The sequence below is a fragment of the Lissotriton helveticus genome (assembly GCF_964261635.1).
Source record: "Lissotriton helveticus chromosome 1_1 unlocalized genomic scaffold, aLisHel1.1 SUPER_1_unloc_6, whole genome shotgun sequence".
NCBI lineage: Eukaryota > Metazoa > Chordata > Amphibia > Caudata > Salamandridae > Lissotriton > Lissotriton helveticus.
In genome coordinates this window covers 319,141-391,229 of record NW_027611703.1, presented here as the reverse complement: position 1 = coordinate 391,229, position 72,089 = coordinate 319,141, and the positions used below count along the sequence as shown (strand labels likewise).

At 48.1% G+C, this 72,089-nt stretch overlaps 1 protein-coding gene across 1 annotated transcript; it reads left to right on the top strand.

Moving 5' to 3' along the window:
- Positions 1-62,261: 62,261 nt before the first annotated feature.
- Positions 62,262-63,918, top strand: LOC144806273 (uncharacterized). The gene is made up of 2 exons (XM_078672666.1): positions 62,262-62,273; positions 62,590-63,918. The coding sequence occupies exons 1-2, from the start codon at positions 62,262-62,264 to the stop codon at positions 63,520-63,522; spliced, it is 945 nt and encodes a 314-aa protein (XP_078528792.1). The 3' UTR covers positions 63,523-63,918.
- Positions 63,919-72,089: the final 8,171 nt, after the last annotated feature.

Here is a 72,089-nt window from a genome sequence, read left to right as displayed (position 1 = left end):
GTTTGGAGCAAACAAGCCTTGGTAAGAGCAATCCACGCGGGATTGGAAGATGGCGTCTCACTCGGACCAGGAAGGTCAGAGTCGGGGCTCCCTTTCAGGGGAGCTGGTGTGGATCTGGAGCAACCAGAATCACGAGTCTTCTTTTGTAGTTCGTCGGCACAGGGACCACAAGCCAGCTGGCAAGTGACCGGGCCAACGCGTTGAGCCAAATCGTGCCAAAGGGCCCCACGCAGCACTCGTCGAGTGTGGAGGGCTGAACTTCGGCTCAGGTGTAGCTCAGGGTGGGGGCTTCTCAAACCCCGGTGTACAGCTTCGAGGGTCACTCGTGGGCTGCACGGTCAGCGTCTCGTGGTCACTTCAAGATGGCGTGCCCCACGCTTCCGGTCGCCTCCACGGGTCTCAGCTTTGCAGGGACTGTGGATCCGGCTGTTAGAAGCTGGGCAGGCTTGATCTCGTCGATCTCAGTCGCTCGAGTTCCGGCGGGAACTGCAACTAAGTAGACGTCGAGGGCTGGATGGTGCCTGCTGCTGCAGGGTGGTCACTCCTTGACCACAAGGGAGATTCTTCGGGCTTCCACGTTGAGATGGAGGGCGAAGGGTCCAGAATATCGTTTCAAATGTTTCTTCCAGGAAATCTGATGTGCATTGGCACTGCTCCCACTCTTATTCGAATCTGGTGGGCGTGATTACCTGCTAGGTCCCCTCCTATGGGTGGGACCCAGGAAGTGGGTGGATACACCCCCTTCCTTTGATCCAGGCCGCCCTGGCACGAGGGCTGGAGTGCCCCAGAACCGGTTTGGCCGGATTATGCAAGGGGCAGCCTTGTGCGCCCCAGGCAGTGTCTGGTTTCTTTCAAACCTCCCTGCTACAATACACTATCTCCTGTCTGGAGGGCGGTGACACCCTCCTGTGACAGGAAACCCTTTGTCCAGGACCCCCTTGACTGGGTTTCGGTCAGCTCCAGGGGTCCAGACATTTGTCTGTGGCAGAGGCATCCATTTTGTGGATCTTAAGGCCTTTGGAGAAATCAACCGCATTAAAGTGAAGTAACATGTCTTACCCCTCTAGAGGGGTGGAATGCCATCCCCGTCGCCAGAACTGGCGAGGGGATGGTATTCCAAAGCGTATGACACCTTACACGACATGTTTTGATAAAGCCAAACCAACGTTGCTAAATAACCGCGAGGATTATAAGGCACTTAATAGTATATGGTATGGCCTTATCCTGAAACAGCTTAGGGATTTGTTCCCGACGGCTGCAGACAGGCTCAGCTCATGCTAGAGCTCCATCTCACATAAAACCATGCACCCAGCCTCCAGGATTGGTGAGGCCTGACTATAGGAGTGGCTCACAGGTTTACATGTGTCCAGATATAGGTTTAGACATAGGTATACTATATCTAAGCAAGGGGTGTGTACACCACCTTACCCCAGCTGAGTGATCAGCCAGTTGTGTCAATTTAAGAACCAGCCAGGGGTGGCAAAAAGATATGCTGCAGCCCCTGGTAGGCCTTAGTGGCTCCTGTGCCCTGTGCACCTATAGTGCATTCTACAGGGGCTGACAAGGAGTCCATTTCCAATTGGTATGTGCCTATAGCACATGTGTCATTAATTTAGTGAGAGAACAGCAGGCTGGGGGTCTGATCAGCAGGCCCACAGCCTCAGTAGTCGAAAACCAGTGAAGCAAAAAGCAAAAATTTGGGGTGACCATAGGATAGCAGACCCTACTCTCCTACACAGTTGAAATACAAAATATTGAATTTGAGTTCAAAACAACAGCCATTTGTGCCTACATTTTGACCTGTAACTTCTTCTAACTATGCTAGATTTTTTAAAGCAATATACCGTTATATTGGCAGGACCCTTCTGGTAGCGGGGATATATCGGGCTTGTAGGTCCCCCAAGAACCCGAGATACCCAGAGCCAATAACTGAACTGCACCTTGCAATGGGTATTCATTGTGTACTGGGTATACAATTCATTTGGTAAAATATAAAGAGTGAAAATAGGTATTAAGGAATCCTACATAATTCTCATATTGGGTACAAGATTTGGAGTTTAGATGCAGCGGTTATTTTAATTCTCTGAAAAGGTGGGTAGCAATACCAGCCTGTGAATTAGTGGGCATTTTTCAAAATGTCTTAATTTTTACACACTGTCTTACATTTGGAAGGCAGAAATGCATAGAAAAACACTTGTTCTACTATTCTGGGTTCTCCTAAATCTACCAATAAAAACAGTACTTCACTTGTGTGAGTAGGCCTAGTGCCCGTGACAGGAAATGGGTCAAAACGCTACATGGAAATTTTTTGAAAACTAGACACCCAGGGAAATCCAGGATAGAGGCACTTGTGTGGCTCTCGCCAAGTTCTGTTACCCAGAATCCCTTGCAAACCTCAAACTTTGTAAAACAAAAAACATTTCCCTCACATTTCTGTCATGGAAAGTTCTGGAATCTGTGGGGTGCCACAAAATTCCAACCTCCCACCATTCCACTAAGTGTCTCGATAAAATTGGTACTCCACTTATGTGGGTCGATTTTGTGACCGCAACCGCAAACGGCTCAAAAAGCAACGTGGTCACATCATTTTTTGCAAGGAAAATTGACCCTTCTTTCGCAACGTGCCTACCTGTAGATTTTGGACCCTAGTTCAGCCAGCACGTAGGGAAACTTAGGAACAGAAATTGCCCAAAACGTACTGTGGAGACTTCAAAATTATCGATCACAAAAAGACATGGTTTTGCGAGGGAGTCACCTGTGCTTTTGGTCACCGCCTTGGCAGCCATCTAGAGAAACCTACCAAAGCCAGACATTTCTAAAAAGTAGACACCCGGGAGAGTCCAGGGAGGTGTGGCTTGCATGGATCTCCCAATGTTTTCTTACCCAGAATCCCCTACAAACCTCAAATTTTGCTAATCAAAATGATCTTTTCCTCACATTTCTGTTTGGGATGACCATGCCGGCACAAATTTCCTACCACCCAAAGTTCCCTTTAAAAATTTAAAATAATGCCTAACTTGTTTGTGTGTCCAGTGCAGAATCGCCTAAAAATGTAAAAAGCAAATATGGGGCTTAGAGCTCACTGTGCTATTTCCTCAGTCTCTATGTTTTTGGCCTGTCCCAGTCGCAGACCCTTGGCCACCCACACAAGTGAGGTATCATTTTTATAGGGAGACCGAGGGGAACACTGGGTGGTAGGAAATTTGTGCGGGCATAGTGAATCCACACAGAACTGTCCGGAAAATGTAATTTGTTTGCAAAATTTAATATTTGCAGGGGATTCTGGGTAAGAAAACATTGGAGAATCCATGCAAGCCACACATCCTCGGACTCCCCGTGTGTCTAGTTTTCAGAAATGTCCACGTTTGGTAGGTTTCCCTAGATGGCCGCCGAGCCAGGGAGAATAAACGCAGGTGCCCACCGTGCATAATCAGGTCATTTTGTGACAGATAATTTTGTTGTCTCCACAATACGTTTTGGGACCCTCCCCGACGCAGGCCCTTGGCCCTCCCACACAAGTGAGGTAGCATTTTTATCAGGAGAGCTGGGAGAACTCTGGGTGGTAAGAAATGTGTGTGGGCATGGTGATCCCACAACTTTCCCACACAGAAATGTGAGGAAAATGTGATAGATTAGGAGCACCTGCGTTTTTGGTCCTGGCCCGCTGGCCATCAAGGGAAATCTACTAAACATAGACATTTCTGAAAACAAGAACCCCAGCGGAGTCCAGGGGTGAGAGGCTTGCATGGATCTCCCAAAGTTTTCTTATCCAGAATCCCCTGCAAAGCTCAAATTTAGATAAAAGGTCACATTTTCCTCACATTTCTGTGTGCCAAGGTTGTGAGATCACTGCGCAGGCACAAATTTCCCACCACCCAGCGTTCCCCTCAGTCTCCTGATAAAAATGTTGGGAAACAGCCATAACAACGCATGCCTTACATTGCATGCCTTTAGAACGCGGTTGTTACAATGACCGCGTTGTTACAAGGCGAACCATTACATCGCAAGTCGTTTCAACGACTTGCTGCAGGGGGCGCACTGGTGTTGGATTTAGAATCCAACACCTTCTCTGCTGCTGCACAAACTGGAGTAGGAATAGTATTTTATACTATTTACTATTCCTAAGTCAAACGCGCCCCCTACAGCAAGTCGTTGAAAAGACTTGCAATGTAATAGTTTGTGTTGTAACAACGCGGTTGTTGTAACAACCTCGTTGTAAAGGCATGCGATGTAACCCATGCGAAGTTAAAGTATGTATTCAAAAATGATACCTCACTTGTGTGGGTGCCCAAAGCAGAGTCAGCCTACTAACTTATATTAAAAAAACAGCCCTTTTGGACCCTCTTTGGTTACCCCTCAGTTTTTCATTTTATACGTTTTGATGTTGTCCGTTTTGGGCACCCACACAAGTTAGGTATCATTTTTATCAGGACGCCGAGGGGAACACTGGGTGGTGGGAAATTTGTGCCGGCACGGTGATCCTACAACTTTTCCACACAGAAATGTGAGGAAAGTGTGACTTTTTAGCTAGATTGATGGGTTGCAGGATATTTTGGGTAGGAAAATGTTGGAGGATTCATGCAAGCCACACCGCCAGCCAAGCACTATCCATGTACACTGCCAGCAACACAACATCCACGCACATCGCCAGCCAAGCGACAGCCCACACACACCGCCAGCAAAGCAAAAATCTCACACACACCGCAAGACATGGTCCATCCATGCAGACCGATAGCCAAGCGACAGTCCAAGCACACTGCCAGCCAAGCACCAGTCCACACACCCTGCCAGCTAAGCGCAAGACAACACACACTACCAGCAAAATGCAGGTACATATACAGTCAGCCAATCACTAGTAAACACAGACCATTAGCCCCACTCCAGTTCACACACAGAAGCTAGTGTCTAGAGGTTTTCTGCAGATTGGCCTAAGAAGCAGCAAAAAGTTGTTCACAAAAAAAGGAGAGCAACCCTGCCTGACCCCATAAACATATCTCTGGTTCCTAGTGGGATTTCTAATCCCCCCACCGGATCAGATCAGGGGTCAGGGGCTAGTGCCCTTTTGGGGGAGGGGACATTGGCATCGTACCCATATTTTATTTTACAAATCCTGGTGTCTAATAGGTTTTCTGCCCCCGGGGACAAATCGAGAGTAACTACCCCAATCTGCCCTCTCAAGGCGGGCAGAAAGACTGTTCCATTGTTTATTTGGAGGAGGGTATATTGGCATATATATTTAAAACAAGAAATCCCCGGGGCCTAGTGGGTATTCTGCCCCCCGGGGGCAGATCGGAGGCTAGTACCCACAATTGCACCTGAAGGGGGGGCAGAAAGACTTTTATTTTTATAATTGTTGGTAGGGGCATGGCTTTGCCCATTGTGGGTAGCTCCCATCCCTCTTTTATAATAAAAGTGTCTGTTGGGCTCACCCCCAGGGGGGAGCAGATCGGGGTAATAACCCCTATCTGCCCCTGGGAGGGACAGAAAGACTGTCACTTTTATTTTGGGGTGTGGAGATATTAGCATGCCCATTCGGGGAAGCCCGCACTCCTCTTTCAGGGAGGAAAAATAATCCCTGGCATTTAGTAGGTTTTCTGCTCCAGGGGTGGGCTGATCGGGGGTAATAACTCCCATCTACCTCCCAGAGGGACAGACAGACTGTCCCTGTTGTGTTTGGGGTGTGGGCATCGACGGGCCCATTGTGGGCAGCCTCCACCTCTCTATTATTTTTTAAAAAAAACATTAATCCCTGGTGCCTATTGGGGGGCATTATAATGTCCATTTACGGCAGTCCCCACCCCTAAGTAAAAAAAAAAAGAATCCTTGGTGTATAGAGTGCCTTCCGCCCCACCTCCTCGGCGGGGGGAGGGGTGGGGGAGGGGCTGCAGAAATACTGAATATGGCCAAATTATTATGGGGGAGAAAAGGCCCTTGCCCAAGGGGCCACTCCCCCCTCCCTGGTGTCTAGTGGAGGATCCCTGCTGGGGGATCGCCCTCTTGCGGCAATCTCCAAGCTGAGATCCAGTAGATTCTCCCCTTTCCAATGATACCTCTCCTGTCTGCCTGTGTGCTTGGGGGTGAGATAGCCACAGGAGCATGTAGGCAGTGAAAGTGAAATAAGCCGATCGGCTAATTTCACTTTCAGTATAGTGGAGTCAGCACGCCATGCGCACCGATTGTCGGTACACTGAAAAAAAAGTGCCTCGGGCAGCTGGCTTTCAAAATAGTGGGTCTTGGACGTAATGGTTCAATCCTTGGCACCGGAGCACCACAACCTTGGACGTAACCGTTACGTCCAAGGCATGGAAGGGGTTAGTAGATCTTGCTCTGACACTGATGTAACTGGCAATGCTTCTCAACCATGATGTGCTCTACATCTGCCACATATATTATGTAAATGATGCTCCCTGCAACCAATATTGCTCAAAGAGTTTTCTCTTGTTAATGTTTGACAAGAATATAACATGCAAACAAATATTTATGAGATAATGAGATGCAAACATACCTCCATCCTGCACATCCTGGGACAAGACTGCTGGAAAGAGATCGATGGGAAATGAGAAAGGTTTGGAGGTGAGCAAAACACTGAAACATTACCTGAAAGAACAAATTAAAAAATAATTGTAAGGAGGAGATAGATGGATATTAGAAATTACAATAGGGACAAGCAAGAGAAGGAAATAAACTCACTTGTCCTGTGATTTTTTATAGAGCAAAAAAAAGTTAAAGTTAGCAAAGTACTGAAAAAATCACAATATAGAACCTATAGAAACTGAAAACAGAAAAGCCTATGCACCTTGTTTTCAATGCCTATGATCAGAGAAGAGGACTTGCTGCATGCATGGGAGGATTAACTAAGAGATCTAGTGTGCCATGACGGTGCACCAGGTGCAGTTTTCTTTAGTCATGAATTCCAATGGTCCCTGGGAATTGTAGTCTTTTTATAACTGTGTTTAACATGGATGCTGAAAAAGCAAGGGATGAAATGCATAATAGTTGAGAATTTCTGAATCTTTACACTTAGGAAAATCTCATTTCTGAGCAAGCATATAACACATAATGTGAAGTGTGCACTTGGATTAAAACAAACAGATGGCAGGCAAGAAAAGAAGCGGAGAAGGGAAAAGGGAAAGGGAGGGAAAGAAGCACAATGGTTGTGGCACACTTCCTGATAGCTTTAAAGCCCCTCACATTCACTATATGCTGCACTGAAGACATTTGGGAAACTGAAATCATAGCCGGCGACCTGATAATTAAGCTGTATGCGGACAACATACTCCTCACTTTACCCTCTGCAAAACATTCGCTGTCAGCACCGTCATTCACCATATCAGACTTTACAGTATTTTCCAGGTACAAAATGAACTAGGCCAAAAGTGAAGTCTTACCCTTGATGGTCTATACCACGAGGGAAGCAAATACCTTTTAAAACGTGAATATTACTCCTTCACTCGTGAAATTCATCCGAAACGGAAGACGAGGTACACCGTTATCCGTTATACTCGGAAAATTGTACTTGAAGAAAATAACTGTCCCCAAAATGGCCGCTGCGTGAACAGGAGGCTTGAGACGCACGTTGAATGCTTCCGGGTGACATCACACACACACCATCAGAACAAGTGTTACCCAAGATGGCCACAATGTGAAAACGAGGCTTGGCACACAGGCAGTCCTGACGCTGAGAAACAACGTCACACGCTTTCTCCGAGTACAGGAGAAGGAATGGAGGACACAGAATTTCAGCTCGTTGCTAAGGAACAGCAATACTCACAGGTGAGCGGTTGGAAATATACGTTTCCTTAAATTGGTAGAAATAGCTTCGGATTTCGCCGAGTCAGTTTCCGACGCCTCAATCTTCACTTTTGAAGTTAGAGAGACATCACTGGGTTCGTTCTGGCCAGGTCCAACTGCTATAAACGCTGCTCTCGCTGTAAACTGCTTGTAAGTCCCTTGTAAGACAGCAGAACTCAAGAATCAGCAGGCACAAGTCGCCAAAATGTTGTTAATAAGCTCCTCCAGTCAGTTGTAATAAATAAGGAGATTTATTTAAGAGCACAGCAGTAAAGGACCCAGCGCCTGCTGACCAGTCAACCAACTGCCCAAGCAGAACCTGGAGACACAAAGCTAACATGCTAATTCTAGAATGAGAAAGAGAGAGCATAGAGTAGAATAAAGATCATAGAGAGAACAGGAAAAACAGGCAGTAAGTTTACAACAGCATGCTGTTGGCCAGGTTAGATAGGAGGGAATCGACCGGCCGCTGGGTACTGGAGGTGAGGACACCGGAGGATAACTTAGTAAAAGTGGACAAAGTGTGGTAGACGCAGTTGGCGCCTTTTACACCCAGTTACACTCCCCTGCGGTGATAACCACAGTGGAGGAATCCTGAGATCTACTAGCCAACATCCATCTGCCAAGTTTCCCCACCTCAGATCGCGATCGTCATGAGGAGGAAATAATGGAGGATGAAACTGCAAAAGCCATATGGAATTCGTCATCGGGCGAAGAGGTAGGCCTTGACGGGATACCAATCGAGCTGTATAAACAAATCTATGACGTTACAATGCAAACAATTACAATGCATGCCTTTACAAAGCGTGTTTTACATCACAGCTATATTTACAACGCATGCCATTACAATGCATTTGTAGAAACTGCCTTCACAGCGCATTCCATTACAACACATACCATTACAACGCATAATACTTTTAGGGTTACAATGGGGAAAGTGTTGGTTAGTGTAGGGGTAAAATTACTATTCCAACTCCAGTGAGTGCAACAGTAGGGTAAGTGTTGGATAGCGCAGAGGTAAAAATGACTATTCCCACTCTTGTGAGCGCAACCGTAGGGAAAGTGTTGGATAGCCTAGGGGTAAAAATGACTATTCCAATGTACCCCCAAACCCACCCTAATACAAAAAAACTCCATTACTTATCTTATAATGCAATGTAATGGCATGTGTTGTAATGGCATGCAATGTAATGGCATGCGTTATAATGGCATGCGATGTAATGAAATGCGTTGTAGTGACATGTGTTGTAGTGACATGTGATGTAAATGCAGTTGCGTTGTAACACCCACGTTGTAAAGGTTGTAATGACTGCGTTGTAATGGGTGTTTCCCGTATAAACTGTTGGTTCAGGACATAGTCCCTCTTTTGCTCCAAATGTTCAAGGAGAGCCGCCAACGAGGCTGGCCACAATAGTGTATCGTAGCACCACCCGTAACCTTTCTGTAATATAATTTGAAGGAACTTTGAAAAAGCGTTATGACTTGTTTGAGAAAGGCAAATAATGAAAGGTAACGTGTGCAGTTCTATGCAGGGAAGATAACTAGTTATCAGTGGTGTAAGTTACAAAGAAGAGACCACGAGCAAAAGAATGTGAAACTGCTAAGTGGCTGTATGTCTTGTGTGTCGTAATTCATTTCTGGCAGGCTTCACTTTCCCAGATCATTGAGAGTGCACTATGACGTCATTTATTTCTGGCAGGCTTCACTTTCCCAGTTCATTGAGAGTGCACTATGGCGCTGCGGGGACTGGATGCATCCGATTTGAATGCACTTTCTTTTCTTAAGTCACAAATGTATGGAAACCCCTATCCAGCCATTGCCCTGAATGTTTACCCTCAGTGTCCTGAATATGCACCCATGCTAGTTACTCACCCTAGTTGCATAAGATAAAAAAGCAACGACTATGGCTTCGTTGTGTAGAATATTGAAAATGCTTCACTTCTGAAATGATGAGACTGTGAAAGAACTATAAGGAGTCTCTTTGAAATGACATACATAGTGAAGGGAGGTCCTGCTGGATAGAGACCCGTCCCACTTAAAGCCCTGCGTATGACACATGAAAGAAGCCTGTAAACAGATACAAATACTATTCCTGTGTAGAAAGCACGCGTGTTTACCTGCTAATAAACACCAAGCATCATTGCTTCACGGTGCTGACATCAAATGAAATGAATGCAGGCCCTGAATCTCTGCTTTAAACCCGTCGACTTGTAACCTTGTGACGCACACTGTGGCTGCAGAGCATCCTTCCTGTCACCAGGCTGAGCTCACGACCACGAATGCTGCAACCCTCTGAGCTGCCCTCACACCTTAAAGCACGGGCTCCAGAACCGTCCTGCCAAGAGTCTTCTGCGGCCTCGGTTGTCTCGTGCAGGTGTCACCACCACGAATGCTGCAATCCTATGTGCCACACCTTGAACCACTGTCTCAAGAACCCTCCCTGCCCATGGGCTCCCGCGGCCTCTGTTGTCTCGAGCAGGTGTCACCACCACGAATGCTGCAATCCTATGCGCCACACCCTGACCCACTGGCTCCAGAACCCTCCCTGCCATGGGCTCCTGCGGCCTCGGTTGTCTCGTGCAGGTGTCACCACTACGAATGCTGCAATCCTATGCGCCACACCTTGAACCACTGGCTCCAGAACCCTCCCTGCCCCTGGGCTCCCGTGGCCTCGGTTGTCTCGAGCAGGTGTCACCACTACGAATGCTGCAATCCTATGCGCCACACCCTGACCCACTGGCTTCATAACCCTCCCTGCCCCTGGGCTCCCGCGGCCTCGGTTGTCTCGTGCAGGTGTCACCACTACGAATGCTGCAATCCTATGCGCCACACCTTGAACCAATGGCTCCAGAACCCTCCCTGCCCATGGGCTCCTGCGGCCTCGGTTGTCTCGAGCAGGTGTCACCACTACGAATGCTGCAATCCTATGCGCCACACCTTGAACCAATGGCTCCAGAACCCTCCCTGCCCATGGGCTCCTGCGGCCTCGGTTGTCTCGAGCAGGTGTCACCACTACGAATGCTGCAATCCTATGCGCCACACCCTGACCCACTGGCTTCATAACCCTCCCTGCCACTGGGCTCCCACGGCCTCGGTTGTCTCGTGCAGGTGTCACCACTACGAATGCTGCAATCCTATGCGCCACACCCTGACCCACTGGCTTCATAACCCTCCCTGCCCATGGGCTCCCGCGGCCTCGGTTGTCTCGAGCAGGTGTTACCACTACGAATGCTGCAATCCTATGCGCCACACCCTGACCCACTGGCTTCATAACCCTCCCTGCCCATGGGCTCCCGCGGCCTCGGTTGTCTCGAGCAGGTGTCACCACTACGAATGCTGCAATCCTATGCGCCACACCCTGACCCACTGGCTCCAGAACCCTCCCTGCCCATGGGCTCCCGCGGCCTCGGTTGTCTCGAGCAGGTGTCACCACTACGAATGCTGCAATCCTATGCGCCACACCCTGACCCACTGGCTTCATAACCCTCCCTGCCCCTGGGCTCCCGCGGCCTCGGTTGTCTCGAGCAGGTGTCACCACTACGAATGCTGCAATCCTATGCGCCACACCCTGACCCACTGGCTCCAGAACCCTCCCTGCCCCTGGGCTCCCGTGGCCTCGGTTGTCTCGAGCAGGTGTCACCACTACGAATGCTGCAATCCTATGCGCCACACCCTGACCCACTGGCTTCATAACCCTCCCTGCCCATGGGCTCCCGCGGCCTCGGTTGTCTCGTGCAGGTGTCACCACTACGAATGCTGCAATCCTATGCACCACACCCTGACCCACTGGCTTCATAACCCTCCCTGCCCATGGGCTCCTGCGGCCTCGGTTGTCTCGTGCAGGTGTCACCACCACGAATGCTGCAATCCTATGCGCCACACCCTGACCCACTGGCTTCATAACCCTCCCTGCCCCTGGGCTCCCGCGGCCTCGGTTGTCTCGAGCAGGTGTCACCACTACGAATGCTGCAATCCTATGCGCCACACCCTGACCCACTGGCTTCATAACCCTTGTGAGAAGTTGGCCTGGTAGGGGATGTTTCCAATTCTGGAACCACCTACTACCTGACCAAACAATCCCCTTATGGTGTCTGGTTGTAAGTCAACCTTATTAGACAAGCTATCCTAGTGGTAGCATGGACTAAGCAGCCTAAAGGCTTAACTTAAGAGGTCGTGTTAAGCGAGCTGTTTTACCACATACAATCCTGTAATACCAAATGAAAGGACACCACACAAGTATATATTATAAAAATATATGTGTTTATTACTAAAAACAATCCCCAGTATTCTTTATGAATAAAGGGGCACAAGCGTTAAATCAAAAGCACTGTTTAAACATACAAAGTTGCACAATTATGGATGAGGGCAGGGGGCCACTCGAACCATATACTAAACAAGTGGTATAAGAGAGGCCACTCGAACAGTGGTTAGGCCTAGGGCCTAGGGAATCGCTGGGAGCAGTCAGGACAAGCAATGCTGAAGTCGGGAATGGCCCTCGGGATTCGGGAGATGTGCGGAAAGCGCACGCATGCACCAATGTTAACCAATGGTGCGTAAAAGTCAAATAGTTAAAGTTTAAGGACACTTCCGCTGAACCTAGAGGAACAAAACTTAACACACAGACCCTAGAGGTGTGCACCAGTGTGGGAACACCGGCGGAGCAAAGTTACCTCACCCACAGGAAGTGGGTGCACAGGGTCGAAGTGGCGTCGGGTTTTGACACGCAGGCTCTTGGTGCTTGGAGCTGAAAGGGCTGCAGGCAGGGTGAAGACGAAGTGTCCGGTGGAGTCCAAGGGTGGACTCAAGTTGTAGAGTACCTGAAAGCAGAGGGGACAGAGTCTGGGTCACTCAGCAGTGACCAGGGTGGAACCAGGACGGAACCAGGCAATGTCGGGCGCAATCAGGTGGTCGTCGAGGCGCTTCTCTTCGCTGTCACGTGGGCTCTGGGGCATCTGCGACGTCCAGGAGCAGGTCACGATCTGTCCCACGCAGGCTCTCACCGTCGGTGCAGTCGGCTTCCGGTTTGGAGCAAACAAGCCTTGGTAAGAGCAATCCACGCGGGATTGGAAGATGGCGTCTTACTCGGACCAGGAAGGTCAGAGTCGGGGCTCCCTTTCAGGGGAGCTGGTGTGGATCTGGAGCAACCAGAATCACGAGTCTTCTTTTGTAGTTCGTCGGCACAGGGACCACAAGCCAGCTGGCAAGTGACCGGGCCAACGCGTTGAGCCAAATCGTGCCAAAGGGCCCCACGCAGCACTCGTCGAGTGTGGAGGGCTGAACTTCGGCTCAGGAGTAGCTCAGGGTGGGGGCTTCTCAAACCCCGGTGTACAGCTTCGAGGGTCACTCGTGGGCTGCACGGTCAGCGTCTCGTGGTCACTTCAAGATGGCGTGCCCCACGCTTCCGGTCGCCTCCACGGGTCTCAGCTTTGCATGGACTGTGGATCGGGCTGTTAGAAGCTGGGCAGGCTTGATCTCGTCGATCTCAGTCGCTCGAGTTCCGGCGGGAACTGCAACTAAGTAGACGTCGAGGGCTGGATGGTGCCTGCTGCTGCAGGGTGGTCACTCCTTGACCACAAGGGAGATTCTTCGGGCTTCCACGTTGAGATGGAGGGCGAAGGGTCCAGAATATCGTTTCAAATGTTTCTTCCAGGAAATCTGATGTGCATTGGCACTGCTCCCACTCTTATTCGAATCTGGTGGGCGTGATTACCTGCTAGGTCCCCTCCTATGGGTGGGACCCAGGAAGTGGGTGGATACACCCCCTTCCTTTGATCCAGGCCGCCCTGGCACGAGGGCTGGAGTGCCCCAGAACCGGTTTGGCCGGATTATGCAAGGGGCAGCCTTGTGCGCCCCAGGCAGTGTCTGGTTTCTTTCAAACCTCCCTGCTACAATACACTATCTCCTGTCTGGAGGGCGGTGACACCCTCCTGTGACAGGAAACCCTTTGTCCAGGACCCCCTTGACTGGGTTTCGGTCAGCTCCAGGGGTCCAGACATTTGTCTGTGGCAGAGGCATCCATTTTGTGGATCTTAAGGCCTTTGGAGAAATCAACCGCATTAAAGTGAAGTAACATGTCTTACCCCTCTAGAGGGGTGGAATGCCATCCCCGTCGCCAGAACTGGCGAGGGGATGGTATTCCAAAGCGTATGACACCTTACACGACATGTTTTGATAAAGCCAAACCAGAGTTGCTAAATAACCGCGAGGATTATAAGGCACTTAATAGTATATGGTATGGCATTATCCTGAAACAGCTTAGGGATTTGTTCCCGACGGCTGCAGACAGGCTCAGCTCATGCTAGAGCTCCATCTCACATAAAAACCAAGCACCCAGCCTCCAGGATTGGTGAGGCCTGTCTATAGGAGTGGCTCACAGGTTTACATGTGTCCAGATATAGGTTTAGACATAGGTATACTATATCTAAGCAAGGGGTGTGTACACCACCTTACCCCAGCTGAGTGATCAGCCAGTTGTGTCAATTTAAGAACCAGCCAGGGGTGGCAAAAGATATGCTGCAGCCCCTGGTAGGCCTTAGTGGCTCCTGTGCCCTGTGCACCTATAGTGCATTCTACAGGGGCTGACAAGGAGTCCATTTCCAATTGGTATGTACCTAGGGTACATGGAATCCATTTTACAGAGAGAGCAGATGGCCTGGGGCCCTGATTAGCAGGGAACCAGGTCAACTAAGTCAAAAAAACCAGCTAAACACAGGCAAAAAAATCTGGGGTAACCATAGTCAGGTAGCCACCTTCCTACATAACCCCCCCCCAAACGAAAGGAGATAAGGCTATCCTTGGCCAGGTAAGCCTATATTGCCTGAGTGGCCATATAAGGAAGTACCTGCACTAGCATGGGTACCCCCTGTCTCATGGTCCACTAAGCAGTCCCTCACCCTTTGGGTATTAGAGGGTCTCCACCATAGGGAATCACTACCTTGGGTGTGTTTATGCAAAGTTAAAGGCTGGTTTGGATATGGAGTATTGAAGCGAGGCTCTACTAATTTAGGGCTTAGCTTCCTCCAATTATCTTCCACCATGTGTGCCTTTCTCTCTTTAACTGAGTTGCACTGTGCTCTCAGGGTCAACCTCTGGCTACCTAAAGCTGGAGGCTGGGTCCCTCTGTTTGGCTTGCTGGAGGGACAGTTCAGGTTTGGGCCCCTTGGGTCCCAGGTTTGGCTGTGCCCAACAGAATCCATCTGTGGGAGGTCCCTAACTGTTTTTAAGGGGGCTCCCTCAGGAGTTTTTAAAGTTTTCACCTTACTAGGGCTACTAGTTTTGGTGCACCTAATCTTTTGATGGGGGTGCTTTATTTGACAGGGGGCCCTCTGGGTCTCACTGTCCTTCTTGTCCTCTGCAGCCCTGGGCTGGCTAAGGCAAGGTAGAGAGGGGCAGGTTACCTGCTCCAGACTGGGTCCCACCTGAGAAGGGTCCACTGACATCAGAGGTTCTGTCAGGCTAGGCCCAACCACCTCTGGGGCAGTTCCTTCATCAGGGGTAAGATCAGTTCCCTGAGGAGGCTGATCCTGTCCTAAAGTCTGGTGAGGGGGAGATTTCTCTTCCTCCTCCATGCTCTCAGTTTGTGTGGAGTTATCCATCATTTCAGGTTTCACAACACACGTGTCAGTTTGAGTTTGGGCTGTGGCCATCACAGCCCCACCAACCTTTTCAGGAGGAGACTCAGTTTGGGTTTCTGCTGTTATCATAACAGCTTTGCTATTCTGTTCAGGAAGAGCTTTTGCTAAAGATGGGGCAGGGAGTATCTCCGCCCTACCAACCTTTTCAGGAAGGACATCTTGAATTGGGGCTGTAGCCATTACAGCCCCACTAACCTTTCCATTGGAATTTACCATTCTAGAATGGATTTCCTGTTCAACCCCAGCCCAGGCTGAGATTTCTAAATCATTACCCAGTAGACAGTCTACAGGCAAGTTTGGGGACACTGCCACTCTCTTTGGGCCAGTGACACCTCCCCAGCTGAGACTTACTACTGCCATGGGATGATTTGTTTGGATGCCATCAATGTTTATTACCTGGTATGTGGCACCAGGTAAAAGTTGCTTAGAGGGGACTATGCCATCAGCCACCATGGTGATGCTAGCCCCTGTGTCTCTAAAAGCTTCAACTCTTAAACCATTGATGATGGGTTCTTGTCTATACTTGCTCAAAGTATTTGGGCAAGCAGAGAAGTTGGCAAACCCCATGCCAGCCTCATAAACAAGATCATTGGGTGATGGGGACCTGGATAGGCCAGGGTCCACCTGATTTCCAAAAGTAAACCCACCCAGATTCCTGGGTGTGCTTCCACTTCCTGGGGGATTACTGCTGACAGTAACAGGAGGTGTTGAAGCTGGCTTTGGAGGTATATTTTCTTTATTGTTATTCTTGGGACAACAGCTGTCTGTTTTGTAATGCCCCACCTGTTTACAGGGATAACAATAGGGTTTTTTCTCAGTTGAAGAAGTGTCTTGGGACCCACCCCCATCCTTGGAGTTTTGGGGCCCTGGGGAAGTCTTTTCTTTACTTTTATCCCCACCCTTATCTTGAGGCTTGGTAGACTCCTTCTTCTGGTTACTGTCCTGATTCTTAGGCCTAATCCTGGTTCTGACCCATTTGTCTGCCTTCTTTCCCAATTCTTGGGGAGAGGTCAGATCAGAGTCTACCAGGTGCTGGTGTAAGAGCTGGTTCTGACAATTACTTAGGATCTGCTCCCTCATAATCAAATTATACAATCCTGTAAAGTCATGTACTTTGCTGCCATGTAGCCAACCCTCCAGAGCCTTAGTAGCACAATCTACAAAATCAGTCCAGTCCTGAGTCTGTGTCTTCTGGGTGTCTCTGAACTTGAACCTGTACTGTTCAGTGGTTAAGCCAAACCCATCTATCAGAACACTCTTCAGGACTTTGTAATTGTTTGCATCCTCATGTCTGACAGTGAGGAGCTTGTCTCTCCCTTTCTCTGAAAAGGAGTACCATAAGATTGCTGCCCACTGTTCCTCAGGAACCTGCTGTACCATGCAGGCTCTCTCAAGAGCAGTCATCCATTTGTGGATGTCATCCCCTTCTTTGAAGGGGGGCACAATCTTTGTCAGGTTTCTACTATCATAGGACCTGGGTTTCTCTTTAGGAATATTGCTGCCACCAGTGGCATCTAAGCCACACAATTTCTGCTCTCTTGCCAAGGCAAGTTTAGCTTGGGCTAAGGTAAGCTTAGCTTGACTCAGGGCTACCTCCTCTCTCTCTATCTGGAGTCTGACAGCCCTCATTCTAGCCCTATGCTCAGCTTTTTGAGAAGCACTCATGCCTCTCTCTGATTCTCTGGAGGCACTAGAAAGATGAGAGTCCCCTGAGGGAGATCTCACTCTTCTGTTGCCTGGGAGAATCACATGTTGGGTTCTGGGGAGGTGCTGGCCCTCTCCATTCCCCAGTAGGTCCAAGTTGGCCTGGCTAAGCCTACCAACTGGAACCTGGCTACCCTGATCCTGTACTTCTAAGTCCTCAACTTCTGAGTCCTCATCCAAGTCATCATCATCCTCCTCTTCAGGGGGATCAACTGCAGGGGGGTTCCCTCCAGTTCCTGTATCTAGGGAAGCTGCTTTTGCCTTCTCTAAGTCATCCTGTTCTAGGAGTTCTACCAGGATTAGGCAGGTGGGGCTTCTGCCCCTTTTTAACCCTCTTGCTTTGCACAAGACAATCAAGTCCCTGCGGGTTAGTTTGTCATATCCAGAAGTTGCCTGGGTAGGGTCAACTGTCACAGGACTAGACCCTGAGGCCTTTCCTGTGTCAGACATGGTTACTAGTGAGGTGTAAGTGGTGCACTTACCTACACTAAGTGTTTTCCTACTGGACCTTGCTAGTGAGTTGTAGTCAGGGGTGTGCTACTCCCTTCAACCTACAACTACTAAGTTCAGTAGAACTTAATATGCTAAGCTTTTGATTTTATATGTACCTAGAGGTACTTGATGTGATCTTTCAATTTGATATAAAGATTGTAATGGTAAAACAACAGCAAGCTCAAATCCGCACCGCTGCTCACCAATGTGAGAAGTTGGCCTGGTAGGGGATGTTTCCAATTCTGGAACCACCTACTACCTGACCAAACAATCCCCTTATGGTGTCTGGTTGTAAGTCAACCTTATTAGACAAGCTATCCTAGTGGTAGCATGGACTAAGCAGCCTAAAGGCTTAACTTAAGAGGTCGTGTTAAGCGAGCTGTTTTACCACATACAATCCTGTAATACCAAATGAAAGGACACCACACAAGTATATATTATAAAAATATATGTGTTTATTACTAAAAACAATCCCCAGTATTCTTTATGAATAAAGGGGCACAAGCGTTAAATCAAAAGCACTGTTTAAACATACAAAGTTGCACAATTATGGATGAGGGCAGGGGGCCACTCGAACCATATACTAAACAAGTGGTATAAGAGAGGCCACTCGAACAGTGGTTAGGCCTAGGGCCTAGGGAATCGCTGGGAGCAGTCAGGACAAGCAATGCTGAAGTCGGGAATGGCCCTCGGGATTCGGGAGATGTGCGGAAAGCGCACGCATGCACCAATGTTAACCAATGGTGCGTAAAAGTCAAATAGTTAAAGTTTAAGGACACTTCCGCTGAACCTAGAGGAACAAAACTTAACACACAGACCCTAGAGGTGTGCACCAGTGTGGGAACACCGGCGGAGCAAAGTTACCTCACCCACAGGAAGTGGGTGCACAGGGTCGAAGTGGCGTCGGGTTTTGACACGCAGGCTCTTGGTGCTTGGAGCTGAAAGGGCTGCAGGCAGGGTGAAGACGAAGTGTCCGGTGGAGTCCAAGGGTGGACTCAAGTTGTAGAGTACCTGAAAGCAGAGGGGACAGAGTCTGGGTCACTCAGCAGTGACCAGGGTGGAACCAGGACGGAACCAGGCAATGTCGGGCGCAATCAGGTGGTCGTCGAGGCGCTTCTCTTCGCTGTCACGTGGGCTCTGGGGCATCTGCGACGTCCAGGAGCAGGTCACGATCTGTCCCACGCAGGCTCTCACCGTCGGTGCAGTCGGCTTCCGGTTTGGAGCAAACAAGCCTTGGTAAGAGCAATCCACGCGGGATTGGAAGATGGCGTCTTACTCGGACCAGGAAGGTCAGAGTCGGGGCTCCCTTTCAGGGGAGCTGGTGTGGATCTGGAGCAACCAGAATCACGAGTCTTCTTTTGTAGTTCGTCGGCACAGGGACCACAAGCCAGCTGGCAAGTGACCGGGCCAACGCGTTGAGCCAAATCGTGCCAAAGGGCCCCACGCAGTACTCGTCGAGTGTGGAGGGCTGAACTTCGGCTCAGGAGTAGCTCAGGGTGGGGGCTTCTCAAACCCCGGTGTACAGCTTCGAGGGTCACTCGTGGGCTGCACGGTCAGCGTCTCGTGGTCACTTCAAGATGGCGTGCCCCACGCTTCCGGTCGCCTCCACGGGTCTCAGCTTTGCATGGACTGTGGATCGGGCTGTTAGAAGCTGGGCAGGCTTGATCTCGTCGATCTCAGTCGCTCGAGTTCCGGCGGGAACTGCAACTAAGTAGACGTCGAGGGCTGGATGGTGCCTGCTGCTGCAGGGTGGTCACTCCTTGACCACAAGGGAGATTCTTCGGGCTTCCACGTTGAGATGGAGGGCGAAGGGTCCAGAATATCGTTTCAAATGTTTCTTCCAGGAAATCTGATGTGCATTGGCACTGCTCCCACTCTTATTCGAATCTGGTGGGCGTGATTACCTGCTAGGTCCCCTCCTATGGGTGGGACCCAGGAAGTGGGTGGATACACCCCCTTCCTTTGATCCAGGCCGCCCTGGCACGAGGGCTGGAGTGCCCCAGAACCGGTTTGGCCGGATTATGCAAGGGGCAGCCTTGTGCGCCCCAGGCAGTGTCTGGTTTCTTTCAAACCTCCCTGCTACAATACACTATCTCCTGTCTGGAGGGCGGTGACACCCTCCTGTGACAGGAAACCCTTTGTCCAGGACCCCCTTGACTGGGTTTCGGTCAGCTCCAGGGGTCCAGACATTTGTCTGTGGCAGAGGCATCCATTTTGTGGATCTTAAGGCCTTTGGAGAAATCAACCGCATTAAAGTGAAGTAACATGTCTTACCCCTCTAGAGGGGTGGAATGCCATCCCCGTCGCCAGAACTGGCGAGGGGATGGTATTCCAAAGCGTATGACACCTTACACGACATGTTTTGATAAAGCCAAACCAGAGTTGCTAAATAACCGCGAGGATTATAAGGCACTTAATAGTATATGGTATGGCATTATCCTGAAACAGCTTAGGGATTTGTTCCCGACGGCTGCAGACAGGCTCAGCTCATGCTAGAGCTCCATCTCACATAAAAACCAAGCACCCAGCCTCCAGGATTGGTGAGGCCTGTCTATAGGAGTGGCTCACAGGTTTACATGTGTCCAGATATAGGTTTAGACATAGGTATACTATATCTAAGCAAGGGGTGTGTACACCACCTTACCCCAGCTGAGTGATCAGCCAGTTGTGTCAATTTAAGAACCAGCCAGGGGTGGCAAAAGATATGCTGCAGCCCCTGGTAGGCCTTAGTGGCTCCTGTGCCCTGTGCACCTATAGTGCATTCTACAGGGGCTGACAAGGAGTCCATTTCCAATTGGTATGTACCTAGGGTACATGGAATCCATTTTACAGAGAGAGCAGATGGCCTGGGGCCCTGATTAGCAGGGAACCAGGTCAACTAAGTCAAAAAAACCAGCTAAACACAGGCAAAAAAATCTGGGGTAACCATAGTCAGGTAGCCACCTTCCTACAACCCTCCCTGCCCATGGGCTCCCGCGGCCTCTGTTCTCTCGAGCAGGTGTCACCACTACGAATGCTGCAATCCTATGCGCCACACCCTGACCCACTGGCTTCATAACCCTCCCTGCCCATGGGCTCCCGCGGCCTCTGTTGTCTCGAGCAGGTGTCACCACTACGAATGCTGCAATCCTATGCGCCACACCTTGACCCACTGGCTCAAGAACCCTCCCTGCCAGGAGGCTCCTGCGGCCTCGGTTGTCTTGAGCAGGTGTCACCACTACGAATGCTGCAATCCTATGTGCCACACCCTGACCCACTGGCTCCAGAACCCTCCCTGCCCATGGGCTCCCGCGGCCTCGGTTGTCTCGAGCAGGTGTCACCACTACGAATGCTGCAATCCTATGCGCCACACCCTGACCCACTGGCTTCATAACCCTCCCTGCCCATGGGCTCCCGCGGCCTCGGTTGTCTCGAGCAGGTGTCACCACTACGAATGCTGCAATCCTATGTGCCACACCCTGACCCACTGGCTTCATAACCCTCCCTGCCCATGGGCTCCCGCGGCCTCTGTTGTCTCGAGCAGGTGTCACCACTACGAATGCTGCAATCCTATGCGCCACACCCTGACCCACTGGCTCCAGAACCCTCCATGCCCATGGGCTCCCGCGGCCTCGGTTGTCTCGAGCAGGTGTCACCACCACGAATGCTGCAATCCTATGCGCCACACCCTGACCCACTGGCTTCATAACCCTCCCTGCCACTGGGCTCCCACGGCCTCGGTTGTCTCGAGCAGGTGTCACCACTACGAATGCTGCAATCCTATGCGCCACGCCCTGACCCACTGGCTTCATAACCCTCCCTGCCCATGGGCTCCTGCAGCCTCTGTTGTCTCGAGCAGGTGTCACCACCACGAATGCTGCAATCCTATGCGCCACACCTTAAAGCACGGGCTCCAGAACCTTCCCTGCCCATGGGCTCCTGCGGCCTCGGTTGTCTCGAGCAGGTGTCACCACCACGAATGCTGCAATCCTATGTGCCACACCCTGACCCACTGGCTCCAGAACCCTCCCTGCCCATGGGCTCCCGCGGCCTCGGTTGTCTCGAGCAGGTGTCACCACTACGAATGCTGCAATCCTATGTGCCACACCCTGACCCACTGGCTTCATAACCCTCCCTGCCCCTGGGCTCCCGCGGCCTCGGTTGTCTCGAGCAGGTGTCACCACTACGAATGCTGCAATCCTATGCGCCACACCCTGACCCACTGGCTTCATAACCCTCCCTGCCCCTGGGCTCCCGCGGCCTCGGTTGTCTCGAGCAGGTGTCACCACTACGAATGCTGCAATCCTATGCGCCACACCCTGACCCACTGGCTCCAGAACCCTCCCTGCCAGGAGGCTCCTGCGGCCTCGGTTGTCTCGTGCAGGTGTCACCACCACGAATGCTGCAATCCTATGCGCCACACCCTGACCCACTGGCTCCATAACCCTCCCTGCCCATGGGCTCCCGCGGCCTCGGTTGTCTCGAGCAGGTGTCACCACTACGAATGCTGCAATCCTATGCGCCACACCCTGACCCACTGGCTTCATAACCCTCCCTGCCCCTGGGCTCCCGCGGCCTCGGTTGTCTCGAGCAGGTGTCACCACTACGAATGCTGCAATCCTATGCGCCACACCCTGACCCACAGGCTCCAGAACCCTCCCTGCCCATGGGCTCCCGCGGCCTCTGTTGTCTCGAGCAGGTGTCACCACTACGAATGCTGCAATCCTATGCGCCACACCTTAAAGCACGGGCTCCAGAACCCTCCCTGCCCATGGGCTCCTGCGGCCTCGGTTGTCGCGAGCAGGTGTCACCACCACGAATGCTGCAATCCTATGCGCCACACCTTAAAGCACGGGCTCCAGAACCCTCCCTGCCCATGGGCTCCCGTGGCCTCGGTTGTCTCGAGCAGGTGTCACCACTACGAATGCTGCAATCCTATGCGCCACACCTTAAAGCACGGGCTCCAGAACCCTCCCTGCCCATGGGCTCCTGCGGCCTCGGTTGTCTCGAGCAGGTGTCACCACTACAAATGCTGCAATCCTATGCGCCACACCTTAAAGCACGGGCTCCAGAACCCTCCCTGCCCATGGGCTCCCGCGGCCTCTGTTGTCTCGAGCAGGTGTCACCACTACGAATGCTGCAATCCTATGCGCCACACCCTGACCCACTGGCTTCATAACCCTCCCTGCCCCTGGGCTCCCGTGGCCTCGGTTGTCTCGAGCAGGTGTCACCACTACGAATGCTGCAATCCTATGCGCCACACCCTGACCCACTGGCTTCATAACCCTCCCTGCCCATGGGCTCCTGCGGCCTCGGTTGTCTCGTGCAGGTGTCACCACTACGAATACTGCAATCCTATGCGCCACACCCTGACCCACTGGCTTCATAACCCTCCCTGCCCATGGGCTCCCGTGGCCTCTGTTGTCTCGAGCAGGTGTCACCACTACGAATGCTGCAATCCTATGCGCCACACCCTGACCCACTGGCTTCATAACCCTCCCTGCCCATGGGCTCCCGCGACCTCGGTTGTCTCGAGCAGGTGTCACCACTACGAATGCTGCAATCCTATGTGCCAAACCCTGACCCACTGGCTTCATAACCCTCCCTGCCCAGGGGCTCCCGCGGCCTCGGTTGTCTCGAGCAGGTGTCACCACTACGAATGCTGCAATCCTATGTGCCACACCCTGACCCACGGGTCCAGAACCCTCCCTGCCCATGGGCTCCTGCGGCCTCGGTTGTCTCGAGCAGGTGTCACCACTACGAATGCTGCAATCCTATGTGCCACACCCTGACCCACTGGCTTCATAACCCTCCCTGCCCATGGGCTCCCGCGGCCTCTGTTGTCTCGAGCAGGTGTCACCACTACGAATGCTGCAATCCTATGCGCCACACCCTGACCCACTGGCTTCATAACCCTCCCTGCCCCTGGGCTCCCGTGGCCTCGGTTGTCTCGTGCAGGTGTCACCACTACGAATGCTGCAAACCTATGCGCCACACCCTGACCCACTGGCTTCATAACCCTCCCTGCCCATGGGCTCCCGCGGCCTCTGTTGTCTCGAGCAGGTGTCACCACTACGAATGCTGCAATCCTATGCGCCACACCCTGACCCACTGGCTTCATAACCCTCCCTGCCCATGGGCTCCCGCGGCCTCTGTTGTCTCGAGCAGGTGTCACCACTACGAATGCTGCAATCCTATGCGCCACACCCTGACCCACTGGCTTCATAACCCTCCCTGCCCATGGGCTCCCGCGGCCTCTGTTGTCTCGAGCAGGTGTCACCACTACGAATGCTGCAATCCTATGCGCCACACCCTGACCCACTGGCTTCATAACCCTCCCTGCCAGGAGGCTCCTGCGGCCTCGGTGGTCTCAAGCAGGTGTCACCACTACGAATGCTGCAATCCTATGCGCCACACCCTGACCCACTGGCTTCATAACCCTCCCTGCCCCTGGGCTCCCGCGGCCTCGGTTGTCTCGAGCAGGTGTCACCACTACGAATGCTGCAATCCTATGCGCCACACCCTGACCCACTGGCTTCATAACCCTCCCTGCCCCTGGGCTCCCGCGGCCTCGGTTGTCTCGAGCAGGTGTCACCACTACGAATGCTGCAATCCTATGCGCCACACCCTGACCCACTGGCTTCATAACCCTCCCTGCCCGTGGGCTCCCGCGGCCTCGGTTGTCTCGAGCAGGTGTCACCACTACGAATGCTGCAATCCTATGCGCCACACCCTGACTCACTGGCTCCAGAACCCTCCCTGCCAGGAGGCTCCTGCGGCCTCGGTTGTCTCGTGCAGTTGTCACCACCACGAATGCTGCAATCCTATGCGCCACACCCTGACCCACTGGCTCCATAACCCTCCCTGCCCATGGGCTCCCGCGGCCTCGGTTGTCTCGAGCAGGTGTCACCACTACGAATGCTGCAATCCTATGCGCCACACCCTGACCCACTGGCTTCATAACCCTCCCTGCCCCTGGGCTCCCGCGGCCTCGGTTGTCTCGAGCAGGTGTCACCACTACGAATGCTGCAATCCTTTGCGCCACACCCTGACCCACTGGCTTCTTAACCGTCCCTGCCCCTGGGCTCCCGCGGCCTCGCTTGTCTCGAGCAGGTGTCACCACTACGAATGCTGCAATCCTATGCGCCACACCCTTTCCCACGGGTCCAGAACCCTCCCTGCCCATGGGCTCCCGCGGCCTCTGTTGTCTCGAGCAGGTGTCACCACTACGAATGCTGCAATCCTATGCGCCACACCTTAAAGCACGGGCTCCAGAACCCTCCCTGCCCATGGGCTCCTGCGGCCTCGGTTGTCTCGAGCAGGTGTCACCACCACGAATGCTGCAATCCTATGCGCCACACCTTAAAGCACGGGCTCCAGAACCCTCCCTGCCCATGGGCTCCCGTGGCCTCGGTTGTCTCGAGCAGGTGTCACCACTACGAATGCTGCAATCCTATGCGCCACACCTTAAAGCACGGGCTCCAGAACCCTCCCTGCCCATGGGCTCCTGCGGCCTCGGTTGTCTCGAGCAGGTGTCACCACTACGAATGCTGCAATCCTATGCGCCACACCTTAAAGCACGGGCTCCAGAACCCTCCCTGCCCATGGGCTCCCGCGGCCTCTGTTGTCTCGAGCAGGTGTCACCACTACGAATGCTGCAATCCTATGCGCCACACCCTGACCCACTGGCTTCATAACCCTCCCTGCCCCTGGGCTCCCGTGGCCGCGGTTGTCTCGAGCAGGTGTCACCACTACGAATGCTGCAATCCTATGCGCCACACCCTGACCCACTGGCTTCATAACCCTCCCTGCCCATGGGCTCCCGCGGCCTCGGTTGTCTCGTGCAGGTGTCACCACTACGAATGCTGCAATCCTATGCGCCACACCCTGACCCACTGGCTTCATAACCCTCCCTGCCCATGGGCTCCCGTGGCCTCTGTTGTCTCGAGCAGGTGTCACCACTACGAATGTGCAATCCTATGCGCCACACCCTGACCCACTGGCTTCATAACCCTCCCTGCCCCTGGGCTCCCGCGGCCTCGGTTGTCTCGAGCAGGTGTCACCACTACGAATGCTGCAATCCTATGCGCCACACCCTGACCCACTGGCTTCATAACCCTCCCTGCCCCTGGGCTCCCGCGGCCTCGGTTGTCTCGAGCAGGTGTCACCACTACGAATGCTGCAATCCTATGCGCCACACCCTGACCCACTGGCTTCATAACCCTCCCTGCCCATGGGCTCCCGTGGCCGCGGTTGTCTCGAGCAGGTGTCACCACTACGAATGCTGCAATCCTATGCGCCACACCCTGACCCACTGGCTTCATAACCCTCCCTGCCCATGGGCTCCCGCGGCCTCGGTTGTCTCGAGCAGGTGTCACCACTACGAATGCTGCAATCCTATGCGCCACACCCTGACCCACTGGCTTCATAACCCTCCCTGCCACTGGGCTCCCACGGCCTCGGTTGTCTCGAGCAGGTGTCACCACTACGAATGCTGCAATCCTATGCGCCACACCCTGACCCACTGGCTTCATAACCCTCCCTGCCCATGGGCTCCCGCGGCCTCGGTTGTCTCGAGCAGGTGTCACCACTACGAATGCTGCAATCCTATGTGCCACACCCTGACCCACTGGCTTCATAACCCTCCCTGCCCATGGGCTCCCGCGGCCTCTGTTGTCTCGAGCAGGTGTCACCACTACGAATGCTGCAATCCTATGCGCCACACCCTGACCCACTGGCTTCATAACCCTCCCTGCCCCTGGGCTCCCGCGGCCTCGGTTGTCTCGAGCAGGTGTCACCACTACGAATGCTGCAATCCTATGTGCCACACCCTGACCCACTGGCTTCATAACCCTCCCTGCCCCTGGGCTCCCGCGGCCTCGGTTGTCTCGAGCAGGTGTCACCACTACGAATGCTGCAATCCTTTGCGCCACACCCTGACCCACTGGCTTCTTAACCGTCCCTGCCCCTGGGCTCCCGCGGCCTCGGTTGTCTCGAGCAGGTGTCACCACTACGAATGCTGCAATCCTATGCGCCACACCTTGAACCACTGGCTCCAGAACCCTCCCTGCCAGGAGGCTTCTGCGGCCTCTGTTGTCTCGAGCAGGTGTCACCACTACGAATGCTGCAATCCTATGCGCCACACCCTGACCCACTGGCTTCATAACCCTCCCTGCCTATGGGCTCCCGCGGCCTCGGTTGTCTCGAGCAGGTGTCACCACTACGAATGCTGCAATCCTATGCGCCACACCCTGACCCACTGGCTTCATAACCCTCCCTGCCCCTGGGCTCCCGCGGCCTCGGTTGTCTCGAGCAGGTGTCACCACCACGAATGCTGCAATCCTATGCGCCACACCCTGACCCACTGGCTCCAGAACCCTCCCTGCCCCTGGGCTCCCGTGGCCTCGGTTGTCCCGAGCAGGTGTCACCACTACGAATGCTGCAATCCTATGCGCCACACCTTGAACCACTGGCTCCAGGACCCTCCCTGCCCATGGGCTCCCGCGGCCTCGGTTGTCTCGAGCAGGTGTCACCACTACGAATGCTGCAATCCTATGCGCCACACCTTGAACCAATGGCTCCAGAACCCTCCCTGCCCATGGGCTCCCGCGGCCTCGGTTGTCTCGTGCAGGTGTCACCACTACGAATGCTGCAATCCTATGCGCCACACCCTGACCCACTGGCTCCTGAACCCTCCCTGCCAGGAGGCTCCTGCGGCCTCGGTTGTCTCGAGCAGGTGTTACCACTACGAATGCTGCAATCCTATGCGCCACACCTTGACCCACTGGCTCCAGAACCCTCCCTGCCCCTGGGCTCCCGCGGCCTCGGTTGTCTCGAGCAGGTGTTACCACTACGAATGCTGCAATCCTATGCGCCACACCTTGACCCACTGGCTCCAGAACCCTCCCTGCCAGGAGGCTCCTGCGGCCTCGGTTGTCTCGAGCAGGTGTCACCACTACGAATGCTGCAATCCTATGCGCCACACCCTGACCCACTGGCTCCAGAACCCTCCCTGCCCATGGGCTCCCGCGGCCTCGGTTGTCTCGAGCAGGTGTCACCACTACGAATGCTGCAATCCTATGCGCCACACCCTGACCCACTGGCTTCATAACCCTCCCTGCCCATGGGCTCCCGTGGCCTCTGTTGTCTCGAGCAGGTGTCACCACTACGAATGCTGCAATCCTATCCGCCACACCCTGACCCACTGGCTTCATAACGTCCATGGTGCAGTAAAAATCCATAAGAGCCTTACTGCACCCCCTGGACGGCCGATTGTATCTGCTTGTGGCTCTATTTTAGAGCCATTAGGAGCCTTTATTGACTTCTTTATAAAGGAGTTTGTCCCCTCCACACCCTGTTATGTCAGAGACTCCATGGCCATGATCTCACTAGTTGAAAACTTGCCTTTTAATCCAGTGACTGACACGCTCTGCACCATGGACGTGGAGTCGCTTTATACCAATATCCCTCAGATAGCGGCCCTGAAGGTGATTCAAAAAACTCTAGACACACGTCCCCGCCCTCACGCAATTCCAACATCTTTTATTCTACAGTTGCTTGAAATCTGCCTAACCAAAAACTTCTTCACATTCAATGGCCTCTTTTACCAGCAGATCAAGGGCACCAGTATGGGGGCTATTTTTGCCCCAAATTTGGCTATACTTTTAATGAATGAAATTGAAAAGGAGGTGATACTTTGCCCATCTAATCCATTCTATCCAGGAATTGTACTATGGCGTAGATACATTGACGACATATTCATGATCTGGAGATGCGAAGTCAATGATCTGCGCCATTTCCAACACTGGATGGATCACAACTGCTGTGGTCTTCACTTTACCTTAACCTCGAATAAGACCTCTATCGACTTCCTAGACCTTTCCATCTTCCATCAAGAGGGAGTTCTCCTGACACGCTTGTTCAGAAAAACTACAGAGCGGAATACACTTTTAGATTATTCCAGCAACCATCCCAGAGCACTACGGGATTCCCTCCCATTCTCTCAGTTCCTGCGAATCAGGAGAAATTGCTCGTGTAGGCAGGATTATTTCAAAGAAGGGGCCATCCTAACAGAAAAACTAAAAAACAGGGGCTACCCGAGGCGTATTGTTAAAAATGCCCTCAAAAGGGCTTGGTATAGACCTAGAGAAACCTTACTGACACCCACCGCTAAGACCCCACAGGAGAGAATAGCTTGTGTAACCACTTTTTCTCCCGTGTCAAACAAAATGAGAAAGATGATACTCCGTCACTGGCCTGTCATTAATGCGGGCATGCTAGAAATTGAGCGCCCCTTATTTGCTTTTAAAAAGAGCAAAAATCTGAAGGACCATCTAGTCCGAGCAGCACTGCCAAGCCCCGCTCAATCCTCTACACTTGAAAGCATATGGGGTCTGTCCCCCGTTGTAGGACATGTGAAATGTGGCAACTGTAGTGTATGTGACATAACCATTGAAGGGAAAACCAGGGTATTTAATAATATCACCTTTACCAGCTCTTCACTTTCTAATTGTAACACCTGTAATGTTATTTACTTGGTTCAATGTCCATGTATGAAAATGTATGTGGGTCAAACATCGCAGAAGGTGAAAACAAGGATCTGCCAGCACAAGAGCCGCATCCGTTGTCAAACCCAGAATGCACCGCTCGTGGAACATTTTGCCAGTGCCAAACACACAGAAAATGACTTAAAATGGACTGTGCTAAAGGCACTAAGGTTACCACACAGAGGTGGTTGTATGGCTCAACTCCTAAACAAAGAGGAACTGAAATGTATTTTGCTTCTGGACACAATCCGGAATGGTCTCAACCGGACTGAGGATTGGGCAGGACTGCTATGAATTGCCAGACTTTGACTTATGACAGTGTCAAAAATTTCCGGATTTTTACCAACATATTGCTCAATAGCTTAATGTATGATGTGTTCTAACATAATGCTGTCTGCCCTTGAAATTCTAAATCATGCTTTCCAAAACTGAAAAAGTGTACATGCTGAGTCTAATGCGGGGTGATGAAAAAGCTGCAGAATTTCTCATCATGTAATTCGTTTTGCCTTGTTATTGAAATTGCTCTGTAATTCCAGCACATTACATGACAACGAGCGGGGTGCTGATAAGGCGGCAGAATCTCTCATCTTGTAATTCGTTTTGCCCTGTAAATTGAAATTGAAATTGCTCTGTAATCTCAGCACATTGCATAACAACGAGCACTTGCACCTAACGTGAGTAAACAAACACCATGTTAAGATGGCCGCCACGGGGACACTTCTCCTCCCTTTGCGCTTACTCCCTCTTCACTGTTTATTTAATCACACGCGGTGGTGCACGGGCTGACTTCCGTATCTTCGTGAAGCCGGCGCGTTACCAGTGTGCACACCGCTTGCTGCCAAACCGGACCGCGAGCACCAGGACTATTGTCTCCTCGCCAAGGTAAGGGCTCTCGACCTTCCTCCCACCCTCTGCGCGTTAATACCATGGGCCATCAGTATTCTTTTGCCCTAACGCTCTAATCCCCATTTATTGCAGACCCTCGAGTCTCTGTGTATATGCCCATTACGGAATACACACGACCAAAGTTCCAAGAATAATTGGAATCTTCATCAACTTCATGATAGAAAATTATGGCAGCACCCCCAAAACCCACCTAATACGACACCGAGGTAACGTTATGTTTCCCCCTGCTCTCACTATTAGCGTATTTTACCAGCACTGTTGGCTAATTTGTTTTGTTCACTGTAGGTACCAGCCCTTCGATTCAACTATCCTTATAACTACTAGAAGGCTGATGTAAAATGCCTACAAGGTGCGCCTTCAATTATTAATTTGGTATCATTATGGCCATGTTAAGAGGCATGCAAAGAAACCAGGCAATCGTGATGCATGATTTTACCACCCTAGCACCTTAGCCACCGCCGCCACGATCTGGAAAGGTTTTATTTTCACTTATTGCCAGACACAGAATCAGCGCCACACACGGCTTCACCACTATGGCATCCTTGAAAGCGACACATATAGTCACGTTCGCTCTAATAGGCGCAACGACGTTAGCGGTTAAATGCTCACGGTATTATTTCCCGATTCGGCTTTGCCTTAAACGGCTCTTGCACTTTCCTAGATTAAGCATGTGTTTTGAACACTAAAGGACGTTTTGATCACAATAGCATGACAAAAATGAACACCACGTGCATTTTCCTGTAAATAGTGCTGTATTTAAACAGAATTTTCTTCTCCCTTTTTCTTCTTTTTCCCATTTCTGTAAATTGTAATTCCTAACAGGTTGTAAAGAAAGCACATACAGGCAATACATTTTTACTGTCCTGATGATGATCCCAGTTCACTAGGAGCCGGGGATCGAAACGCCGTTGACACTCATTCCGATTATGTAACCTGTCCATTGTGTTTATAATGTTACATGAATTGGTTGTCTGAACTTGCAGTGCTAATCTGTTATTGTTGCAAGGGACAATTGGCTCCGCAGCTTTTTTTGCCTGATATTCTTTACCTTCTCTTTTTTTGCTCTCTTCCTACTCTTGAATTTTTCTTGAGTGTACTTTTGGATAGGTACAGGCTTGTACCCTATTAACTGCTACATTAGACCTTCTTGATGGTCTTTTAAAATTTACTTATATTTGAAAATAAAAATTCAGGCCCGGCTGGGTACTGAAAATCTTGCTAATATAGTACTGATTTGAGTCTATATTTCTATTTTGTCTTTGTGAAAACTCAATCCTATGGACCACTGTTTTTCATAATAGCATATTTATCTTATGCAACTAACAACCATTGACAAAGCCAATAGTCCTAGCTTGTAGTAGATTTAATGTTACTTGTTATATATGGATGGAATGGCGAAGCAGCAAAATACCAGTGGGGCGACACACTATGCCAAGCATGGATTTTCAGTTTGGGTTTTTAAGCCACGCCCTTCATTACATCGACCACGTCCCTCTGGGAGCCATCACAAGGTTTTTCATTCCACTTAAAGCCCATCCTCCGGTATAGTGACTTCCTGCTGAACAGGGAGAACAAGTTCACTCAGACTTGGCAGTCAGCTCCAGAGAGACTAATCCATGCCCGGGCCCCTCATCCATTGGCATCTTGTGATTCTTACAGCGTTACAGTTCATATCTCATTCCCCTTATTGGATTTTGTCATTTTAGTGTCATTTTGTTCAATACATTTTTTTTTTCTATTTTTTTTTTATTGTTTTGCATTTTGACTTTAACTTTTTTGGTTTCTGCATAAATATTTGACATATTACCTTAAGTTAAGCCTGCCTGTTCCGTGCTTAGGTACCAGGGGGTTGATCCTAGGTTAATTGAATGGCTTTGAAAGTTCATTCTGAAATTATCTGCAAAACAGGCAGGTGATAACCTACCGGGCTTGAAGCACCCTGTGGACACACTGGAAGATGGGAATAGTATTGTGTGGCAGTAGAACCTCTAAAAAAAATTCAGCTTGGAGATGAACCAAGAATCACGCTTGAATGTCACAACTTTTTAAAATAAGGTAGTCAGGAAAGTGTGGCGAATATATTGCAGCTCTTTGCATTATGGCAGCCCCAAGCAAATTTGAGAACATAGTGGATGTATGTAGCAGAGACGAGTCTGTTCACCCATTGTGAGTGGTGAGATCCGCTTTGCTGGTCTGCCTGAAGTTATGATGCTGCTGACAGTGGCCTGTCTGCTAATAGCGATGGCGTGACTGGTGGATCTATGAAGCCAAATAAGAGAAAGTTATCTTCCGACACCTCAGTCTTCGTGACTGAGACCAGTAATACTGAAGACTCTGAGACTCACAGCAGTAATTTCTCCTTTCAGAGCATTATGGCTGCAGATGGAGTGAAGCCCGGAAGTAAGCACATTACTAAGGTACTAACAAAGTTTAATATTGTTCATTTGTATTAACAGTTTCTCTTTTGCAGCTTTTGAAAATGCATTTTCTAGTTTTGTTGCTTTTTGGTTAGTTTTTATTGTAGGCTGTCATCTTCGGTTTAAAGGGAAAGATGTTGTAGTGTGTGACTGTGGCGTGGGATCAAGAAGAGACGTAAGACCAGTTCGGGGTAGGTAAGGTTTTATTTTGGAAAATATCTTTTTATGGCGGATTGTCAAGGTGTCTCTCTGAAAAACTCTGGGGTCCGTGATGGCGTCTGGTTATGGTCTTGTTTCCAGATGGTTAAGAAGCAGACTTTAGGGGATGTTCCGTTCTTCCTAACTCCTCGTTGGACTCTGCCAGGGAAAAGAAACAGGTACAGATCATCAGGATATGTACTCTATCTGGACTCTCCCACAGGGAACCGGGCAAGTGCAGGGGACACCTGTGCTAAGGTGCTAAACACCTTATTAAACGTGCGAGGATGCAGAGGCGTGATTACTGGTGAGGAGGGGTATATTTACACGGTGAGGACCAAGAAAGATTGGGCAGATATTCTGGCACACACACAGCTACGGATTAGAAGAACCCCGTCTTCATACCCAGCCCGCCAAACGCCACCGTTCCTGTTGTAGCCACACTCCTCCCTCGGGAGTGTGGCACGGCGATTCATGGATCCGGTGGCCTCCTGGCTTACTCCTGTCTTCCTCGGGTTCGCCTCCAATAGCTCCGTTCTCTGCTCCTCCGGGCCGCTCTCCCACTCTCGATCCTCGGTCGGTGACGTCACACGCCAAGACATCTTCTTCCGCGTTTTTACCCACTAGGAATCCCGCGACGTCATCAGGGGGCGGAGCTGCATACTCCTGTGTCTTCCAGTTAAAGGGGCCGTCATCCAATTCGTCGGCTAGTTCCCAGGAACAGGCTTCTCCCCTGTTCCAGTCATGCTGATAATGAGGCAGAGAGGGGGAAGACGTCAGTTCACTACGCCACCACTCAACATTATCCGGTTCTTTTCCTCCCATCCCCTGCCCAGTGTTACATTCCTACCTCCCTGGTTTCTGCCGATTGTGCGAAGAATGAATTTTCTGGATAGGAAATCAGCGTTTCCATTCTCAGTGCCCTTTCGATGTTGTATTGAAAAAGAAAAAGGTTGTAGAAAAAGGAACCACCCGAGTGCTCTAGGGTTATGGGCTTTGGTCCTATTCATCCATTGTAGCGGGGCGTGATCTGTATAAAATACAAAAGGCTTGCCTTCTAGGTAGTACTTTAATTTCTCCACCGCCCACCTTATCGCCAGGCATTCTTTTTCGATCGTGGGATATTTGCACTCCCTAGGTTGTAGTTTCCGGCTAATGTAGAGGATCGGATGTTCTAATCCGTCCTCTCCTATTAGGGACAATACAGCTCCTAAGCCCATGTCCGAAGCATCCGTGGCTAAAGAGAAAGGTGTACTGAAGTTGGGAGGTATCAAAATTGGGCTTGTAGTGTTGGCCACTGTAAGGGTCTTAAAGGCTTGTTTAGCCTCCTCCGAAGGATTTAGGATGGAGGAGGGTTTAATATCCTTTCTTAAAAGGTCTGTGAGCGGAGATGCTGTCACCGCAAAGTTGTCTATAAATCTCCTGTAATATTCTATAAGGCCTAGAAAGGCTTGTATCTCTCTCTTTGTTTTGGGGAAGGGAGTATTCATGATGGCTTTTACTTGTCCGCTTGAGGGGCTATAACACCTTCCCCCAACATATACCCCAGGTATTTAACCTTGGAGTATGCCGCTCTAGATTTTTTAGAGTTAATGTGTAACCCTGCCATGTCTAGGGCTTCGAGAATAGCTGTTAAGTGTGTTAAGTGGTCTGACCAGGTATTGCTGAAAATTACAATGTCGTCAAGATAGACGGAACAGAAGGAGGAAAAGGGGTGTAGGATGGTATTCATCAACCTCTGGAAGGTCGCAGGCGCCCCATGTAGCCCAAAGGGCAAGACGTTGAACTCATATAGGCCCTCCTCTGTTGCAAAGGCAGTCTTTCGTTTATTTTCTTCCCTAAGGGTACCTGCCAGTACCCCTTAGTGAGGTCTAGCGTGGTAATAAACTTGGCTTCGCCTATCCTTTCTATTAAATCATCCACCCGGGGAATGGGATAGGCATCAAAGGAGGAAATGTTATTTAAAGCTCTAAAGTCCATACAGAACCATGTCGTCCCGTCCGATTTAGGAATCATTACAATAGGGGACGACCAGTTACTTCTAGATCGACGGATAATCCCCAACTTGAGCATATCCTGTACTTCCCTTTTTACATCCTGTCGTCGTGCTGCCAGCACCCTGTAGGGTTTTTGTTTAACACATTTCCCTCGTTCTGTTTCTATTTTGTGCTCTATCAAATATGTTCGTCCTGGCAGGTCCGAAAACATTGGAGAGAAGGGATGTAAGGTGTTTTGGAGCTCAGATTTCTGGGCGTATGTAAGTTCTTCATTAACAGGCAGTTGTTCTAAGGTGCTCTGCTCTGACCCAGTAGGGATTCCGAATTGAGCTACCTTGGGTATCGGACCTATCCATTTTTTTAATAGATTGATGTGAAAGGTTTGCTTCTTCGAAGGGGAGATCTGGACCCTGTAAGTGGTTCTCCCTATGGTGTCTACTATGGGATAAGGACCCAGCCATTCACTCCTGAATGTATTAGTGGAGGAGGGTAACAACACTAAAACCCAGTCTCCCTTTTCTAGGGTTCTCCATTTCTTGCCTTTGTCATAATATTTCTTTTGCCTGTTCTGGCTATTTTCTAAGGAAGAGTATGCCAAATCTCTCAGTTTGCTGAGCTTGGACTTCAGCTGTTGAGTATACTCTAGTAGGTTTTTCTGTTCGTAGTGTTTCTCTTGTTCCCAAGTGTCCTTCGTTATTTCCAAGAGGGACCGAGGTTGTCGGCCGTACAGCAGTTCAAAGGCTGAGCAACCTAAACTACTTTGTACCTGGGCACTCAGTACATATAGTGCTAATGGTAGGACTTGGTCCCAGTCTTTGTGTTCAATAGAGAGCATTTTTTTAGGGTTGTTTTCAAGGTCCTGTTGTACCTTTCTACCAACCCATCCGTTTGGGGGTGGTAAGCTGAGGTTTTTATGTGAGACAAATCTAGCAATTTACAGACTTCCTTCATCAGTCTGGAGACGAACGGGGTCCCCTGGTCTGTTAAAATTTCCTTTCAAAATCCCACCCTTGAGAATAATTCTATCAATTTCTCGGCTATGTTCTTAGCATTGGGGATTCTTAAGGGAAAGGCCTCCGGAAACTAGTTGTGTAGTCCACTAGGACCAGGGCGTAGGAATGTCCTTTTGCAGTGCGAGGAAGGGGTCAGATAATGTCCATGCCTACTCTTTCGAATGGAGTACCCAATATGGGGAGAGGTTGTAAGGGCACAGCAGGGGGTTTATAAATATTTCTTTTCTGGCAAATGTCACACTGTTTACAATACTCCTCTGCCTCTTTATAAATCCCTGGCCAATAAAAAAGTTTCAGTAGGTGTTGTGTTGTTTTTTCGGCGACCTGAATGACCAGCCGTTAGGTGAGTGTGGGCATAAAACAGGACTTGTTTTCTGAATTCTTTTGGTACTAACAATTGGAGGGAATCCATCGGTTTACCTAACCTATACAACAGGTCATCTTTAATCAAGAGTTTAGGGAAGCTTTGACTAGGTTGGGCCTGTTCCACATGGGCCTTTTCCCAAGCGTTAAACAGGGTGGCATCGTTAATTTGGGCGAACTGGAAACTACGATCCAGTACCCAAGGTTCAATAGACAAGAGGGCCGGGCATGCATTTGGTTTTTCAGATTTCGGTTCTTTAAGTTCCCTCTGAAACAGGTCCAAAAAATCTGGGTTGTCTACCCCTATTATGAGGTCTTCAGGAAGGGAATCTACCACTCCTACTCTCACTGACCCAGGACTTCTCCCTAAGGGGGTAATCGTAATGTGCGCCAATGGATAGGGTTTTACGTCCCCATGTACACATCTAATATGGACTAGGGACTTGGGAATGAGCTGTTGGGGTAGCACTAGTTTGTTTTGGATCACGGACTGCCTGCATCCTGAATCCAACAGGGCACTTATTTGTCGTTGATTGACCGTTACCCTTACATAGAACGATGGTCCCATCTCAGCGGTGTACATCACGGCCTTAGGTATGTACCCCACCTCCATTGGCTCTTCAGGGGCCTTTCTTCTGGGGCACAGTCTAGCGATATGGCCCCATTCGCCGCACTCGAAACACTGGGGGCCTTTGAAAACTGGTTCCATTCTTATGGGTTTCACTTTTGGCTGCTATGGGCCGACTTTGAACTTCCTCTCGGGTTTTGGTACTGCGGACATCTTTGTAGATTTTTCTTGGTCCCAAGGGAGAGACCTAGGCTGCGCTCGAGAATAATTGGTGGCCATCTCTACGGCTTGTTGGGCAGTAAGGCCAGAATGTTGCTTAAGCCAACGTTGGGTTCCGTATGGTAACGCTTCCAGAAACTGTTCCAAGTATACACTAGTCATTATCTCTTCTTTGGACCTGCTCTCGGGTTTCAGCCACTTATCGGCTGCCATTTTTAACCGGAGATATAGAGTCTTGGGTTTTCACCAGGTATTCCTTTTTCTTTCCTGAACCGTACACAATAGGCCTCTGAATCTGATCCTAAGTGGTCCAGGATTATTTCTTTGATCTCTTGATATGGCGTATTCCCTGTGGCATTGGCCACCTGGTATGCAGCCTGAGCTTCCCCGGTTAACAATGGGGCCAGAAAGAAGGGCCATTTTTCTTCTGCCCAAAGTTAGTCAGAAAAGCATCTGGATCCTCCCCAGCGTTGTATTTTTGTAATGATACTCCCGAGGGATGCGTCGGGGTGGCTCTTCGTTCCCCACCAGGTAAAGCACTGGGTTGTTAGACCGCCTTATTTAAGCCTTCGATTTGGGCCGTAATGGTGTTCTTGAAAACTTCCCTGTCTGCTTGAGCCTACGTCATTTGTCTTTCTACCGCCCATTCTAACTTTTCTTGTCCCTTTATAAGATGTTGTATGATTTGGTCCATCTTCTGTTGCGGGATGTAAAGGGGATATCCCACTACTAACACCAGTTGTGGCGTGGGATCAAGAAGAGACCTAAGACCAGTTCGGGGTAGGTAAGATTTTATTTTGGAAAACATCTTTTTATGGCAGGTTGTCAGGGTGTCTCTCTGAAAAGCTCTGGGGTCCGTGATGGCGTCTGGTTATGGTCTTGTTTCCAGATGGTAAAGAAGCAGACTTTAGGGGATGTTCCGTTCTTCCTAACTCCTCGTTGGACTCCGCCAGGGAAAAGAAACAGGTACAGATCGTCAGGATATGTACTCTATCTGGACTCTCCCACAGGGAACCAGGCAAGTGCAGGGGACACCCGTGCTAAGGTGCTAAACCCTTTATTAAACGTGTGAGGGTGCAGAGGCGTGATTACTGGTGAAGAGGGGTATATTTACACGGTGAGGACAAAGAAAGGTATGGCAGATATTCTGGCACACACGCGGCTACGGTTTAGAAGAACCCCGTCTTCCTACCCAGCCCGCCAAACGCTGCTGTACCTGTTGTAGACACACTCCTTCCTCGGGAGTGTGGCACGGCGATTCACGGATCCGGTTGCCTCCTGGCTTACTCCTGTCGTCCTCGGGTTAGCCTCCAAAAGCTCTGTTCTCTGCTTCTCCGGGCCGCTCTCCCACTCTCGATCCTCGGTCGGTGACGTCACACGCCAGGACATCTTCTTCCGCGTTTTTAACCACTAGGAATCACGCGTTGTCACCATCGTCAAACAGCATGGACTTTTAATTCAATTCAATTCAATTGATTTATATAGCGCACTACATACCCAGAGGGTCTCAAGGCGCTTGTAGAAGGGTGGAGAATTACTTGTCGAATATCCAGGTTTTAAGCTGTTTTCTGAAGGCTAGGTGGTTTTGGATAAGGCGGAGGTGAATGGGAATGGAGTTCCAGGTCTTAGCCGCTAGGAAGGAGAAGGATCTTCCTCCCATGGTAGTTTTGTTGATGCGTGGGACAGCAGCGAGGGCTTGGTTGGAAGAACGTAGCTGGCGAGAGGGGGTGTAGAAGGATAGTCGCGAGTTGAGGCATTCGGGTCTAAGTTCGTAGAGGGCCTTGTGTGCGTGGGTGAGGAGGCGGAACGTTATCCTCTTGTTGACGGGGAGCCAGTGGAGGTCTTTCAGGTGACCGGAAATGTGGTCTTTGCGCGGGATGTCTAGTATGAGTCTGGCTGAAGCGTTTTGGATGCGTTGGAGTTTTTTCTGAAGTTTTGCGGTGGTACCGGCGTACAGGGTGTTTCCGTAGTCCAGGCGGCTTGTAACCAGTGCGTGGGTGACCATTTTTCTAGTTTCGGTGGGGATCCAGCGAAATGTTTTTTTGAGCATGCGAAGAATGTTGAAGCATGATGATGAAACGGCGTTGACTTGTCTGGTCATCGAGAGTGAGGAGTCCAGGATGACGCCCAGGTTCCGTGCGTGGTCCGTTGGGATGGGTGCTTTTCCTAGGGCCGCTGGCCACCAAGAGTCGTCCCAGGCGGAAGGGGAAGTACCTAAGATGAGGACTTCAGTCTTGTCCGAGTTCAGTTTTAGACGGCTTTGCTTCATCCATTCGGCTACTTCTTGCATCCCTTCATGTAGGTTAGTTTTGGAGGTGTTTGGGTCTTTGGTGAGTGAGAGGATCATTTGAGTGTCATCAGCGTAGGAGATGATGTTGAGGTTGTGTTGGCGTGCGATGGTCGCGAGGGGGCTCATGTATACGTTGAAGAGGGTAGGACTGAGTGATGATCCTTGTGGGACACCGCAGATGACTTCGGTGGCCTCTGACTTAAACGGTGGGAGGCGGACTCTCTGAGTTCTTCCGGCAAGGAACGAGGTGATCCAGTCCAGAGCTTTTCCTTGAATTCCGATGTTGTTGAGGCGTTGTATAAGGGTGCTATGACAGACTGTGTCGAAGGCTGCGGAGAGGTCAAGGAGGATGAGGGCGACTGTGTCTCCGTTGTCCAGTAGTGTTCGAATGTCGTCTGTAGCTGCGATGAGGGCGGTTTCAGTGCTGTGTTTGGCTCGGAAGCTGGACTGCGAGGGGTCGAGGGATTTATTGGTTTCGAGGAAGGCGGCGAGCTGGTTGTTGACGGCTTTCTCAATGACTTTGGCCGGGAATGGTAGGAGCGAGATGGGGCGGTAGTTTTTGAGTTCGGTGGGGTCTGCTGTGGGTTTTTTCAGAAGGGCGCTGAGTTCTGCGTGTTTCCAACATTCCGGGAAGGTGGCGGAGTTGAGGGAGCAGTTGATGACGTCTCGGAGGTGGGGTGCGATAATGGAGTCTGCTTTGTTGAAGATGTGGTGGGGACATGGGTCTCTGGGGGATCCTGAGTGGATGGAGTTCATCAGGCGGATGGTGTCCTCAGTGGAGATTGGGTTCCAGTCATAGAGGATGTTCAGGGGGGGTTTAGGTTCGGAGGTAGGTTGTGTGGGATGGTCTCTGGGTTGGTTGTCGAAGCTGTTATGGATGTCGGCGATTTTGTCGTGGAAGAATGAGGCTAGGGAGTCGCAAAGGGTTTGAGAGGGAGTGATGTCGTTGAAGTTGGCAGTGGGGTTGGTAAACTCTTTGACGATGTTGAATAGTTCCTTGCTGTTGTGGGCGTTGTTGTCTAGTCGGTCTTTGAATGCGGATTTCTTGGCTGACCGGTGTGGTTCTCAAAATCCGGACCCCGTTGTTCTCCCGATATCGAGGTCCAATACCCGTGTCACGAAACCTCAACGTACCGAGACGATTTTTGTGTCTACGAACCGATAATGATTAGGACATCATTCCTATGTATTTGCGTTACAATCGAGGGTTGCCAACACCCCTAAATCACAGTTTCCGTCCCATCCCTTAAACTCCATTTTGTGAACGGCATCCATCTTGCATCTTGCCCTCATGATAAGTCAATTAAAGGTCGAGCTTGATCCAAATAGACACGTCCACCTTTCGTGACTTTCCCCTGACCTGTCCCAACTGACTCCACTGTCTTCGGCCAAACCTGTTTAGGCAGCTCCTCGCCCAGTGGCCGAATGCGATAGCATCTACGCATAACATTCCATGAACCATTCACTACATACAGACCATGCTTTCTGCAAACATGCACCTGTCCACGTTCCTTGTTTATGGCCAGGTTTATGACTGGGTTACACCTTTCTTTATTGAGGTTTCATCGATATCTGATGGGAGTTCCAGGCCTAACTGGGTAATCTATCAACGAACTGGACATCTAAAATATGGGCTTGCTTACATGACTTCGCTCTTTGTATTATTGTAGAAATATGTATATTGCCATACCATAAACTCAAGAATTCTTGCTTAAAGCCATATATCTTGTATATAAGGAGAAGGCTGGTTCTGTAAAAACGAACAGTCTCCCAAAACCTACTCTCCGTGTGGTGTACTTCTGGGACACGTGTTACTTGGTAGCTACCAATAAAACTTGATCTTTGACTGCGATAGAAGACTCATTGTTTCTGTGGTCCGGAACAAGGGAGAACTCAGAGGTCTTCGGGTGTTATCCCCTGACACCAGCGGGTTCCTAAAAACCCGTTACCTCACCGGATAAGTTGGTGGTGTTTACGGGTGGCGTTTTTGAAGGCGTCTCTGGTGCTGGTGTTTGGATCTTTTTTCCAGGCTTTCTCAAGGGAACGACAGAGTTTCTTTGATTTCTTAAGGTCATCGTTGAACCAGGGGGCGTTTATGCTGCCTAGCTTGATGTGGCGTTTTTTCAGGGGTGCTAGGTTGTCGGCGCTGTGGGTTAGCCATTGTGTGAGGTTGATGGCTGCTTGGTTAGGGTTCGACGAATAGGCAGGGGGGTTTTGAAGAAGCGATGTGGAGATCTGGTCGATGGTGATTTTGTTCCAGTTTCTTAGCAGAGTCGGTTGAGGGTGGTTGTCGATTGTGGTCTTTTTATAGTCAAAGTGAACGCAGCTGTGGTCCGTCCAATAAAGTGCCGTGGTGTGATTGAAGGAGATGTGCTTGCTGGAGGTGAAGATAGGGTCGAGTGTGTGTCCTGCGTAGTGGGTGGGGTGCTTACAAGTTGTTTGAGTCCGAGGTTGGCGAGATTGTCCAGAAGGGTGGTGGACTCAGTATAGTATCCTACGCCCACGACACCCAGATCATCCTCTCTCTCACCAAGGACACTACACAATCGGACAACAGTACATCTACTTCACCAGTTGGGTTTTACAATAATTGCACAAAAATCTCACCTGTGTCTGGCACAAGTGCAATCTTATCTGGGTGTTTCCATCAACACTCTCAATGCTCTAGCCACTCCCAATATAGCCAGGATTCACAATATCCAGGCCACACTATTACAATTTCAACTCAACCAATCATTACCAGCCAAAGTCTTCATGCATCTGCTGGGAATGATGGCATCCTGCGTTGCAATCGTACCTCATGCAAGGCTTCACATGTGTCCTCTGCAACAATGTCTAGTGAGTCAGTGGAATCAATCCCAGGCGGCCAGATGTACGACGTGATTTTGCATGCGCAAACGGGTTTCCGAACCCGTTTGCACATGCAAAATCAGTTGGCCATGTACAATTCCAAAATAGCGAGTTGCAGTTTATTTGCGTCTCTATTTAAGAATTGCAAGTCGCAATTAGGAAGGGGCATTCCGCCAAGTATTCCCCCTGCTCCAGAGTGGAACTTGAACATAGTCCTTACAAGGCTAATGGGCACGCCTTTTGAACCAATGCACAAATGTCCGTTACAATTCCTATCATGGAAAGTTGCTTTCCTCATAACGATAAACTCACTAAGGAGTGTTGATGAACTTCAGGCATTAACTATACAAGAGCCTTTCTTTCAGCTTCACAAAGATTGAGTGGTTCTACGTACCAATCCTAAATTTCTCCTTAAAGTAGTTTCTGCTTAGGGGTAATTTGTGTGCGATATCAAATTAAAATAACATAACATTAGCATTTTCATTATTAATTTAACCATCGTAATTCTTGTATAGAATGTATGTGCTGAAATAATAATAGAGCAACAGACACACAATTGATGGATGGAATGCAGAACAAATCAAAACATTCATCCTCAGTCAAGAGATCTGGGTAAATCCATCATTATTTTGCTCACCATGTCACCCGAGTTCAGACATGGACATATGCAAATCAGTCTTGACCCTGTGCCTCATGGGAACAGTCCAGCCCGAACTGCAATGATAATAGAAGCAGATAAATGTAATTAGCAAAATAAGCACATTGAACAGAATAAATAGTTCCACCATCTTTCTAAAACAATGTACATATGCAAGCATATAAAAATTGTATATAGTGTTTTCCTACTATGCTTTCCCGTATGTGTGTGTCTGTTGGTCTCTGTGTTTCTGTCTCCCATTCCCTGTAGAGAAAGTATGTAGCTCCCCGTTGTAGAAGAGTCGGTCAAGAAGGAGCACACTGCATTGAATAATTTCTTGGTATGCACTTTTTATTAGTATTACAGGAAATCACAATGATTGATTGTCTCTTTTATATTCTTCTTTCCCACAGGGTCTTCCACTTCAGTCTCTTAGGTGAGCCTCTGCCGCCGTCGTCCCTCGGACAGAAGGAAAAGACCCAGGTAAGTGTTTTTGCTTTATGGTTTAGTCAAGGGAGGATGTGAGGGATAAATAATAGCTATGCATTAATGTCGAGGAAGGGTGTAGAGGTTGGAGCAACCAAAAGAAAAAGAGTAGCCGATGAATTCTGCTCTTGTCTTTGTTTCCGTCTCACTTATTTCCTTTTCCTTGGGTCCCTTTCACCCCTCAGCCTCCCCTCCCGTCCTTCTCTAACTCAGCCTCTTTCCAAAAGCCCCGTAGATGCCCACGCACCTGGAAGAGCCACGTCCCTTCGGGGCCATGGCGTGGTGACTCCGTGTCCTTCAGTGAGGTCTGGTCTTCTGCTTCGGCTTTCCCTCCTCCGCCAGGTTCGGGTGTTCTGCTCGCCGACAAGCTGTTACCTCCCCTGGGCTCCGGTTCTCTCTCTCGTAAGGCTGTTAGTCCTTCTCTGTCTTTCCGGTCTTCCCCCGCTGGTTTTTCCGCCTCGCGTTCCCATGCCGCGTGTAGCTGGACCAACTACTGACCAACCTGACGCGCTCTCCGCCCCCCCCTTCTTCAAGTGTGTATCCTCTTATGTCCGTCCTCAGCTCCGGCTTAAAGGGGCCGCCTGCCGATTCCCCTCTCTCCAGTTCTTGATGACAGCAAAGCGGACAACTGGTAAAAGGGGACTGTGAATATAGGAGGGGAGAAAGATATGAAGGGATGGCATGGCACTCCTTATCCTCTATCCCATCGTCTACCACAGGGGCTACCTGATACACCCCACCCCCAGGCACACCCAAAAATAGCTTATCCTAAAAACCCAACTCCCAAAAGGGGAGGGATAAATAATAGCTATGCATAAATGTCGAGGAAGGGTGTAGAGGTTGGAGCAACCAAAAGAAAAAGAGTAACCGATGATTTCTGCTCTTGTCTTTGTTTCCGTCTCACTTATTTCCTTTTCCTTGGGTCCCTTTCACCCCTCAGCCTCCCCTCCCGTCCTTCTCTAACTCAGCCTCTTTCCAAAAGCCCCGTAGATGCCCACACACCTGGAAGAGCCACGTCCCTTCGGGGCCATGGCGTGGTGACTCCGTGTCCTTCAGTGAGGTCTGGTCTTCTGCTTCGGCTTTCCCTCCTCCGCCAGGTTCGGGTGTTCTGCTCGCCGACAAGCTGTTACCTCCCCTGGGCTCCGGTTCTCTCTCTCGTAAGGCTGTTAGTCCTTCTCTGTCTTTCCGGTCTTCCCCCGCTGGTTTTTCCGCCTCGCGTTCCCATGCCGCGTGTAGCTGGACCAACTACTGACCAACCTGACGCGCTCTCCGCCCCCCCCTTCTTCAAGTGTGTATCCTCTTATGTCCGTCCTCAGCTCCGGCTTAAAGGGGCCGCCTGCCGATTCCCCTCTCTCCAGTTCTTGATGACAGCAAAGCGGACAACTGGTAAAAGGGGACTGTGAATATAGGAGGGGAGAAATATATGAAGGGATGGCATGGCACTCCTTATCCTCTATCCCATCGTCTACCACAGGGGCTACCTGATACACCCCACCCCCAGGCACACCCAAAAATAGCTTATCCTAAAAACCCAACTCCCAAAAACAAGATACCAAACAAAAGGAAAATCTTAGGAGCTTCAGGTGATGTCCCTAGTGTCTGATTACTGGTGTTGGTTTAGGTGTACAGGAGTCCAGAGGTTACATAGCAAACCGTGTCTATGCATGCCGTGTATTTTTGCCAGAAAGCGACCCTAGGGAAATGAGGTAACCTGAAAAAGAAAGATTCTACTTCAGGCCCCCAAAAACCTGTTCAAGAGAGTGGGCCCAGAGACTCTTGACAGCCAAAGGGTGGGTACCAGGGTAAGAACTGGGATCCTAAGATGGGCTTGGTGCCATGGCTGTAGGTCACGTGGGCACTGAGCTCGAGACTCTGGCTGTAAAAACAAGAAATATACCTCTGGTCCACCTGCAGTACCCGCAGCTGCCAATCTCCAGATGGGATCTCAGGACAGCAATGGCCAGGCCAATGAGCTCTCTGAGGCGACTCGAGTAGGGGATGTGGCCTTAGCCACCTTAGCTGCCTGGCCCACTAACATGCACATGGGGTTAGGGTGGAGGCCTTGAGAGACACTGGTGCCAGCATCACCATGGTGACTGAGCAGATAGTTTCCTTGGAACAGTATCTGCCTGGAAGGACCTTTCCAGTCATCAATGCTGAAAATGTGACAAAAATCCATCCCGCATGCGAGGGTGTCTTTTGATTTGGAAGGAGTTGCTGGCAACTAAGAGGTAGCAGTCTCTTCATCCATACTAGTTGATTGTTTTCTTGGCAATGATTTGGAACCCTTAGCCTGGGCTGAGGTAGAACTGAGGATCCATGCAGAAATGCTTGGAACCTCACACTGGGTGTGTGTGTGAAAACCATAGCACAGAGCAGAGCCCGGGTGTAAAAGAGGTGCTGAAGTCTGGAATAATGGCCCAGTCCTCCAAGAGAAAATGCATGAAAACTGGAGAACCAGCTTCTAGTCAGACACCAGACCGTTCACCTCAGGAGGAAGAAGGGTCAGCCCTAGAGACAACTGAGCCTCAGGAGCTGAAGTTTTACCAGGATGAGCTTTTGGCCCTGGTGCGACCCTCTAGGGAAGATCTGTGCCAGGGACAGAAAACCTGTCCCACTCTTGAAAACCTGTGACTGCAAGCTGCAGCACAGGAAGGATGTGATGGCAGTGGTGCCCACAGGACGTATTGGGAGGAGGAATTCCTTTACACTGAGGCCAAAGACCCCAAACCTGGTGCCACTAGGAGAGTGGTAGAGCCTCGGGCGTTTGGGGAGTTCCTGCGCCTCCATTTGTGCATTATAAGCAGCCACATATATGACTTATTCTGTCCAGACTCTTTGAGATGATCAACGAACGGACTGTGCTTCTCGGCTTTCCATAGTAAAAGTTCGGGTCAGAGTTGTATATGAAGTATTGTTTGGCGTCTTGTTAAGCCATCTTCCCTTCAGTGAAGCAAACTTGTTTGTATCTTTCCTTGAGGACCTGGTTATGGCATCCCCGGACACCTTGACCAGGCACGACAGGTGGGCACCCAAAGGCCCCCTTAATCCCGCTTCCAGTTGTTGGCGTTTACTTTGAAAGGGCAATGATTGACATTGTTGGTCCCCTTGACCCCCCTACAGCATCAGGGAACAGTTCTGCTGGTAGTAGATCATGCCTCCAGGTATTCCGAGGCTATTCCCCTCAGGACTGCCACTGCCCCTGCAGTGGCTAGGGCCCTCATTAGCATCTTTACCAGGGTGGGCTTCCCTAAGGAGGTGGTGTCATACCGAGGTACCAACTTCATGTCTGGCTACTTGAAACACATGTCGAAGGATTGTGGCGTGAATTACCGGTTCACTACCCTCTATTACCCACAATGTAATGGCTTTGTTTTTTTTTTTTTACTTTATATTAATTTTGTCAACATACAACCTGGCAGTCAGAGTATACAGAGACATATCATACCAATATGTTCTACGTCAGTAGGTTAATCAAGAAGCAGTCAATAATTACACATGCACTAATCTGCTTTCCCATTCTCCAGGTAATCAATAAGTGTCCCATTCCCCTAATTGGGAATGTACCTTATAATTATCATGTTCGTCCCCAATGTCGTAGTGTTCTGCCTCATAATTTTCATAGCCAGAGTCTGTGTCTGTTGTCACTCGGGAAGCAGGAGCGAGGAGTTATCTGTATGAGCACGGCAAGTGTTTAGTGTATTCTCAAACATGTCATTCTTTCTGCTAATGCGCATATGTGTCTCCTCAGCTAGGGCCCAGTCGAGCGCATCTCTATGCCAGAGCGCAATCGTTGGGGCATGCTGGGACAGCCATGTGATTACAATTCTACGTCATGCCAGTACCATAGGCGACTGACCAAAGTTATAGGTTATCTTGCACCCTTCTTGCATCTAAAGAGGCCTAATAAACAGCATTTGGTTGTCCGCTCAATACTTAGTTGTGTGGCATGCACCATTTCTTCGCCAGCTTGTTGCCAGAAGGAGTGTATTGCATCGCAGGGCCATGATTAATGTAAGAAATCAGCCCCCACAGTGTTGCAGCGCAGGCATATATCTGGGCAAGACACAACCATTCGATAAAGGTCTTGTGGCGTTAAGTAGGTTCTTCGCAGAAAATTATAATGTATCAGTCAAAAATGGGCATTACTAGAAACCATGCATGTTATTTCACAGGACCCCTGCCAGTCTTGATCTTCCATTGGAATGTCAAAGTCTAAATTCCAGGCCTCTTAGGTCCGTGTGTAGTGTCTACTGTACAGTTTAAAATGCAGCCCTTTGGAGGTGCGTAGAGTTGTGGCTCCTCCTCTTCCTTTCGGGGAGGTTACAACCAATACCAGCAGTACCATCCCTATCGGGGCCAACCGCGTTACTCCTCCTGCCTGCAACAGCAGTCGTTTCGAAAGCCGCAGGCTGCCTCTTACAAGCAGTACAGAGGGAAATCCTCCTGCTGAGGTAGAGATTCCTCAAAAAAAGCAGTGCCAACTGCCAACTGCCAACTGTCAACCGCTCTTCCCATCAATCCGACCAAAGTTGGAGGGCAGATCTCCCATTTCTTCTCCAATTGGTCCGCAATAACTACAGATCGATGGGTTTTGGACATAGTGTCCAGAGGCTACACCAAATTCTCCCCCCAGAGTTCCTCCTCCTGCCCATCTAAAGGAACTTTTATGCCAAATCAATCTCATGTTAAGGAAAGGAGCGATCAAAGTGTTCTGAATCTTCAAAGGGATGCAGGCTTCTATTCAAGATTCTTCCAAATCAAGGAAAACTCGGGGGAGTGGCGCCCCATTCTGGACCTTCGTTCCCTCAAAAAGTGCCTCAAGAAGCAAACTTTCCAGATGTTGTCTCTCCTAGAAGTGCTTTAATTACTGTCTCAAGGGGATTACAAGCCAACACTGGACCTTCAAGATGCCTATTTTCATGTCCCTATTCTACCCAGACACAGAAAATTCCTGCGCTTCAGGGTGGATGGCAGAGATTTCCAATTACAAGTCCTTCCATCTGGCCTTCGCTCTGCACCCGAATGTTCACCAAAGTCTTGGCACGGGTGGCAGCATATCTTGGTCAAGATGGTGTCCAAATATTTTGCTACCTTGACGACTGCCTTATAAAGGCGCAGTCGTTCGCAATCGCAACTAGACACACTCAGTCATGCCTGACTCTGTGTCTTTCCATCAATCTGGAGAAGTCTCAGTTCATCCCCTCTCAAGTGACGACCTTCTTGGGGTCCATCATAGACACACAGGAAACAAGGGCTTTTGTCTCAAACGAAAGACAACAGCGGATTTCCAAACTGGCAACTCTCCTGCGCACATAAAAGTATGTTTCTGTTTGACAGTTCAAATCGCTTCTGGGGATGCTGTCTTCCTGTATACCCCTAATTCCCAACTGTCGCCTCAAAATGAGAGCACAACAGGAGGAACTCGACAACCAATTGCAGCAAGTCTTCGGGTCCTTCGACGATGTCATCAACATCACGTCTCAGATACGAAGAACATTGCTATGATGGACTCGCATACCAAACATCTCAGCAGTTCATTTGTAGTGGGCACTCCCGGTTTCATCCTCACGACAGATGCCTCCCTCGAATGGTGGGTAGCGCATCTTCAAGCCCTCACAGTCAAGGGGAAATGGGACACCCACCTATGAACTTGGCACATAAACCTGGACTATTGTAATGCCCTGTTACTAGAATCCCCGCAATACCTGATTGAGAAATTGTAGAGAGTACAGACCATGGTGGCCAAACTGGTACTAGTGCAACCACGCCTTACAATCAAGGGGAAATGGGACATCCACCTATGAACTTGGCACATAAACCTTTTGGAGTTACTGGCGATATTCCCAGCTCTGAAGTCCTTTTGCACCCTCATGTACTGTTGATCCGAATGGACAAAGCAACAAGCATGCATTATGTGACCAAACAAGGGGGCACGAGATCCACTTTGCTATCCCTATAAGCTCAGCAAATTTGGGATTGGGCGATTCAACATCAGATCACTTTAACAGCAGTCCACGTTCTGGGGGTGTCCAACCTTCTAGCGGACTCCCTGAGCATGTCGGTCTCGTCAAACCACTAGTGGGAACTTCATCAGCCGACGTTGGACCGCATCTTTCAGCTTTGCGGACACCCCAATCTGGATTTATTTGCGACCAACCTGAGCCGCAAATGCCCATTCTATGCAAGTTGGCTTCCCCACTCAGAATCGTGCGGGAATACGTTTTTGATGAACTGGTCAGAGATATATGCTTACGCTTTTCCACCGATTCCTCTAGTCGCAAGGGTACTTTGGAAAATGCAGAAAGAACCCTGCTGCATTCTTCTCATAGCCCCAGATGGCCTCGCCTGTTCTGGTTTTCGGAGCTCCTCCTTCTGTCGGAGTGCAATCCAATTTGGCTGCGCCCAATTTCGAATCTTCTTACTATGAACCATGGCCTGATCTGCCATCCGAATCCAACTGGTGCCTGAGCACTATGAGTTTGCTAACTTGATTATTCCTCCGAACTGCAGGGAGGTCTTCACTAATGCTAGAGCACCCTCCACTATCAAAGCCTACAAACTCAAGTGGAAACGGTTCTATCTTTGCTGTGAAGCTTTAAATTCAAATTCTTCAGTTTAACCCTGAGAAGACAGATATTCTACACTGTGCAGTGTGTAGAATCCCTCCTAAACTTCCACTTGAGTTTTGGCCAACATCCCCTGCTACTCCATTGGCTCTCAGTAGCGTGGTACGTATTCTGGGAGTCATGGTTGACAACAAATTGACATTAGAAAACTGTCAACAAAACAGCTGGAAGTTTTTTTACTCTGATCAGAGCATTTCGGAAAATCCATCCGATGTTCTTTTAACAGAATAGAGTGCTGATAAGTCCGGAGCACCATCCTCCGTAAGCTGGACTATTGTAATGCCCTGTTACTAGAATCCCCGCAATATCTGATTGAGAGATTGCAGAGTACAAACCATGGTGGCCAAACTGGTACTAGTGCAACCACGCCGCTCCTCCGCCTCCCGGGCACTCTCAGATTTACACTGGCTGCCAGATTCGCAGAGGATACGATTTAAGGCACTATGTATAGTATTTAAGGCTCCACATGGTCACGGGCCCAAATCTCGGCAGGAGAAACTGACATGGTATGTCCCTCTACGAGCACTGCGCTCCTCATCGGCTAATCTGGTGAGGGTGCCTAGAGTTAGGAAAGTCAAATCAGGAGCTAGGGCCTTCAGTGCGTCAACGTCCCGCCTTTGGAATACTCTTCCATTTGATACAAGACAAATAGACAACATCCTGCAGTTTAGAAAAAGGTTAAAAACCTGGCTCTACCCTCGAGTATGCTCCTTGGCATACTGCTAACTCCTTCCTGGCAGGGGACACAGTCTCTCGGCCCTAAGCTAGTCGCCTGTATCACAGCGGCAGGTTACCCGTAGGGTGTCAGTTGCGCTTTACAAGTAATGATAAATTAAATAAATAAATGTTCACCCAGTTCACTCTACACCAGAGCAGCTTCTGCCTTTTTTCTTACAATTAGCAAAATCAGGCCTCTCTCACTCTACCCTGAAGGTTTTTCTGGCTGCAATTTCCAGATTCCGGCAGGATGGCTCCAATTCTCTTTATTCTTCAAGAATTATTCAACAGTTTTTCAAAGGCTTATTTCAGATGTTCCCTCCCATTCGACGCCCGCCTCCTCCTTGGCATCTGAACATTGTGTTGGCACAACTCATGAAGTCCCCATTTGAGCCCATTCGTAGGGTTGATCTTAAATTCATCACTGCTTTTAGCTTTTACTTCGAGTCAGCGAGATGCAAGCTTTTACTATCAAACCACCTTTTCTTCAATTCACCAAAGACGCTGTGGCGCTCCGCACTAATCCGGCCTTAATTCCTAAAGTTCCATCTGATTTCACCTGAATGAGCCTGTCATCTTAAAGACTTTTTTCCCTAATCCACAGTTTCTGAGTTGTTTGACATTTTATTTGCAAAGAACAACCAGTATCCGTAAAACTGATCAGCTCTTCATAGCCTACGGCAGGATGCGTAAAGAACTTCTAGTTGCTAAACAGACTATTGCACGTTGGATATCTAGAGCAATTTCCTTTTGGAATCAGCAACCAGGCAAGACACTTCATGCAACGATTAAACACACTCTACTAGAGCAGTCTCCTCTTCTACTTCTCTCTTTGCTGGTGTGCCTCTTCATCAGATTTGCAGAGCTGCGACCAAGCACTACTGTCTGGAAGCTGCCAACAATGCTGACACAGCTGTGGGGAAAGCGGTGCTACGTAATCTTTTTAAGTAAGGTGAGCCTCTGTTTCTTACCTCCTCCTGCACACATTGTATATATGTATATATTTCTGCTTTTGCAGATGTGCCCATATTTAATGCTATACTGTAATAGACGTATATGTATTCTTTCGTACTCTGTTTACAATGTACTTATGGCTTACTATGCACAGTTCTCGAATTACTGCTATCTACTCTGATTCAAGCATGTGAATCTATGAAAGATACCCCAATACTGGAGAAGAAGATAAGTTACTTACCTGAAAACTGTGCTTTTCCAGTATTGATATCTTTCATAGATTCACGTGTGACCCACCCACCTCCCCTCAGAGGCTCCCCTCTTCTCCTTGGCTCTTATGCCACACTTATGCTAAAAAATCTGAGAGCCTGAGCCTCTGACGAGAAGGTTCCAGAGGGTGCTGTCACCTGATTGGCTGGAGTTTGGACCATATCTAATGACTTAGACATGACTGTCGCCCTCACTCTATCTATCTATCGACCTCACTCTATCTATCGCCCTCACTCTATCTATCGCCCTCACTCTATCTATCGCCCTCACTCTATCTCCCTCACTCGATCTATCGCCCTCACTCTATCTATCTTTCGCCCTCACTCTATCTATCTTTCGCCCTCACTCTATCTATCGCCCTCACTCTATCTATCTTTCGCCCTCACTCTATCGCCCTCACTCTATCTATCTATCGCCCTCACTCTATCGCCCTCACTCTATCTATCGCCCTCACTCTATCTATCTATCGCCCTCACTCTATCGCCCTCACTCTATCTATCTATCGCCCTCACTCTATCGCCCTCACTCTATCTATCGCCCTCACTCTATCTATCTATCGCCCTCACTCTATCTATCTATCGCCCTCACTCTATCGCCCTCACTCTAGCTATCTATCGCCCTCACTCTATCTATCTATCGCCCTCACTCTATCTATCTATCGCCCTCACTCTATCTATCGCCCTCACTCTATCTATCTATCGCCCTCACTCTATCTATCGCCCTCACTCTATCTATCTATCTATCGCCCTCACTCTATCTATCTATCGCCCTCACTCTATCTATCTATCGCCCTCACTCTATCTATCTATCGCCCTCACTCTATCTATCGCCCTCACTCTAGCTATCTATCGCCCTCACTCTAGCTATCTATCGCCCTCACTCTATCTATCTATCTATCTATCTATCTATCTATCTATCTATCTATCTATCTATCTATCTATCTATCTATCTATCTATCTATCTATCTATCTATCTATCTATCTATCTATCTATCGCCCTCACTCTATCTATCTATCGCCCTCACTCTATCTATCTATCGCCCTCACTCTATCTATCTATCTCCCTCACTCTATCTATCTATCGCCCTCACTCTATCTAGCTATCTATCTATCGCCCTCACTCTATCGCCCTCACTCTATCTATCTATCGCCGTCCGTCTATCTATCTTTCGCCCTCACTCTATCTATCTATCGCCGTCCGTCTATCTATCTTTCGCCCTCACTCTATCACCCTCACTCTATCTAGCTATCTATCTTTCGCCCTCACTCTATCTATCTATCGCCCTCACTCTATCTATCTATCGCCCTCACTCTATCTAGCTATCGCCCTCACTCTATCTATCTTTCGCCCTCACTCTATCGCCCTCACTCTATCTATCGCCCTCACTCTATCTATCTATTGCCCTCACTCTATCGCCCTCACTCTAGCTATCTATCGCCCTCACTCTATCGCCCTCACTCTATCTATCTATCTATCTATCGCCCTCCCTCTATCTGTCGCCCTCACTCTATCTATCGCCCTCACTCTATCTATCTATCTATCTATCGCCCTCACTCTATCTATCTATCGCCCTCACTCTATCTATCTATCGCCATCACTCTATCTATCTATCGCCATCACTCTATCTATCGCCCTCACTCTATCTATCGCCCTCACTTTATCTAGCTATCACCCTCCCTCACTCTATCTATCTATCTATCTATCGCCCTCCATCTATCTATCGCCCTCCATCTATCTATCGCCCTCCATCTATCTATCTATCGCCCTCACTCTATCTATCGCCCTCACTCTATCGCCCTCACTCTATCTAGCTATCGCCCTCACTCTATCTATCTATCTATCTATCTATCTATCTATCTATCTATCGCCCTCACTCTATCTATCTATCTATCGCCCTCACTCTATCTATCGCCCTCACTCTATCTATCGCCTCATTCTATCTATCACCCTCACTCTATCTAGCTATCGCCCTCCCTCACTCCTATCTATCTATCTATCTATCTATCTATCAATCTATCGCCATCACTCTATCTATCTATTGTCCTCACTCTATCTATCTATCTATTGCCCTCACTCTATCTATCTATTGCCCTCACTCTATCTATCTATCGCCCTCACTCTATCTATCTATCGCCCTCACTCTATCTATCTATCGCCCTCACTCTATTTATCGCCCTCACTCTATCTATTGCCCTCTCTATCTATCTACCACCCTCACTCTATCTATCTATCTATCTATCTATCTATCTATCTATCACACTCACTCTATCTATCGCCATCACTCTATCTATTGATCGCCCTCACTCTATCTGTCTATCGCCCTCACTCTATCTGTCTATCTATCTATCTATCTATCTATCTATCTATCTATCTATCTATCTATCTATCTATCTATTGCCCTCACTCTATCTATCGCCCTCCCTCCCTCTATCTATCGCCCTCCCTCTATCTATCTAACGCCCTCACTCTATCTATCTATCGCACTCACTCTATCTATCTATCGCACTCACTCTATCTATCGCATCACCACAGCATCACTCATCAGCACCACAGCATCACTCATCAGCACCACAGCATCACTCAGGGGCACCACAACATCACTATGTGCTACAACAGCAACACTGAACGCCACAGCATCACTCAGCACCACCAAAACATCACTCAGCGCCACCACAGCAGCAATCTGTGCAACAATTCAACAACAACTAGTTCAAATATGTTCTCTCAATGTTTCAAGCTTTAATACAAATGTCACAAAAAGATGTTAATATTTCCCTTCTGTTCTTCGATTTTCGTCACAATAAAATACACTGAACATAATCTTCACAAAAGTTATTTACAAAAGTTTAAGCAATTGCCAATATAAATTACAATAACTTTTACTTAAGTATTAATTATTTAAAAAAATAAAAAGCCATTGTTATTTGTAATATCAATACATCTAAGTCACGTAAATACAACACATATTGCATTACAAATGCTATAGGTGTCACATTTGCGAACGTTAAAACTATTGGCATTGTAAATGACAAAGCTATTAATTTCGCTATTTTCAAAACCAACACATAAATAAAAAATTTGTCATTTACAATACCATAGCTCAAACTTTCCTAATGCGAGACCTATTGCATTGCAAATGCTTGTTATAATTACAAGGGTGTGACAACACCACATAACACCGCATAAGCAACAAGTGCAGATTAAACCACAGGGTTCAAATAAACCCACACACACACCGTAAGATTAAAACTGTACTAAACACACACGCCTCAATAACAGGTACATCATAGAAAGACTGATGGACATAATGAAGCGGATCTAGAGATACATGCATAGCACAGACAAGATAAAGGTCTTGATTTAGAGTTTGGTGAGCAAGGTACAAACGGATGGTCTGCCTGTAAATACATCAGATGACCATTCCTTTTAGAATCAAGCAGTCTGATGTATTTTTCTGTTATTCAGGACCACCAGGGAATACCTGGCAGTCGTGATGAGAATTTGTTTTTAAATGAATCCCACTTCCTGGGAGTAAATTAATTAGGGAGAAAGTTCCAAGGGTGTGAGGGTGATTAGTTATTGGTTTTTAAATACAAACTCCAGCTTTGGAAGCTTGTTTTTGAAAAATACAAAAGTTGGTGAATGGCCGCCTGAAACATCCCCAAGGGATCCAGAGAATTGTAGATCAACTTCCTATGGTTGAGATTGCTTTTTCGGTTGGGGATTAGTTAGCAGCTGGTCCTCCAGTGGGGTTGCATCAGGCAACTTCCCCCCTTCCCAGATGTGACCTTGCAGAGCGTGACCCACCTGCAAATGTCAGAACCGTTTTTAGTCACCTAATTCATACTTTTGTTGTAGGATCGTGAAGGACACAAACGCCTGTCCCCTCCACACATCGCCCGGCCGCTCGAAGGTAATCAATCCCCATTTTGTGAAGCCCTGCAATCCTCCGACTGCACTTAGGAGATCACTATCATACAGTGGAGTCATTTCAGTCCGCTTACCTTCTCAGCCTAAACACTTGGTAGCCTCTCTCCACACCCTTACCACTGATTGGGTATGAGTAGGTAAAGAGCACTCATACTTTCTTCGATACAGCACCGGGGTGGGGTAACCTCTCTTGCCCATGGCCAATCTATCTACCCGGTAAGCAGGATCCTCACGGTCCGCAAAAACCCAGTAAGGAAAGCGTGAGTGCCCGCAAGTGTGGGGCAGCCCAGCAAAGCTGGTCTAATTTCGGAAGTATGTTCCTGCCTGTGGCTCTCTTGTAATAAACACGCCCAAATATTTAAAGCCATGTAGTGTCACCCTAACTGTGCACCTAGAGTGCAGCCGCAGGGTCCCTGCCACCAGCAGGAATGTTAAGGACTTCTTCCAGTTGATCTTATATCCTGAATAATCTCTAAATATGTGAAAAATTTGTAGGATTCGTTCACTTGAGAAGGCTGATTACGTGTCCTACAGCAAAACGTCAGCATAGAGGGAGATTTTCTCATTCCACTCCTGATCAAATAGAATACTCCATATGAGAGGTCCTGGCGAACCCACGCACGTGTGAAGAGCATAGGAGACAAGGAGCATCCCTGTCAGACGACAACGACTCGGTAGACTGTATTATTGACGCGCATGCGCGCTAGAGGGTCCACATACAAGAGCATGACAGCAGAGCCACTGGTTCAGCAAAGGAATCCCCTGTTGCGTGGGGTACTCCATTAAGGTGTCAGAGATATAAAATGTCCGCCGGGGGGATGTTGGGCGTCCTCGGGGGTCCGACTCTGTGTGCTCTATCCAAGACAATTTCTACATCCTGAGCAACAGCCAAGATATGGCGGAAGAGGCCCTGTGTGAAGGCAAAGAGATCTTTGGTATCCTCCGTCATCTTTACCCCTGGGATCCGGATGTTGTGTCGGCGCGATCGGTTCTGGAGGTCCTCCACGTGCGTTTGGAGATCCAGCTATTGATCTTGGAGCCTCAGTATCTCCTGTTGGAGCATTATCACCTCCATCATGGTGGAGTCGTGCTTGGTATCCAGCGTTGCGACCCGCTCCCCCACCTCATCTACGTCTCTGCGTATTTCCCACATCTCAGCCTTCAGATCCGTCTTCACTGTCAGTATGTCAGCCCTGAGAGTGTTGAAGAGCGATTCTAGGAATGCCTTAGTGATAGGCTCCGCTCCGGCCCAGCTCCACAGGTCCAGGTGTCGCAAGGGGTGTTGTGCTCCCAATCTCTGGCTCCACGGGTTCCACGGGCCCTCGACTAGGAATGCGGCCCCCGCCGTGCAGCAGATGGCCGAGGCGGGCAGAGGCTGCGGTGTTGTGAGCTGGCCTCGGCGGTCTCCGTCACGGGCTGCCCCTGTTGTTAGGCTTCTGCCACGTTGGTGATGCAGCCGCTGGACTCGCATCTCTTCGGCCCGTATTTGGCACCCGCTGCCGGTCATCAGTCCACCGACGGTAGGTAGGGTCAGACGGGTCTCCGCCACCGATTTTTTTGGCGCTTCCCAGCTGTCGTAGGAGCGACACATCCTGCCTCACCGCCATCGTGGCCACGCCCACGCCCAAATATTTAAAGCCATGTAGTGCCACAAGAACTGTGCACCTAGAGTGCAGCCGCAGGGTCCCTGATTCCAGCAGGAATATTAAGGACTTCTTCCAATTGATCTTCTATCCTGAATAATCTCTAAATATGTGAAAAATTTGTAGGATTCGTTCACTCGAGAAGGTTGATTGTGTCCTACAGCAAAACGTCAGCATAGAGGGAGATTCTCTCATCCCAGTCCTGATCAACTGGAATACCCCATATGAGAGGTCCTGGCGAACCTACACATGTGTGAAGAGCATAGGAGACAAGGAACATCCCTGTCGGATGGCAAAGACTCGGGAGACTGTTTTATTGGCGCGCATGCGCGCTAGAGGGGCCACATACATGAGCTTGACAGCAGCGCCACTGGTTCAGCAAAGGAATCCCCTGTTGCATGTGGTACTCCATTAAGGTGTCGGAGATATAAGCGCGGTCCCTGGTGTGGCATAATTCCCGATTGATCAGGATGAACCACTGTTGCAATTACTGTCTGCAGGCAGATCGCCAGGCCCTACCTAAGGACCTTAGTCTCAAAATTAAGCGGGGAGATAAGTCTATAAGACCCACACTCAGTTGCTGCTTCATTGTTTTTTGGGATGACCACCACCTCAGACATTCTTTGGTCCTCCGGGAGACATCCTTATTTTCAGGCAGTCTGAAACCTCCTCTGGAGGCACTCCCTGATTTTATCCATCATGCTTTTATATAATTCTAAGGGGAGCTCATTGGACCCCGTCGCTTGCCCTGTTTGCAAGGTTCCTATTGTCTTATTTATTTAGTCTACTGTCAGGTCTTGGTCTAGTGCGTCTCGATCCTCATTCGTTAGCATTGGCAGGGTCAGGTCTTTCAGGAAGTCTCTCCCAGTGTTTCCGTCCCCTTGTTGTCAGTATCCTCAAGAATCCAGTTCCGTCCTTTGTCTTGTCTCTATAACCATGCAAGCAACTCATTGGCTTTATCACCGACATCATAGAGACAATGCTGGGTAGTCAGCGCATGAGTGCACGCTATTTTCCATTAGTGCTCTTAATGTGTGCTGCTTCAGTTGATGGTGTAATGGGAGAGAAACTGATTCCCCACTTGCCAAGCGAACCTCCAGGAAAGCACATTCCTTGTCCTGAGCCTCGCACTTCAATTTACGTTCCTTCGACATTCTCCCAATCAAGGCTTGTGTCTGGCCTCGAATCACTGCCTTAAATTCACCCTATAGCATGCAAGCTGATTCAACAGGCCGCCCGTTCTCCTTAAAATAGAATTCTGCTCTATCTCTCATACGAGCTTTTAACGTCTTGTCTTTTAAATATCTCGGATCAACCCTTGAGGGTAGGATGAAGTCCATAACCGGACCATCGAGTTGCACCTCCACCAGCGAATGGACTGAGATTCCCCCTGCTATGTGCGTAGCATCTCTAAAATCAACTTTATGGACAGTCTGGGTGAAAGGATGGTGCAGGCATGCCAGACTACCATGTGCTGTAGACAGGTGCGTCCGGTTCTGATCCCCTCTAGGGGAATTTAGGAGTATCATGAATATAGTATAGGTGCAGTTCTGTCACTCCAGTCACCCCAATGCGTATATGCTCTGTTGTAAGTGCCTTATCCTTCCACAGGATGAGTCAGTCTTGTCTGGGTCTCTTTCCTGTTTCCCGGCACTTGAATGGCACGCCCGAAGACTCGAGAGAGCAGTGACCCACCAGCAGGCTTTTGTGGAGAGCTTTTGTCCTGGATGTAGGGCTGCATACAGTAGGGCACCCACTCTGTCTTTTCTTTGCCTTTGCCTGAAGATCAGCAGTCCCAAGGTAGCAGTCACACCTGGCCTGTCGGTAAGTGCAAGCCCTCTGGAGGCCTGACTGTCAGCAATTGAGCCCACACTGTGGCCGGCTGGACCACAGGCGTAAGCTCAGACCGGGTGTTTGACACTGGCGTAGTTGTAGTCCCTCATGGGCCTCTGACACAGAGTAGTCATAAATTCAGCAGCTAAAGGCCCAACACAGGCTCTCCAGTAGATTTAGACCCTGTTGTGTTAGGAATTTGGCAAATGCAACCTTGAATGGGCCTGTTGGCAGCACACAATCGTCCAACTGGGCCTCAACAATCACTTTGTCGTAGAGTTTTATTTTTTGGCTTGAGCTGTTGGGAGAGTCTTGGCGGGGCTGGGGGGGGAGTCCCTCAGACTAGCTGGTCCTGCTGGATGGCTTTCCGGCCCGCCCTACAGATAACGAGGATGTGTCGAACCTTGCCTCTTCCAGGACAGCCTTGTCCTCCCTTCCCTTTCTTACCAGACAGCCAGGCTTCTAGGCAGACTGACTTCTAGGCTCTTCAGGACAGGTACACAGCTTCTCCATTAAGTAATTCAGCCTGCAGGTGATGTCCCTTCAACTTAGATAAACTGTCAGGCTGACAACATCCCTGGTGTCACAGCAGGCACCTGAATACGTTGTAGAGCATTTTATTCCTTGGTAACAGAGGACTTTGAACTAGGGTATAAAAAGGGATAGATGGTCCCACTTGTATACACAACTGGCAGGCAGGAGATGCGGTTTACTCTGTCGCACTCTCACATTGCATTTATACTACGCACACCAACACCCTAAACACACACTTGATGTTAGCGCAAAATCTGGGCACAGGTATAGAAATGGAACATTACACATGGGTGTGTCAGTAGGAAGCCACTACACTGACCATGATGCAAAGATCTCATCAGGCTATTGATCCTTACAACAGGGTGCATTGCCACCACCGCTCTATCTAGTAAACCCATGACAGTCCTCTAGCTTAAATAAGGGCACACTTGGTGTGACCCTCCAGGTCACAGGACCGGTCCAAGACCTCTCATAGTCCCTTGTTAGAAGTTGCACAATACTGGGGTGGCAGAAAAATTCAGTCTAATTTTCCTGTCTGGAAAAAAATGGTGTCCTGTTTTTCTGCACCCGGTACATCCAGGTGCCGAAAAACCTAACAAAGGATAATCAGATGGAATAAAATGAACACATGAAAGTACGCCTTAATTTCATTGCCCTTGATTCATACTCTGGACTATAGTTGAGGGATATGTCTAGGCATAGTCCTGGCAATACACAATAGATTTGCGTGCGGCAGAGGCCAAACTCAAAAGTCAGGATACCAGATACAAGTAGGTGGTAACTCAGGGCAGGGGAAAATGCCTGTTGTCCGTGGAGGAGTCATTCCCTTCCCAGAAATATGCATTACAAATTAATTAATAGTGTATATGTTTTTAATATCTGTTTGGTGCCAGTCCATATGACTTTCATATCTGCCTTTGGGATTCTATGTTGCAACTCCATAGGGTACATGTATCCTTTGTGAGCTTAATAAAATGTTGAAAATTCTATAAATCCTCACTCCTACATCCAAGTACTCTCAGGCTACCTTTCTACACTCTGCTCTGTCTGAAAAACAGCTCAACATTTTCAAAATTCTGCAACTCTGCATTGATATGGCTTGTAAATTATATTTTTGGAAATTTTCATGTATTAACTATTTAATTTTAATACTATAGGTGATTGAAATTACTGACGAAGAAAGCAAGATTTAGCACCAGGCAACTGAAGTCAGTGCCATAAGAAGGATTATTTTGAAAAACTGAAGGTCATCCTGCCTTCTACGTTTAAACAATTTCCAAAATCTAGGTGTGGCGAGGAAGTGGGAGCTGAGTAAAGTACTATACTGTAAGTGATATCTCTAATTTAGTATTTCATTAACCCAGAACAAAGCCATATCTGTGCACAGAATAACGTTCATCTAAAACATCATGTAATTCCAGAGAGGAAGCACACACTGCATAAAAGAAAGTTATAACAAAAGGTTTCTTCTGAAGACCATCAAAGAAAAGACGCTGAAAGAAGACTCCGAAGCTGACACGTTAACAACCGAAATATTGGAAAATCACCTTTGTTCAACACCGTTTTTAACCAGTTACGCAAGTTTGAGACTATCTGCCTCTGGGTAGAAAACCACGACCCACTCTGCTCACTCTTGCGAAAACCTTAAAAAGTCACCACTTTATTGTGTTCATAACAATCTAAGATTGTTTCCTTTTTATTGTGTACTGTTCTGTAATTCTATGTAAATCGCCTCAACATTATCTGCTGTGCGTGAGTGATATGTAAAACTGTTAAAGATAAAAATGGATTAAATGAGCACAGTTGCGCTATAGCTAATGTAAATAAATCTTCGTCTTCAGAACTACAAACCTTAACCTTACACAAACATAGAAAGGGTAAAAGGAACTGATGTTCTGAGACTCGTGATCCACAATAGTACTGTGCACGTTCTAATGCCCTCAGTTACTGCCATTACGTCAGTGCAAAAAGGTACTTATCAGCTTAATTATTAAATATCAGACTAACACCTTATCACTGCATTATTAAGAACCTATACAAATAAATTTGAGAAAGTCTTCAGTCACAAAATAAGTTGCTGCCGGAGAGGCCATAACCTAAAGACTATTATCTGCTAGAAACATTTCGACAGGTGTTACAGGGCTGCTTCCAGACATAGTTTGCTCAATTGAAGTGTTAAGAAGAATACACACAATTTCTTTTAGAGATAAATGCTGAACATTATCTAAACAAGCCGGACTCTAAAATCGGGTTCCCTCTTACCGTGGCATATAAGCAAGAGAAAACTAAATGTAGAGATATTAACTCTAGGAATACACCTTATAAAAACACTGGCTGTGAGAACAAATTCAGTGTTCAAAACCGCCTCAATCAAAGCAAAATAACCTAATTTGGGGGGAAAAGTTACATGTGCCAAAATAGACACAGCCATAAATCTTATCTCACAGAATTTGACATAATGCACACTGGGGGAATCCACTCTCAGTGCAAAGTATGCCAAAAAAGTTTCAAGCGTAAATCTTATCTCACTGAGCATATGAGAATCCACACTGGGGAAAACCACTCTCCGTGCAAAGTATGCCAAAAAACTTTCAGGCGTAAATCTTATCTCACTGAGCATATGAGAATCCACACTGGGGAAAAACCTTATCAGTGCTCTGAATGCCAGAAAAGGTTTAGTGTCAAAGCGACTCTATATGAACATGCTTTAACCCACTTTGCGGAAAAACCTTACCAGTGCGATGAATGCCAAAAAAGTTTCTGCCGTAAATCTAAACTCACTGAACATATGAGAATCCACTCTGAGGAAAACCCTTATCAGTGCTCTGAATGCCAGGAAAGTTTTTGTAACAAACCAAGCCTATTTCGACATGCATTAACCCACTGTGTGGAAAAACCTTATCAGTGCTCTGAATGCCAGAAATCTTTCAGTGACCAAAGGAGTCTCACTCTGCATATAAGAACCCACATTAGGGAAAAATCTTTTCAGTGCTCTGAATGCCAGAAATGTTTCAATGTCCAAAGCAGTCTCACTCGGCATATAAGAACCCACACTGGGTATAAACCTTTTAAGTGCTCTGAATGCCAGAAATGTTTCAGTTACAAAAGCACACTCACTGAACATACAAGAATCCACACTGGGGAAAACCCTTATCAGTGTTCTGAATGCCCAAAACATTTCAAACTTAAATCACTTCTAACTGCACATTTGAGATTCCACACTGGGGAAAAACCTTATCAGTGCTCTGAATGCCCAAAACATTTCAACCGTAAATCTATTCTAACTGCACATTTGAGATTCCACACTGGGGAAAAACCTTATCAATGCACTGAATGCCAGAAAAGGTTTAGTTTCAAAGCGACTCTATATCAACATGCATTTACCCACTCTGTGGAAAAACCTTATCAGTGCTCTGAATGCCAGCAATGTTTCAGTACAAAAAGTAGTCTCACACGGCACATACGAATCCACACTGGGGAAAACCGTTATCAGTGCTCTGAATGCCAGAAATGTTTCAGTGAAAAACGCTCTCTCACGGTGCATATAAGAATCCACACAGGGGAAAAACCGTATCAGTGCTCTGAATGTCAGAAATGTTTCATAAACAAATGCAGTCTCACTAAGCATATAAGAATCCACACTGGGGAAAAACCTTATCAGTGCTCTGAATGCCAGAAATGTTTCAGTGACAAAATAAGACTCACTCAACATACAAGAATCCACACTGGGGAAAAACCTTATCAGTGCTCTGAATGCCAGAAATGTTTCAGTGACAAAATAAGACTCACTCAGCATATAAGAATCCACACTGGAGAAAAGCCTTATCAGTGCTCTGAATGCCAAAAATGTTTCAGCCAAAAATCTCATCTCACTGGTCATGTGAAAATCCACACAAGAGAAAAAAATGTATCAGTGCTCTAAATGTCAGGAAAGATTCAGAGGTAGAGATGGTTACTAGCGCCATAAGAAAACACACCATCAAAATAATCAGTTCTCCGAATGCCAGAAAAGCATACATTTTAAACTCAATCTCACTCTACATGAGCAGACGCACACGGGGGAAAAACATTACCAATTTCTGTGAATGCCAGAAATTTCTATTTGATAGGCACAGCCTCACTAACCATAAGCGACTCCATACTGATGAAAAACCTTAAGAGTGCTCTGAATGCCAGAAAAGCTGCAGAAAAAACGCTATTTCACCATGCGAAGCTCCACACTAGAGAAAATCCTTATGCCATAAAAGGTTGAATCTGAAAGACAGTGTTATGCTTTATGAGCGATCTCACTCTGGGGAAAAACCTTATGAGTGCTCGAAATGCAAGCAAAGTTTTGGCTACAAATTACTTCTCACTTGACATGAGCGAACTCACACGGGGGAATAAAGCCTTATGTGTGTTCTGAATGTCAGATAAGGTTTAGTCTTGAATACAATGTCATTTCACAAGAGAGAATTCACACTGGACTAAAGCCTTATACAGGAGGGGAAAGCCAGAAACGTTATACTCAGAAAGGAGATATCACTAAACATGAGAAATGCACCCACACCAGGTGAAAAGTAAGGCGTATCTTGAGTTGCAGAAAAGCTTCTAACAACCTGACTTTACATGAGAGAGCACATATTGTAGTTGGAATAGAATTCATCAAGAAACTCTTGCAGGATATCTTAGGCTGCCTGCATGCAACCTCCAAAGAAATTTCAGGCCTGGAAAATTTTTTCATTGCAACAGAATCCACAATTTGAGTATCTGAAAGTTACAAAACTCTCAAGGTCTTTACTTGACACAGAGAAGTGTTAGTGCTTGCAAAAATCAACTAATTGCCCAAAGGTTTCTGCTCACCCTTGTTTCTTAACATATGCCTTATATCTATTTTTTCATGATAAGATTAAGCTTATGCAGAGTTCCTCAGTGAGGAACTCCGCAAAGTGACAAAAAAACTCTGGCGGTCTACGCGGAGTTCCGCAAGCAGCGGAGTGCGTAAGGGTCATGCAGTTTGTGGTGATTTCATCCCATGTCGGAGGATTATTTGGCCCTTCTCTTCCAGGAAGTTATGGATCTCTTTGTCAAACGCGTCCCTGTGCCAGAAGTAGGTCGGTGTTGCTACTCCCACTACTTCTTGGTACCCAAGAAGGACAAAGGCCTGCATCCTAGCTTAGTCCTCAGGGACATCAACCGCTTTCTCCGAAAGGAGAAGTTCAGGTTGTTAACCTTGGCTCAGGTCTTATCTGCCTTCGACCCTGGAGATTTGATGGTAGCGTTGGACTTGCAGGACACTTACTTTCACATCCCCGTCTTGCCTGCCCACCGGCAATACCTACGGTTCACGGTGGGCCACACGCATTTTCAGTTTACCACGCTCCCCTTCGACCTTACCAGCCCCTCCCACGGGTGTTCACGAAAGTGATGGCGGTGGTCGCAGCTCATCTGCGCAGGTCAGAGGTTCCAGTCTTCCCCTTTCTCGACGACTGGCTGTTGAAGGCTTCCACATCCAGACTACGACGGACTTCCTGCATTTGCTGGGGTTCTCAGTTAACGTGCTGAAGTCACACCTGATTCCATCCGATAAGCTCCTTTTCATCGGAGCGGTTCTGGACACAGCACAGTTTTGGGTCTATCCTCCCTAGCAGCAAGTCCAGTATATTGGGGCTATGGTGGAGAAGTGTGGCTCACTGGTTAGAGGAGGCAGACCTGGAAGCAGAGGTCAGCCCGGGACCAGGGTTCAATTCCCGGCTCGGCGGGGTCTTGAGTCCTAAAATGTCCATGGACTCGACAATTCTCGCTCCGGTGCCTACTCGATTCACGGGTTCACACTCTGCGACTCTGGGCAATAGCTTGCTTAATCTCCACAACGGCCCCTCGCGGCGGGATGCCTGGCTTTCACCTTGCGGATACCCTGCCAGGGTTATCTCACAGGGGAATCCAGGATGGGTTCCCTAAGCAAGCGCTTAGAAACCGCTCGGTGATTTGCGCTATATAAATTCCTGTACATTTACATATGATACCGATGTTTCAGCCTCCATCCCGGTGTTCAGTGAGAATGACCCTGAGGCTGCTGGGCCTCCTGCATCCTGCTGGTGCATCATGCCAGATTGCATATACGTGCTCTGCAGTGGGATCTGAAGTTTTAGTGGGCGCAGCACCAGGGGAATCTTTCCGATGACGTTCAGATTTCGGAGGTGACTGCAAGTCAGTTGCAGTGGTTGTTCACGAACCAGGATTGGGTCAACAGCAGATCCCTCTACCTTCCCCAACCTGAGTTCACAGTAGTGATGGATGCGTCACTCCTGGGTTGGGGCATCCATATGGGAATGGTGCAGATCAAAGACCTCTGGTCTCTGGCGGAGTCCAGGCACCACATCAACCCTCTGGAGCTCTGGGCGATTCGTCTTGCACTGAAGACATTTCTTCTTTCTGTCAAAGGAGGAGTGGTGCAGGTGTTCACGGACAACACCACCGCCATGTGGTACTGCAACAAACAGGGCAGGGTGGGGTCGTGGACTGTATGTCAAGAGGCTCTTCGCCTTTGGACATGGCTGGAACATCAGGGCATATCTCGGGTGGTTCAACACTTAACAGGTTCACTGAACGCAAGTATGGACAAACTCAGCCGCCAGTGCATGATGGATCACAAATGGCATCTTCACTCGAAGGTCCAGCTAGGTCTCTTTCAGTAGTGGGGAGAGCCTTGGTTAGATCTATTCGCCACCGAAGAGAACGCTCAATGTCAGCAGTTCTGCGTGTTAGAGTTTCCAAAGCAGCTATCGCTCGGCGACCCTTTTCGTTGCGAGTGGAGTTGCCGCCTCCTGTACCACTTCTGCCAAGATTGCTGAAGAAGATCAAACGCGATCAGTCCCAAGTCTGGTACCCCGAGCTCTTGAGCATGGCCTTCGATCCTATTGTTAACAGATTTCTGAAGTGCATTACTCATCTCTTTCCTCCTTCTCCTTTCGTAATGCCCTAGTGGGAGTTGACCTCACTTATCTTATGTGTGCTCCCTTTGAGCGCCTATATAATTGTCCTCTTCGCCTCCTTAGAAGACTGCTTTTTTGCTTGCCATCACCTCTGCTTGCAGGATGAGTGAGCTTCAGGCTTATCTTCCAGACCGCCCTTTCTTGCTGTCCATCCGAACAAAGTAGTCCTCCGTGTAAGCCCTCTTCTCTGCCCAAAGTGATTGCTTCTTTCCACATAGGTCTGACCATCAGATTACCTACCTTCTTCCCACCTCTGCTGTGTTTTTCTTTGCCAGGCGCACAACATATAGACTGTTCACACACTTTCTGTAGTATGCTTTGTTCTGGGCAGATAAACTCTAATCCCCACTCTACTTCTATCGTCGTGTTAGTACAGCCCGATGTAAACAGTAATTTTAATGTATTTAGATTTACATAACATTTACTACCCCATACGAACTTTGAAGCGCTTTTTCGGCGAGTAGCACACTACTCTAGGATCCAAAAATGATTAGTGGTGAATTAGTACAGGGAAATATAAAATGTATATGAGAGCTGGACATGTTGGTCTGTTGGGTTAAAAAAGATTGTGGGGGGATAGAAGAGGGAAAGTTTTGCATTTATATAGCGCTTGCTACCCCTGATGAAGTGTTGAAGTGCTTTTCGGTGAGTAGCATGCTACTCCAGATCCCAAAAAGATGAATAGACAGATCAATTATGGTGGGGAGGTTGTTTTATTGTATACACACAACTGTACGAAAATGTATAAAATTCTGTTGTTAAGTTGTATCCAAGAGGCAAGTATAGTCTCTGATAATAATATATACAATACTGATAAGTTTTAAGTTGGCTTGCCATCAAGACTGATGCCCCGTAATGTTGAAGCAAAGTCAGTTGTGCTGGAGTATCTTAGACTCTTGTTGAATTGTACCATCCACCTTGTAGGTACTGCTATTTGTATCAGGTCCACGTTGTAGGCAGACACAAACGCCAAAATTGTGCACTATTTATATTAAGCATAATAAGCATAATGTAAGTGAGCAGATGACAGTAAGCACTGTACAAGCTGTATTAGGTGCTTAGAAGTAGAGTGACATAGAGGGCAATAAACACTCACTAAATATTTTTTATTATTATTAACAGTCCTCATAAGACCATACAATTCAATACGATGTACAAATAGCCCATTGGGAAACAGTTCAGGCATCATCTGGGGATTACACATCCGAGAAACACAAGTGTCTTTCATGAATACAAATTGACTACTCCCCTAAGGACTCCACTGTATTATTGACACGGGTGAAAAGGCAAACAAGCAGTCAAGAGGCGCATTGATTGTATACCCCCCACCTGACAGGATGGTGACAGACCCCAACCACCTGCAGGGGAAACGTGCCACCTCGTTTAATAGCTGCCAGACGCTTTACTATGTAAGCAGACTGGTGGTTTACAACTGTACCTACGTTGGGGCACCACATGCTTTTTCCAGCATATTCTGGTGTACTCCCCCTGTGTGACATGACAGCACCCACTGAAAACTGCACCGTTGTGTAGTCTGGGACAGTGCACCTTTCCTGTAATTCTGAACTGGGCCTTTAAATACGGTACTATTTTGTGTGCCTATTTAGTTCAGGTATACAAAGTATGTGGTACTACTTGTATACTAAGGTAGGACAAGGAAGATTGAATTTCTACGGTGGCAGAAATGTTTTTGTCAAAGTGCTTTATGCCCTAAACACCCTCCCGTATCCTGAACATAATGAGATTATGTAGATTACATCTCTCCGTGCCTAATGCTGCCATTTGTATTTCAAGACCAGTGATTAATGTGGCTTTATCAAGTTCAAAGCCATTAGGCATTTCCGATCTGTCTGATACTTGCATATGGAAAAGATGGGTAATTTGAACCTAAAGATAGATAAACATATTCATAGGTCACGATTTATGTCTGCATCTAATATAAAACTTTAAATTAGGAGAGGTGATAAGTGAGAAGTTAAAGGCAGCCGCTAATCGAGCTACATTTGTGCATAGGCCTTCCTATATTATGATATCTATTGCTGCTTCAGACTTTAATTGTAATGAATACTGTAATACCCAGGCATGAAGTCATCGTCGAGCTGTTTAGATAATCCACCTGTCTCGCCACCTCTTCCCGACTGCATCCTTAACCAGTGGCCTAGCCAGTGTGCCCTGGGCCCCAAGTCAAGAAAGGAAATGTGACCTCTGCCGTTTATTTGGACTGTGGAAAACAGCAATAATCATTGTTCTGTGGGCCCCTCAGGCCTCTGTTTGAACTGTGACAAACAGCAGTTATCAGGGTTCAGTGGGCCTTTAAGGCATCTGGGACCTGGTGCCACTGCACCTGCTGTACCAATGGGAAGCTAAGCCCCTGCCCTTAACAGCTTCTATTCTAGCCCCACTGGAGAACCGAAACAGCCAAGTACTGATCTGGCCATATCTGCAGGCATGCAGCCGCCTCTTCCACTGAAAGGATTTAAGTCGCATGAAAGCAGCATGCGGGAAACAACCATTTTCTGAGGTAAAGTCAACCAACACCTCGTCTGTTCCAACCTGAATCCATTTAAAACCAGGGACGAAAAAATGGTTCATCGTCATCCCTTGCTTATCAGAAGGGTAAAACAGATTCATCTAACATTACAGTGTACCACATAACAAATTGTGATTCTGTTTACAAATTAAAACTAGCATGCATATAGAAAGGGCAGCCTTTGGCCAAAATAGCCATTTTCCCTACCCATACTTTTAACACATCTTATACAAAAAATGCTAATTACATTGTCATCCGGAAATAGTCATTAGCGCCTACTCATAACCAAATGCCACTTAGAATTGTCTTTCACTTCAAGCTTTCAAAGGTAAATTGATATAAAAGCAGTATTGAATTTTTTGACGTTGTGTACTCTTACCAAAATTTAGAGCATCAATTTTTTATGACACACCATAGAAAAAAGGAGTTGTTTATATATACTAAACCCCCAGAAACGTTTGATTAAACAGTTATAAAGTCACGTCTAGCTTAGTTAGTTTATAGTCTTCTTTTTTTAATAGTAATTATTTCATATATTTACTGAATATGCATGGCTAAACACTTATAAGGTCCCAAAGGCGAGACCTATTGGGTATGACAACGCTTGTTATTGATTGAGTACATTGAGCGGCAGAACGTTTGATTAAGTCCTGAAGAATGCCGCAAACACCTCTTTGGAGGGTTAATAGGCTGAAACATGTTGACCTCTTATTGACTCTAACAGTGCATATATATTTCTCCCATAGTGTCCTGTTTTTAATCCTGGCCGAGGGGCGTACAAATAATGGAAACCCCATACCCTTTAGCAAGTTTTAAATCTCACTCTGCTGCCCCCACTACCCTGAGCTCATTATTGTGATATTTAGTATACCTTTCTCTATAACAAAATATGCCTGAACTCCTCCCTCTCAGTGAGTGGGTTGTTTCATGGTGCAAGGAGATTCCCAATAAGGAAGCATGCCAACTATGGTGGGTGAGGGAAATCGTCCTTTTAAAGTGATATTTCATCTTAGCTAGGTCTTCATTTGCAACAGTAATCCTCAGAGACCCAAGGGTTTCTTGATTGTGGTAGAAATGCATTTTTACCCCTTCATTGTACGTTCAAGCATAGACCATTGCATGAAATGTTGTGATCTATGTAGGGAAAATACTCTGTGCACTGACAAAATGTGTTACAATAACAGAAAGATGATAATCGCATTTAATAGCTTCTCATACCTGGATTTATCTAGAAGAGAAGTCTGTTATTTCTATCATATTTTTGATACCACAAGGTATAAGAAATTAGGGGATATTTATCTGATATCTTTATCAGTAAATTATCTGAAATTATTGAACATAAACTTTTCCATGTATTATTTCTAAAGATTAAGGAATTGGTCTAAACTAACCCCAGTGCGTATGACTACAATAGCCACCTCTCTCAAATCAATATTGTGCTTGTTTTAGTGAGAAAGCTAAATGATCTAGGAGAAACCAGGAACTGGCTTCAGTATTTTTCTTAGGAAGCTTCAAGTTAGAGAGTGAAAACACTTTTTAGAATGCCCCAAAAATTGTGATAAAGATATTTCAATATGTTTGACAAAAAGAATAGGTACATTTCATGACAATATTGAAATGGGAACTAACAGGAACAAATATTTACACAACATTACAACAATATTAGAGACTAAATTTCAGCAATATAGGAAATACTGAAGTTCATGTACTAATAATCCATTTGATAAAAAGTGGTTGCTTGTAGAGTCAGCACACTACTTTGTCTGGGATTGCTTTTAAATAAAGGCATTTTTTAATGCACCCCATTTTACTTTCAGATTCACAAATGTCCCCTTGGGTTACTACCTCCTGTTACTGTTTTTCATTCCACATATGGTTTAGAATAGATAGAACTGATCTGAGAGATGGACCTTCAAGTATTATGCTTAGTCAATTTATTGAACAAACTATGGAGTTAAAATCTGAATAGATTAGATCCTCAACCATTGCCTGACCACTGTATTTTATATCAATAGATTACTAATCAGCACATTTTCTCTAAATACAATTCAGTCATTTTCAACTTTTCACGGAGCTCGTGCTGGGTCTGTTAGAACTCTTTCAAAAATATGACATTTAAATGTCCAAAAAGTCAGGAATTCTATTTTCAAGCCTGGTCAAACCTTAATGAATGCTACACCAAAAGATGCCCTTCTGTTCCTAAATTTTATTGTGCACCATGTTTCAGAAATGGCATGTTTTTGCTTTCGGAGGTAAAATTCTAAACATATTGATTGTTGTTGCCATCCGAAACATTATCACTAATTGGGAAGATAACAACAAGTGGTCTTGTGATGCTTGCTGGAATGGGAATTGTTTAATCAAAAAGTGGATGGAATTCAAGTTTAGGAGACAATTTTACAAAAGTGTATGGATTTTGTATATATTTCAAATTGTTGATCTCCAAAATGGCCTAAATAAATAAATTGAAATGAAATTCAAGTTTATCATTTGAATCCTATTGTTGGAAAATATGTGATTTTGAACCCCATGAAGTGGTTCCTTTCCAGAAAGCATTCAGGTTGTAATCATGAGTCAAATAATGCTGTGGAGGTTAAAATATTCAAATTGAATTCTAATTACATATGAAATGTTCATTGTTCAATATATTTATCTTAGTATTTTAATGTGAGGACTTTATTGCTTAAGCTAAATACTTAGTATTTGTTTTTCTATATGTAGGAAGCATTACATTAATGAAATCACTGTATCCTACCTTCTTTGTTTCCTTTCCTGTTCTTTATGAACGTGTCTATTGTTAAACTTTAAAGATTGCCCGAAATTAGGAATTGTGCTCTACATAACTTTGCTGTGTTACAGTATGTTGATTTTTATGTACTACTTTTGTCTCTTATGTGTATGGCGACTGATGTTTTGTTTTGCTTTAATAATCAGCTTATGTTTATTAGGTTTTATTATTCAATAAAATGTTTCAAACACAACAAA